General features: G+C 34.3%; 1 protein-coding gene across 1 annotated transcript; it reads left to right on the top strand.

Annotated features, from left to right (window-relative positions):
- The first annotated feature begins 29,536 nt into the window (after window positions 1-29,536).
- On the top strand, window positions 29,537-55,094 carry LOC131852178 (segmentation polarity homeobox protein engrailed-like). The gene is made up of 3 exons (XM_059202818.1): window positions 29,537-30,713; window positions 53,155-53,246; window positions 53,603-55,094. The coding sequence occupies exons 1-3, from the start codon at window positions 29,915-29,917 to the stop codon at window positions 53,831-53,833; spliced, it is 1,122 nt and encodes a 373-aa protein (XP_059058801.1). The 5' UTR covers window positions 29,537-29,914; the 3' UTR covers window positions 53,834-55,094.
- Window positions 55,095-65,778: the final 10,684 nt, after the last annotated feature.

The following is a 65,778-nucleotide window of genomic DNA, read 5'->3' as shown; positions in this document are numbered from 1 at the left end:
AGATGACTGCGAACAGGGATGAATGGAAGAGAAAAATATATTACGCCGACCACAAATAAATGGGATAAGGAAGAAGCAGATGACGATGAAACAGTGCTTATAGGTATATACAATATTGAATATAATGTCCAATTAAAACGAGAATCGAAATTATGACGGCTGGACAAGGTTCGAACCCCTAGCAGTGCCCTCACACTAAAGTCGTATCCGTCAGGCGGGAGTTGTCCTTCAGCCGCTCCATAAGTCCATCCTTTGGTTTGTAGTGCCATCTGCACTCGCCCCTTACCGGTGAATCTGTAAAGGCCAGCTACTGCCAATAGCATCAGAATAGTAAAAAAAAAACTCAGGTTTGTTCATGAATGTTATTGCAATTCCAATTTTCAATTAATTATTTTTCATCTAAACTTATGTGGCCATATTTTTTTATTGGTGGCCAGTATTATGAAACACTCTTTTCTCTATCCAGCAAGTAAGTGATACATCCTGCTTTAGGAAGTCTTTAGAATACTGAATAATTATTATTAAATAAGCTTACAAAGGTATATTTATTTATCAATTTTGTTCCAAGTGACATGGCCCTCATTGTTACAGAAAAAGCGAATTCAAATTTCGAATGTCGTGGTGTTCCATTTACGAATTGATTCGGCGCGCAGTGAGACACTCAAGTCGAGATGGAATGCGTTTGTTCTCCACTGTCAATCGTTTCGAGTGCTTGTCTATGGTCTTGTGTTTGCACTTGTTCTCGATTACACGCTTGCAAAAATGCTGTTTATTGTCTTTTTGTTCTGTATTATCTTTTTATTTTGAGGTCATTGCATCTTTTTCAAACGGAAATGAAACTGTGCTTGTATATGTGTGGTTTTAATAAGGTTGTTTGTTTATTGATGACTAGTAGTGTTAGCCCGGATTCTTTCGTATGCTAATTTATTAAAATAATATGTACCCTATATCACTAAGGAATATTACCTTTCAAACAGTGATTTTTTTTAAAACCAATGTAGAGTTTCCGTGTTTTATTCTCTATCTCTATCTACCTAACTCTAAGTCTCTTTTTCTCATTATAGTATCTATGTTTATATGTGGAGTAGGTGCACTCATCTGTGGTGAGTACTTACTACTTACATGCTGGTGGGACCAGTGGTTGATGATAGCATGAGCATGAAGTCAGGTCAGCATGAAAATCATCGTGATGAATTCACCACGATGATTTCTAAAAGCGATTAAGTGGTAATTTAGTAGTTGTAAATATTACTAGCGGATCTATTGGTTCATTAGCACTTACTAACCCCCTACTAAGCAGATTAGGTAACTTAGGCGTGACTGTGGGGAAGGGGAGCAATGTTTTGTTTTTCAAGGGATGATAATGTTATGGTGCACTTGCGTTAACGGTACGCTGGCGGGGCACCAGTGGAGGATGATAAGATGAGCATGAGGTCATGTTAGTTAACCTTTTTAGGAATTTAATATTATCTTTTTATTTTGGAGATCAACCTGACAATTGCATCATTTTCAATGGGGTTATTAGTCCACAAATGAACAACTTCCTTCTTGTATATGTGTGGTGAGTAATCATGCTCAGTATATACTTGTGGCAGCGTGGTGGGCCGGGTGATTGTTTATATGGTCGAGTAGTGATTAGGCTGATTCTTTCATATGTATATATTAGTATCACTACGAATAATATATATCTTATTGTATATTTATATTTGACCCAAAAAATTTTACCTTTCAGTTTGTATTCACACTTGTAAATGTATTTATTTAAAAGAGCAACACACAAGTTTCTTGCTCGTTCTTCTTGTGATGAGACAGCTTTCCGAACGAGTGGTAGATAAAAAATAAATTGTTATGACTGTTGAAAAGTGCTTAAATTAAGTTTATATGAATATTTTTTTTTTATTCTATTTTATTCTATTCTATTTATTCCCTCTGGCGTAAGCACCATTCCATCATCAATAAAAAAACTTACGCACAAATTCAAATTCAAAATATCTTTATTCATGTAGGTCTATTACAGACTCTTATGATATGTCAAATCTACCGTCAGTTTGGAATGATTTCGAGATGTGAAGAACTGATAAGAAACTCGACAAATATTCTTACTTCTCCATGTTTACAATAAGCTTCATTAATACTCACACAATTAAAATAAGTATCTATCGTACAATATTGTGAAAAGTTGTGAGATTAAGGTTACAGTGTAACACCAGAAACAGTAGAAGGTAACTCTACAGACCAAACAAACGAATACAATGACACTGAGAACAAAACGGCCACGACAAAAAGGCATAGACACGTCAATAAGCAAATTTGCAACGGTGTAAACAATCTTTGTCTATGGGCAGGTGATTGACACTTTTTTCCACAACCTGTCAAATGTAACGTCAATATTTTGGCGCGATTAGTGACGCTGTGGGTGTGTACAGAGTAAGTAATTTTTGTGTTCTCAGTTTGCAAAAATAATCTCTTATGCTATTGTTTTAAGGACTATTTTAAAGATTACGAACTGTATTTTTAAGTTTGTCAATGTTTTGAATTCTTAATATATTACGCTTGTAAGTAATGAATTGGATTTACATTGTTGGAGATTTCTAAGAAATTTGTATTCATAAGTAGGCTCTGTTAAATGCGTTTAACGTGAACCTTATGTCATTTAGATAAGATTGTTAATATTATATTTTAATTGTGTTTTAAGTTTGTCGTTTAGGTTTGCGGGAAATTGATTATCAGGTGTTGTGACTGGGATTTTCTGTTGTTAAATATTTACGATTGTAGTCACATTGTTCATTTTTAATTCACGCTCCACTGGGTAAATGTATGACATTCATTTTCACATAGTTGTTCGAAATTAAAAAAATCAACATTTTTTTATTTGGTGTAGGCTAAGGTATGAAAAATATACAGTTTTTATTTTCACATGTAGGTATATAGTTACCTACTTACATTAGTAAAAAACACTTTGTAAAATAAAATCTGTCCATATAAATAAAATTGGAGTGTCTGTTACAAACTGACACAAACACAAACAGATATTGAAATAATCGTTTTTTACTACATGCACATTAATATAAATACGGTACATAAACCAAAATAATATTTTTTACAATTTTTGTCTGTCTGTCTGTCTGTTTGTTCCGGCTAATCTCTGAAATGGCTGGACCGATTTTGACGTGATTTTTATTGGCAGGATGTAATAAGGAGTAACTTAGGCTACTTTTATTTTAGAAAAATAAAGTTAAATTCCACACGGACGAAATCGCGGGTACAGCTAGTTATTATATTTTTTATTGTTAGTAAATAGGTAGCAACACGAAAGTTTCTAGCTCATTTTTTTATTATCTAAATTGATTTTTGGGGTGTTTGGGTTTTTTGGGTAGTGAATTCACTAGGAATTTAGCATAATGGTTACCAGGGGGCCGCTTGGTAGTCGGCCTAAAAAGGAGATATTGCAAAGTCCACATTACTAACAATCCCTTCTAATAAATTCTGGTCTAATATCTTTAATTATTATGATAATTATCATTATCATTACATAGTATAAAACAAAGTCGCTGTCGCTGTCTGTCCGTCCCTATGTATGCTTAAATCTTTAAAATTACGCAACGGATTTTGATGCGGTTGTTTTTAATAGATAGAGTGATCCAAGAGGAAGGTTTATATATATAATATATGTACACCCGTCTGAAGTCGGGACGAGTAGCTTGTCAATTTATATAATTATCCTGTGCATTTAAACATATTTTGGTATATCTGTGGTTTTACTCGTATCTGTATGAAAGTTTTGTTTATGCTTCAATAAATTTATAAAAAAAATATTTTTAATTATGAAGAGAATCATTACTTGACAATATCATTAAGATAAGTACCTAATACCTACGTAGTGAGTACTTATTTAGGTATTAAAAATCCAATATAATGTAAGAAATGTACTTGTATCAGGTAAAAGTTATTCCCTTACCCAATCAACACACACACTCGGCAACAACCGATAAAATTAATCGAACGCGCAATAAAATTTATACACCAAAAGAAAAAGTAATAAAAAAGAAAACATTAAAAGCATTACAGTGGCTGTATCGGCTAGTTACCCGAGCCTCAGTTGTAAAACGGATTAAAATATGGCGACCGCGGAAAATGGCGGGCAAACCAAAACAGTTTAATTATACAAGCAACCCGAGAGACCACACACGCAGCTCATTAAAACGAGAATCATAACAACAATAATTATATTCAGGGCTTATAATTTCGCGCGCTTGCGAGCTGGGTGAAAAAAAAAAGATATTAAAACATAACCTTACCTTATTAATGTGTCAACAACTCAATTTATGGCGGGAACTCGCCGGTGACGCCCTCTACGCTGCTCCGCTCGGCCAATCGAGGCTGCGCTGTTCTAATTTCGAAGCAAACGGAAACTATAGTTGTCCTTTTCTTTCATATGACAATACAGAGAGATGAAAGTAGCGTTGTTCAGAAGTTTCCCGCGAATGACCTTTTGTGTTCGTAATTAAGGGAGAGGGAAGGTCAATGTTTGCCGGTTTGAAATTAAATTTTTCTTTTTTTAATGGCTAGTCACGGATGACATTATTAATTTATGCCAGGCTGTGCTTTATTTTTCTCATAAGGCAGTGATTACATACACGTCGACGCATGCGTGTCTGAGAGTTCTTGTTTATTTTTTAATCAGGTATCTGGATAGGAGCGCGGCGATCTTCAGCTGTACAGGTAATGCGATGAAATATCTGTTAAAATAAATGCTTTAATTTCATGCGCTTTTATCTTACTCTATACTAGTCGTCCGTCCTGGCTTCGTTCGAGTTTATTATAAATGACAATGGGGCTAAATCTAAACTGCACGACAATGTAGGTAGGTAAATTAAAATGAATTAGATATATATTAATTAATTTTAGCAAATGTTTGAAATATGGTAATTTAATGTACATATATGGAGATAGGGTCACCGTTTCTTTTAAATTATATGTCTATTAGTAGATATTAAAGGTTTATCAAGTTTTGTTGAGAAAATCAAGTGGATAAATACCTACTAAGGGAAATAAAACTAAAGTTATCTACTATTTAATTTTAAATTGAGGTACTACCCATATTTCTATAGCCAGTGTTTAAATTTTTCATTACATTAATATGAAATCGCATTGTTATGTCAATTGTAATGACAAACTGACAAACAAAAGGGACGGTTATATACATAACCGTGGCCTATATACATGAACAGCACTACGGACATCACGTTATCATGTGACACCCGTGATACCACTCATGCGTTGTCATTCCAGAGTACTAAGATGTCACGCCTCTTATCCCGTAATTTCACTGCCTAATCTGCACCCTACAACCGAAACAGCTTACAAAGCTGCTTGGCTGAAATAGGTGAGACTGAGGTACACACGCAGACGACACTCTACCTCTGCTTTTTTTTCGGACTACTCTAATGCTGTTGGCTGCACCTGGCCTTTACAGCTTCACAGAGCGATAGGGGGCGAGTGCAGTTGGCACTCCAAACCAAAGAAGGACTTATGGAGCGGCTGAAGGCCAACTCCTGCCTGATGGATACGACTTTAGTCTGAGAGCACCGCTAGGGGTTCGAACCTCGGCTCTACCTCTGGTAAATATTAATAATAGTTATTAGACAGACTAACTGTACCCAATAATAATATATGAGTGCTATACTTTACAATTTCTCTGCAATTTACCTGCTGCTCTGCAACTTACCTATTTTTTTACCTTTTAAACCAAAATAGATGCCTATTAGATACTTTATTACATTTATTACATCACACATCTCAACACAATAAAAACGATGCCGACAGCTGCATATAAATTATTATATAAGATAAACGTAAATAAAAACAATTCATTAAATTAGAGATGAAATCATTATATACAAAGAAAAAAAAAATAATAATAATAAAAAAACCAATAATAATAATAAAGTAAAAAATGCATTTCCTATCCACCACTGCGGAGCATCGCCACCGCGTCACTGTGTACTGATGTGTGTGTAAGGGGCCCATCTCAGCATTATGCCATGACAAAAGCCACGACGCTGATTTTCAGTGGAACCCTGAATAAGTGATTCACGGACAAATGTGCATATAATATAATTAATTTAATACAATATCATATACTTATAAGTCGGTTGCTTCGCAAAATACTAAAGACTAAGTTCCTCAGACGCCATTACAAAGTCTATCTCGGTTAGTTCTATAATACCTACGTTCCTATATTAAAAAAAGATCTTAAAAAATCCGACTCTAATAACTTTATAAAATGATCAATCAAGGATCAATCTGTATTTAACACTTGTATTAGAAATATTAGTAGAAAGTACCTACATTAGGTAAATGGATATATTATATAGTATATTTATTACATATTTTAAAATCACTAGTATCCTGACGACTTAGGCGTAATGCCGGTTAGTCAGGGAGAGAAACACCTCAATGCCTACAATATTCACAATTACCTATCTCTTATTTGTTTTTATAATAATATAAACACTTTCGCTCCAAAACTCCCGCTGCCTACGTTCAATTATCCGTCATCCACTTGTCAATGTCACATAGATTACTTTGGCTCTGGCCTCTGACGTTCCGTTTCAGGTTACATGATTATTGACTTTACCATTTTTAATTAATGGTGCGTCACACGATAGTTAACACATACTAGCTGCCCCGCGCGACTTCGTCTGCATCACACTTACTTGACATTTATCATTATATTTCGCCCAAGTTACATAATATCTTTTTAAATTATAGCCTATCTATTATTCTGACGTGTAAGCTATATTACTATAAAGTTTCATCAAATTCCGTTCAGTAGTTTTTGCGTTAAAGAGTAACAAACAATATCCATGAAAACTCACAATTTTTCTTGTTTATAATATTAGTAAGATAAATAAATTACAAATAATGTGATGCATTATGTTATTACACTATTAGGTACTATAGCAGTGATGGCTGCTTATGTCATACTCGTGAACGATCACTATGACTGATTTACTTTTATTCAGTTACTCAACCAGTTGGCGGTGTATTTAATATTTTGATTCTAATAAGTTGGTAGTTTGCATTCACACATTTTGGCGTCTATCAGATTTGAACTCAGAATCTCTTACGTTTAAGGCAGAATAAAAAGCCACTGGGCACTAGATAACTGATACAAAATACATAGATTTTTTCGTGTATACATATATACATATTATACATAGAAAACACTCAGACCGATACAAATAAATAATAATAATAATAATATATTTTTATTTGTCTCTACAAAAACATACATAGTAATACAATATAAAGTGATGCAGATGCCTTTGATCCATGTAAAATTCTATGCAAATATATATATTTGTGGAGAACAGGTGCCTGTACTAGGAAGATACTGCGTAACAGGTCACCAGGTCATCCCACTAGATCTTACCTGTTAAGATTTATAGATACATTTAGAAGAAGGATACGGCTACTATATATAAAGATACAGAAAAAACAATTATACTGATGAATAAATGTTTGTGTCGTGCGAGGAATCGAACCCGCGACCATCGGAAGTAAGGCTGTGTGCTAAACCGCCGAGTCCGTAATAATATAATGTAATAAACATACATACGAATAAAACTACACCGAAACTAATATAACGACTGTCAGCCGTGTCCGAATGTAATGGGACGAAATCACGTGAACCCAGAGACAGGAAAATAATAATTTACCTATCCACGACGCGGCCTAATAAAAAAACATATCAAAACACCGCACTCCCCAAAATTACGATCCGATTAAAACATTTGTAATACACCCATCCCTCTCCAACGTATAACCGCGTCACGCTCTAACGATCATTTCGAAAATGGAACCACTGCGTGAGCGCATGAAATTAGTCCCGCTTTTTCATCTCCCACCGCGCCCCATTTGAATTTGGAAGGTTTTTTATGAAGGACGTCGAAAGCGACGGCCATGTTGTGTTTTTTTTTAATTACCACCGGCGGACTAAAGGCGATATATTTTTTCGGCTACAATTTTATATTTTTCGGTAGAATGTCATTTGGGTAAATAGCGACTTTGTTGGTCTGTCGTCGATTAACACATATACAGAGTGTTGTAGAATGATTATAATAATTACTTAGGTATCTATATTTTATTGTAAAATGCTTCAATAACTTATAACGAGCTTAACAACCGGTAAGGTCGCTCCGTGAAGCTTGTGACAGTACCCTATGTCGGGGCTGTTTTGAAGCCGAAGAAACAGACGCTCACGTAATTCTGGAGTGCTTGCAGTGGCCACACAACGAACACAAATCCTCGGAACGGTGAGGTCGCTCCTAAGCCTGTGAAGACACCAGCAGACTTCTGCGGTTTTGGGAGGAGCTTGGCTGGCTACTTCAGTAGTCTCGGCTCACACAATGGCCCAGATGAGAGGCTCATTGCGGAAAATAGAGTCCAATTTGTATTACATCATTACCGTGACTTCGTCAGCGTGGAATTGGACATTATTTTTCTAAAATAAAAGTAGCCTAAGTTACTCCATATTAGGACTTATATTTTTTTTTTCAGGTGCATTAAAAAGTAATAAAAAAAACCTTAAGAAAACTTTATATTTTTTACCAATGCAATAAAAAAAAACTTTAATATAAACGATAATTTCGATTCAGTCATGACGCCACAGACAGATAGATAGACACTTTAAACTTATAACACCCTTATTTTAAAATCGGAAGTTAACCAGTGTTACATCCTGTATGTATGAAGTAATCTATACAAATATTATAAAGCTGAACAGTTGTTTGTTGGAACGCGCTAATCTCAGTAATTACTGGTTCGAATTGAAAAATTATTTTTGTGTTGGATAGTCCATTTGTTGAGGAAGGCTTTAAACTATATAACATTACGCTACGACCAATAGGAGCGGAGGTACATTGAAAAATATTACAAAAAGTGGGGTAATGAAACGCAGACGAAGTCGCACGGGTCATCTAGTATAAAAATAAAACCTTTACAATATCTATCATAGACAGATATACACATTAATTTTAAAACACCCTTATTTTAACATCGGGAGTTGACCAGTGTTACATCCTGTATATATGAAGAAAAATAAAAAATAATAAAACTTGACCTTGACACATCATTGACGTCATTTCGTTGCAGAGTTATAACGCTACAGACAGACAGACATCGTAATCTTACAACATCCTTATTTTAAAATCGGGAGTTAACTAATTTTAGAAATTTTAATTTTAGAATCAGATGGCAATTGTAAGTAGCTTTGACGTGGTCTAGTGTTTTGAGTAGTCATGCTCAATAAAATGTCCAGACATGTGGCGGCGTGGTGGGCCGGGTCATTGGGCTCCCTAAAATATGGTCGAACGCAGTGATGGCTGGCTCATCCGTCATACTCGTGAACGGGTGCTGCTTGTGTGGACTGGTCTGCTCTAATCACTATGACTGATTTCCTCTTATTAATTGTTTAACCAGTTGGTTATATATTCAATATTTTTTCTATTTGAGTATTTAATTGAATTAGTACTAATTGGTGGTTTGTATTCACACACTTAAACTTAAAAATGTAAAGTAATAATAAAACTATTTAAAAAAGCAACACACAAGTTTCTTGCTCGTTCTTCTTGTGATGAGACAGCTTTCCGAACGAGCGGTAGATTAAAAAAATGTAATGACTATTCAAAAGTGCTTCAATGTAAGTTTATTTGAATAAATGATTTTCTATTCTATTCTTATTCTATTTACACTCACCCTGTATAAGAAGAAATACATCCAAGTCGGTGATTATTACGTTTTTACATCACCGCCAGCAGATGGAGTCAGTTTTTTTAAATGGACGTCCCGTGAAACACGGAGATGGGAGCAGATAAAAATATTAATTGCCCGGGATACCATCTCGGGGTTTTAGAAAACAGTTTCTAGATTAGTTTATTTATTTATTAATTAAACTAGCTGTACCCGCGGTTGCGCCCGTCTGTAATTTATAGGCTATATGTTATTCTGATGTATATGCTATATGCAAAGATTCATCAAAATCTGTTTAGTGGTTTTTGCGTGAACGAGTAACAAACATCCATACTCACTAATGTTCGGGTTTATAATATTATTAAGATTAGGATAAGATATTCTATTCTAGTTATGTTTAAAAAAATCGTAGGTACACTAATATCTGAAGCTGACTGTACACAATTTTTTATTACCAATATATATAATATATATATTTATGTAATGAATAGCCAGCTCTCAACAAGCGTGTTATGACATCCCTATGTCATGACATGCTTGCTGAGAGCACCGTACGATGAATCGAACCCGCGACCATCGGAAGTAAAGCGATGTATAAAAATGTTTATAAATACATAGTTACTATTTAAGTAACTATTTATAAAAAAATTTAGGTAACTGTATCTACTGGAATATGAAGCTGACTGTACACGTCTTTTATTACCAATATGTAAAAAAAAATAGGTAACTGTACCTACTAGAATATGAAGCTGACTGTACACAGTCTTTTATTACCAATATATAAAAAAAATTAGGTAACTGTACCTACTAGAATATGAAGCTGACTGTACACAGTCTTTTATTACCAATATATAAAAAAAAATAGGTAACTGTACCTACTAGAATATGAAGCTGATTGTACACAGTCTTTTATTACCAATATATAAAAAAAATAGGTAACTGTACCTACTAGAATATGAAGCTGACTGTACACAGTTTTTAATTACCAATATATTAAAAAAATTAGGTAACTGTACCTACTAGAATATGAAGCTGACTGTACACAGTCTTTTATTACCAATATATATAATATTGGTGTAATGAATAACCAACTCTCAACAAGCGTGTTATGACATCCCTATGTCACAACACGCTTTCTGAGAGCACCGTAACAAAGAATCGAACCCGCGACCATCGGAAGTAAAGCGATGTATAATATATATGTATAAAAATGTTTATAAATACATAGTTACTATTTATAAAAAAATTTAGGTAACTGTACCTACTGGAATACGAAGCTGACTGTACACAGTCTTTTATTACCAATATATATAATATATACCATATATATATATGTGTAATGAATAGCCAGCTCTCAACAAGCGTGTTATGACATAGGGTATAGGCAAGGCGAATAAATATTATACAGCCGCGAGCACAGGGGGCGCGCCGCATTACGGGACCATTGTGTGTGCACCTGGACTCTCCCAGCACTGTGCTGTGACCACGCATTACGAACAGACTCAGGATTTTCCTATTTACATAAAAAATATATTTTTTATAAATATTACCTATAGTTCTGTTCTAGTTATGTTTAAAAAAAACTGTAGATGACTGTACATTAATATTTCAAGCTGTAGCGTTGTGTATCGACTGAAGATTTTCCTATTTACAAAAATAAAATATTTTTATAACTATATGTATGTATGTATATACATACATATAGTTATAAAAATATTAAAAATAAAAATGAATAGACTACATCAATATTGATGTAGTCTATTCATTTTTATTTTTTTTAATATCTTATTTTTACTTTCTCAATCCATCCAAAGGTAAAACACGCGTGCGTATAACACACTCGTGTTTTATGACGCAAATAGTGAAGTTATATTCTATAAGGAGGAAAGGGGAGGAAAAGAGAAGGGGGGGTGGAATTGCAAATCGTGTGGCTATTAGCTAACCCCCCCCCCTCATATTAATCCCCCGTCAAATTCAAACAGGGATCGATATTACAACGTCCTGAGTCGAAGTTCGAACCCTTAGCGGTGCCCTCAGATTAAAGTTATAAGAAAATAAAAGAAAATAGACGCATTTGAAAGTCTTTCTTTCTTTCTTCTTCTTTCTTTCTTCTTTCATTTGAAAGTGCGTCTATCTGGCTGTTACTTTTCTACAATTGAACATGTTAGTAGTATCAAAAAGGTAACAAACAGACATATGTATATATATATATATACACATACTTAATATGCTATCGTCGTCGTCGATCTCATATTGTATTATTTTACTGATAAAGGCTATAACAGAATAGCAGAGAGGGTGGACTCACTGCCCTCACTGGGTTATACACCGTTACCTTCATTAGTTTTAAATTATATTATTGTATGTGCAACAGTTGTATTGTGTGAAAAGTTTTTGTTTGAGACAAATAAAAATTATTATTATTATTATTACTATTATTTATTTTTTCTCAGCTTTTGCTGGTTTTCTCCATTTATTATTAATTTTCATCCAAAAATTCTCATCTCCCCTCTTAAGGAGAGGAGATGGCAACATACTCCCGGCAGAAGCACAGTCGGCCGGGGTTCAGGGCCCCAGGGAGGGAAACCGGCGTACAATGCGGGCAGAATCTAACAGCACCGCTTTCTGCATCTTTCCCGGGAGTGAGCCGCCTCGGAATCCCAACCGTCTGAGATGTTGCTCCAGACTGGTTGGGATAAGACCGTTCACCGATATAACGATTGGAATGATTTCGGTGGACATCACCCCCCACATTTCGGTCACCTCGTGAGCCAGGTCGAGATATTTTCTATTATTATTAATATTATTATTATATACCTACACACAACAGAATTTATTATGTAAAGATAAAAAAAATATATTAAGTAAGTACATAAAGTTTGGTCACCCCATACTCACCCCAAAATGGCGGAATCATATTTTATAATTTGGGAAACATTTTTCTTAATCTATTTGTGTAGGTGTGTGCTATATACTTACTATTGACTTAATGGACGCTGGGAATCGAACCTTGGTGGTGGTAAGAAATTTTTAGGCCAACTTTATAAAAGGGTATTTTAAGTAAGCTTGGCTGCTAAAGCCGTAATATAAAAAAAGTCAACTGAAAAAATTTGTATGACCTTGCAATTAATACTTTATTTGATGATGCCTCGTTTAGAGAGGAAAAACTTTTTTGTCAGACTACTCTAATGCTGTTGGCCGCAGCTGGCCTTTACAGCTTCACCGGACGATAGGGGGCGAGTACAGATGGCACTCCAAACCAAAGGAAGGACTTATGGAGCGGCTGAAGGCCAACTCCCGCCTGACCGATACGACTTTAGTCTGAGGGCACCGCTAATGCTAGCGACCTGCAATAGCCCATTTGGAAATCGCTCAACAAACTACGAACTCTGATGGGCCGCTGCAGGTACAACTTGGTAAAGTGGGGTGCCACTTCAAGGGAGACTTGTGACTGCGGAGCGCCCAGCATCCTGCACAAAGGGGGACCTAAGGGATGCGACGGGGTGCGCAAGGGTTGTCTCGCCATTCTGGGGAAAATATATTTAAATATATGTATTTAGTTGCCGTTGAAACGAAGAAGAAGAACCGATAATGGTTCGAACCTTGGTTCTGTCCGTCATTTCGATCCCCGTTTGAATTGGACGGGGTTCGATCGGAGGGGAAGTAAAACGTGTCGCAATATGGGTGTAGATCGGATAACGGTCGGAAGTTGATCACCAATAGAGGCGGTCGTAACGCTTCCAGTAGTTGTGGTCAGCTCTGAATATTTGGTCTCACACATGTTAATGGTAGCGAAATTAAACAAAATAATATAAATGTATTATTAAATGAAATGGACTGCAAAATAAATCAAACTAATCAGATACATGGCGGTCCGTCTGCAAGTTTAGATTCAAATATACCGAGAGAAATGCGAGCTTATAATAATAATAATAAAGTTCACTTCTCTAAAAGACTGTAGGTAATATTAAATACATGTAGAATGGTCCTCAAATTTTAATCTTCCGTTTAAAAAAATCGAAATCATCATAATTTCTTTTATAGTTCTTACTGTTTGATGGTGTTCACCCGCAATGACAAGTTATATATAGATAGATAGATTAATAATATACATATATATAAACAATAATAATAATCTCAAGACAATTCACACAGCGCCATCTCATCCCAAGTTAAGCTAGCTAAAGCTTGTGTTATTACTGTACTAGATAATACACTTTTTTTTTCGTAAATACATACATTGATACACGAAGACAAAATACAAACAATCATACTCATGAATACAAATGTTTGTGCCGTGCGAGGAATCGCACCCGTGACCGTCGGAAGTAAAGCGGTGTGCTATACCGCTAGACCACCGAGGCCGTCAATCATATCAAGTGTTGCATTTACAACAAAGTTCTGACTACCCCATCTAAAATAATAATCGTGATGTTCGTTTTATTTTTTATTGGTATGTTATTGTAGATTCTAAAATAGTTTTCTTAAATAGCGCGCAACGCATAGAGAAAAGATTAGATTAGGCTGCACAGTCTATGGACCTTTGCCTGTTCCATCATTGAAAACGAGATGGACGAATATGGGAAAAAAATCAAAGAGAAAAGACAATAATAACACAATTTTTATTTTTAATTCAATTACGTTAATGAAGACCATAATTAATATTTTTCTCATATATCTTCCACGCACGGACAGCGATCAGTCATATTTTTATTATATATACGTACATATAAAGTGAAATCGCAATTAAAAACTACTTAAGCATAGGTCATGAATACATAAAATGCTGACCTAACAATTAACCCTACTAAACTCAACCATTTGAATGACAATTAGACAGCAAAGTATTAATTCGTATTAATTTAAGCACAGAGCACGCTCTCTAAAATACAAAATTTAATTACCGCCCAGCCTAACCTTTATAACTGTCAAAGTGACAGCTGTCAGATTTCCCGCGCAACGGCCATTTTCCGCTTTCCGTGCGCCCGCTTTTCAAATAAACAAATAAATGAACTGTGGATTTTGGGGCTGCGTAATCGAAAGGACGTAACTCTATTATGTGTGCGCTTATAAACGTGCCTATTTCTTTTATGCGAAATACATTCGAATTATATTGCTTCTGCCATAGTTGTTCGGTTCTAAATGACTTAACTACCAGCCATTAGCTGTTGAAAAAACATTAGTAATCTGTATGCAATAGAGATTACTTTAATTTTATCTAGCTGTGGACATTCAATTATTTATTATTAAACGATGAATAGACAATTTACCCAACGATCATTGTAGATTTGTAGATTTACCACAAAATATATTTGGTAGCTTGTTTGGTCTATTCAATTCGTTAATGCTTTCAGTTTAGTTATATTATTGAGAATGTCAGTTTTATCAGTTCAATTGTTACTGTAAATAATACCCTATTATAATGTATATAAAGTAATTTTCTGTTAATATCGGTTAATACTATTATATCTTTACATAGTATAAAACAAAAGTATCGCCGTTGTCTGTTCGCTTATAGATATCTTTCAAATTATGCAACGGACTTTAATGCAGTTTTCAGCAATAGATAGAGTGATTCCAGAGGAAGGTTTATATGTATAATACATGCGTGTTATAGTATACAACAAACCGAGAAATTGAAAGATTTGTAATGCATCCGTACGAAGAGAGTGGTCGCTAGTTAACAAAATTGACTTAATTTTAAGTCAAAATTTATCTTAGATATTATTTTTCTGTTCTAATAAACTGAAAATTGTTATGTGATATAGCTTGGCCTACTGGTCCAAGGTATAATCAATTTTGTTATATATGTAAATTTCAACAATATAGAAATAAAAAAAAAGTAACATAGAATAGAATATTTTTTTTTATTCACATAAACCTAAATTGAAGCACTTTTAAATAGTAGTTTTTTTTAATCTACTGCTCATTCGGAAGGCTTTGTAATCACGCCACATTCGTTCTTCTGGAACGAGCAAGAAACTTGCGTGTTGCTCTTTTAAATAATTGTTGTAAAATTACATTTTTAAGTCGAAATGTATGAACAGACACTACCAACTAGTTCAAATTTATTAGGGTCAAAATATTAAATACACAATAAGATTAAATCAGTCGTAGTAATTAGACCAAACCAGTTCGTTCAAGCAGCACTCGTTCACGAGTATGAACAAAAAAAAAATCTTTCTGAAATTGCTTATAAACAAAACCATAACGTTAATATTTTCCGTTACACTTAAGTAATACTCAATTTATACCTCTAACGAAACGGATAGTTGGAAATTATGGTAGATTTATTTTATACGACGCCGTACCGCCATCTTGAGTTATGGAGTAACACAGCATGTGCTATCTCATCAGAGTTACAGCACTAGTTTCGTTATCTCACTTCGTTTGTTGTAATTCAGAAAATAGGCAACTGACCTTTTATTGCTTACTATTGAATGTGTTTCAAAGGTATCCTCATGAACAGCATCACGGGCACAATATGGCCTAAAGACCTATGTTTGCAATGTATTACGTCAGGTTGACATTCACGCGATTTCCTCCGGAAACCGAGATATATTCTTGGTTGTTTTAACCCATTCTTCTGATAGCGCGGCTAAGGCAATTTGTTCACTGGTGATGTGATGTAGCTATTAATTTTAGGGCACAACGGGATTGGCATGTGCTTTTAATTTATGTGAAAGTCCCTAAATATCAAAGAAATGTAAAAAAGGCCACGGTGATTTTTTTCACGATGGGCTAACTGTTAATTATCGGTAGAGTTGACTCTTTTTAAATGGATTTTACGGCAAATACGGCCGTTAAAAACGGAATTCGCCAAGATGAATGAACAATTACGGTTGAATTGACGAAAACGTTTTAAAATCGTAGTACGGCTGAGATTACCGGTTTAGTTGACTTAAAAGGATGCTGTTTTGAAAATGGTATACGGCCGAGGTTACTTGATGAGTTTACCAAAACGATGGTATTTTGAAAACCGAATACGGCCGTGATTACCGAGTAAGTTGACCACAACAATGCTGTTTTTTAAAAAATAATATAACCGAGGTTACCGATAGAGCTAACTCATTTGTTATATGGATTACAGCAAATACGGGACGTTAAAAACAGTTTTCAGCCAAGATAAACGAACAATTAGGGTTGATTAATAATCAACCGTAATTAACGTTGCTGTTTTGAAAACGGAATACGGGTATGTAGATTACCGGGTGAGTTGACTAAAACGAAGCTGATTTGAAAATGGAATACGGTTGTGATTATGATTACCTGGTGAGTTGACTAAAACGAAGCTGATTTGAAAATGGAATACGGTTGTGATTATGATTACCGGCTGAGTTGACTAAAACGAAGCTGATTTGAAAATGGAATACGGTTGTGATTATGATTACCGGCTGAGTTGACTAAAACGAAGCTGATTTGAAAATGGAATACGGCTGTGATTATGATTACCGGCTGAGTTGACTAAAACGAAGCTGATTTGAAAATGGAATACGGCTGTGATTATGATTACTGACTGAGTTGACCAAAATGAAGCTGATTTGAAAGTGGAATATGCCCGAGATTATTAGGTGAGTTGACCAATAACTCGCTATCATATCGTCTTGGGGGTGTGTCAGAGCGACAGAATTGCACGGCGCAAGTGCTACTTACGTGTTTACCACGTCCACTCATTATTTATAATGCCACAGACTAATATACTACCGTGTAATTGTCTATTATTTTGTTTTAATTCCATAGACATTATTCTACCGGCTGTATGACATTTCTGGAGCGCACTCTGTAAACGATATCTAGGTTAAGTAAATGTAACAAGATATATTGTTTACTGTTACTGTTTTTTTACTACGATGGTGGCAAACAAGAATACGGCCCATCTGATGGTGAATGGTTACCGTAGCCTATGGACGCCTTAGTCACCAGGGGTGTCACGCTCGTTGCCAACCCTTAAGAAACCTTAATATATCCTTCTTGAAAATCCTCGTGAGTTAACATCGGCAGAAAGATTTTTATTGTCAATTTTTTTTATAATAATTATATTGTTTCATATATGACATTAATTACTAAAATATTTGCGGCTATTTTTTTATTAGGGGATTTGTGCTATTGTCAGGTGTTAAGATCTGTAGCACTGCGACCTACATAGATCTATTGTGCTCGCCCTTTTTCAAACTCTATACCTAGACCCATCAGAGACAAGAATTGAAGGATATTCTTAGGAGCGATGGTTTTTATCTCCTCAGCATAGAGAATACTTTCCTTTTTTAAACAAATGGAAATGAAACGGCCTACCTAATGGTAAGTGGTAACCGTCGCCTATATACATGAACAGTCATAGATATCACGTTATCATGGGACATCCGTGATACATCGCTCCTAAGAATATCCTTCAATTCTTGTCCCTGACGGGTCTAGGTAGCGGAGTTTGAAAAAGGGCGAGCACAATAGATCTATGTAGGTCGCAGTGCTACAGGTCTAAACATTTAACAATAGCCCAACCCTTTAATAGGGGTGGAGGGGGATGGTTAGTGTTTTGGATTAATTGCCTCATTGAACTTAAAGACTGTACAAGTAGAAACTTACGCAATAAAAATAAGTTAATTTTACCTAAATGCCGTCTACACAAAGTTAGTAATTCATTTTATGGTAATTGCGTAAGATTCTATAGTAAACTGCCAGAATCTACGCTAAATCTGACAGAGAGGCAATTCAAACTTTATATTAAACAAATGTTATGTAAAAAAACCTATTATAAGATAGATGAATTTATAGATGATAGCAATATATAGCAAGTATAAGTTTATTTGCGGACAACGTTATAATTTATTTTTCATACTGCTTTCTTGATATATGATAGCGTAGCGGCTTTTGTATTGATTGCCGCATGCATCCTCATGTAAAGTGCGAATACTGTAACTACCATATAGTAATTTTTGTAGCTGTGACGTGGTCGAGTGGAATGAGTAGTCATGCTCACTAAAATGTCCAGACATGTGGCGGCGTGGTGGGCCGGGTTCATTGGGCTCCCTAAAATATGGTCGAGCGCAGTGATGGCTGGCTCATCCGTCATACTCGTGAACGAGCGCTGCTTGTAGGGACTGGCCTGCTCTTATCACTACGACTGATTTAATCTTATTGTGTTTTTATATTTGAGCCTAAATAAATTAGTGCTGGTTGGTAGTTTGTATTCACACGTTTCGACTTGTAAAATGTGAACTTACAAGGATTGTTTAAAAGAGCAACACACAAGTTTCTTGCTTATTCTTCTTGTGATGAGACAGCTTTCCGAATATGCGGTAGATTTAAAAAAATGTTGACTATTCAAAAGTGCTTAAATTAAGTTTATTTGAATAAATGATTTTCTATTCTATTCTATTCATTGCTAGCAATGTACCATGTCAGGTTGATCTCCACGCCGTTACTCCTGGAAGCCTTCATGTTAAATTCCTGGTGAATTTGCCATGATGTGGTAACTGACCTGACCTCAAACTCATCTTATTCTCCACTGGAGCACCAGCGTAAACTATTAGTACAGGTGGATGTAGGTACCATTACATATTCATACCTTGATTTTTTTTCATAGGATGATAATGTAATGGTATCTTGATTCTTGATTTCCTTTAATGAAATCAAATTCTAAAAGAGTCTCTGCACAAACTCATCTCTTTAAAAAAACTCTTTAATAAAAAAATACTCTAATACAGTCTGTGGTCAAACGCGAGTGATGTCGCGGTCGCAGCTAGTATGTAGGATCTTGTGGCGATCCCCGCGCACCTCCAATAATAAAAACAAGTCGTTATCACTGAGGCCGGCCACTGGTGCCGTATGTATAGTATTACGACGATGACGAATTAAGACGGCGACTGACTTTTATCTTATAATTAGATTATATTGTAAAAATCAAATTCAAATTCAAAATATCTTTATTCATGTAGGTCTATTACAGACTTATGATATGTCAAATCTACCGTCAGTTCGGAATGATTTCGAGATGAGAAGAATTGATAAGAAACTCAGCTCGTATTCTTTTCAAATAAATGTTGTACATGTTTACAATGATACAGATTCAGTTTTAAATTCAAGTTTGGGAGAATAGAGTGACCACCAGCGTATGCTATTGAAAAAGCATAGTTTAATCAGTGTTCGTAACCCGAACATACCAGTCCCCACAAGCAGCAGCACAAATAATGTATGTATTTATAAAATAAAATCTAAGCGTTTGCATCAGTTGTCTAGTACCCATAACACAAGCTCTGCTTACCGTGGGACTAGATGGCGCTGTGTTAATTGTGCAGGGTTCTTTATTTATTTACTTGCATATCAGACGTTTTTCAGCAACTAAGTAAGAATCATATACCTGCATAATTTAGTATATATTAGTGTAAATATATTTATTTATGTATTATTTAATTAAACTGCAATCGGTATACAGTGGGCACCTTAACTGCGCGCGCGCACTCATAAAGTAGCCTACAATGGAGCGGCCACACAAGTCGACACAGAAATAGTCCTTCCGTTACACATGTGTTAGCGGCACAGAGTAGACAAGTGGCACACAGAGGGGTGACCCTACTAGTCTACTCTGTATGTACTAATCTATAATTGGTATATTTATATTTAATTCTAATCACTACGATTTACTCTTATTTAGTTGCTCAACCAGTTGGTTGAATATTTAATATTTTCTCTATTTGAGTATTTCATTGAATTAGTGCTAATTGGTAGTTTGTATTCACACACTTCAACTTAAAAATGTAAAGTAACAATAAAATTATTTAAAAGAGCAACACGCAAGTTTCTTGCTCTTTCTTCTTGTGATGAGACAGCTTTTCGAATGAACTGTAGATAGAAAAATAATGTAAGTTTATTTGAATAAATTATTTTCTATTCTCCTCTATTCATAAATACATTTTCTTTAATTATTTAAAGTGTATCTATAATTGCTATATTTATATTAATTGATAAATATCTTTTTTGGTTTTTATTTAAACTTTCTTAAAGTTGGTAGTAGACCTTAGGGAGTGCAGAGATATTCGAAAGAGATTTGAATTATTAAATAAAATTATGTCATTCTCTTCCACTGCTCTCTATCGGTCGTCATATCTGAGCATACTCTCCTTTTATTCATATCGTCTTTCACACAATACATCTATCTTTTTTTAGGACGTCCTCTCTCTTTCCATTCATCCACGTTCATCATTATATATTCTACTATTATACGAGACATAAAAACTCTTTTGTAATTATTTTCTATTACGAATGCGCTTCGCATTCATTTGTTTTAAGAATAAAATTATTATTAATAATAATAATCTCAGAACAATTCTCACAGAGCCGTCTAGACCCAAGTTAAGCTAGCTAAAGGTTGTGTTATGGGTACTAGATAACTGATACAAATACATAGATATTTTTTTCTTTTTTTCTAAATACATACATATTATGCATAGAAAACACCCAGACCGTATTCATGAGTATGATACAAACAATCATAGTTATGAATACAAATGTTTCTGCCGTGCGAGGAGTCGAACCCGCGACCATCGGACGTAAAGCGGTGCGCTAGACCGCTAGACCGAGGTCGTCAATTATTAGAGATGTGAAAATTCCATCATGGCTTTTCATTTATCTCCACAAATATTGAACTATGATTTATACCTGAAAAGTTAGTATGATTCCTCAGAATAATTTTCGTAGGCAGAATTCTTGTAATAACCATTCTGTTATATTTTAATCTGTGCTTCAACTTTTTACTAGAGCGGAACATAGAATGATAAACGTACGTGAAATAGGCAATATGTCCCGATATTATTGCAAACTAATAGTTTAGTATTAATTAAACTCTACTCTACAGTGTAATAAAGTCTCCAATAATTATTACTCTGTGCAATACAACCCGCCGGTTATTCTAAATAGCGTGGTACTTCAATTTAGAAATCGTATTGTAAACATGTACAATCATATTTGAAAAGAATACGAGCTGAGTTTCTTGTCAGTTCTTCTCATCTCGAAATCACTCCGAACTGACGGTAGATTTGACGAACCCTAAGAATCTGTAATAGACCTACATGAATAAAAATATTTTGATTTGATTTGATAGTACTGTACAGCAGTAGATATACTAACTAAAATTTTCTTCAAAGTCGTCTGCATGAGTATCTTAGACTCACCTATTTTAGCCGTTAAGCAGCTTTCTTTAGCGGTTTTTTTATAGATGACTAGCTGACCCCACAGAAGTTGTCTTTGTCATATAAATTTAAATCGCTATTAAAAATAGGGGTTGGTGATAGAAGGGAGAAAATTTATATATATTTATATTCTTTATTGCACTTTTAAATACAGTTATAAACTTAAATATATACAGAGTGACTAAAGGTGGACTTATCTCTAAAAGTCAAAAATAATTTAATTTAATTATTAGAAATATTTTAATAATTAATTCAATTTATAAAAGTAATAACGTGTATAAATTTTGCACGTCTGTTAGCAGGCTGAATACATTGAACGAATATTCATATTGTAAGACCTACTTGTAACATTGTATTCTGCAAATAAATAAATAAATAAAAAGAGATATCTACCAGTCAACCCAACAGTGTGGCATAGATAGTAGTGAGTGGGTAACATGTATTTTTAATGCCACTAAAAGAAATATACCAGAAATTGTATCCTGCTACTAAATGAAGTAGGATGCAGAAATAATATTATACTGAGACGGGTCCCCGGACACTCAAACATCGAAGGCAATGAAAATGCTGACCATCTGGCAAAGTTAGATTCTAACACAGTTCAACTGTGCCCGAAACCTTCTGTGCCGTGTATCGTTGCCTAAAACTGAGACATCTCAAATTAATAACCAAACAAGAATCACTGAATCATTGGTAGAAAATGCCAGAACTGTTACATTCAAAAGCCCAAATATCGGGCTACTCGAACAAATACTCCAATAGACTATTGCTATTGAGTAAAAACAACATACGCATCATGACTAGGGCCCTCACAGGACACTGCAAATTAAACATACATATGGCAAACCTAGGCCTGACTGAAAGACCAAACTGAAGAGGAAACGCCACTACACATCCTATGTGGTTGTAGCCCAATCATGCATAAACTTAATATCTCTTTTGGAAAGTTTACACTCTTTCCCGAGGAGATAAAGGCAATCGCTCCTAAGAATATCCTTCAATTTTTGTCTCTAACGGGGCTAGGTAGCGAACTCTCGAAAAGGGTGAGCACAATAGATCTACGTCGGTCCGAGCACCTGATAATAGCCCAAACAACCCAATAAAAAAAGACGTTATTGTCGTTCCTAACTGACTGAAACTGGTCTTCTGCACCCCCCTATATACCTCGGCATTGACTCCGGGGGAACAATCCTCGGGTAACTGGGTGGACAGCCTCTTGGGGAGGGTTTCTAAACTAAGTATATATATTTAAATTAATTTAACCTCGCTTAAGAGGTAGTACCATATTTGGGGAATAGTACTATATTTTTCTTCTTGACTTTTTTTTATCTTCCTGTTAGTGAGTGTTTGCTTTTTTTTCTTCGCTTTTCCCCTTTTCAGGGAAAGGCAAAAGGACTCAGCCTATACAGCCATTGTCTTTGGCAATATTGTCAGCGGATATAATCCTTTTTCCTAACAGTTATAATACTAATTTAGCACTGACATGACTGTGATTGAAGTCAGGGAACTGTCAAGCCTGAGTGTCAGAACCCAAATCAACCGACACCTTACTGACCTCGCCTGACCTTTGCAGTCTATTTTATTAGTTAGAGATTCATTAGTCATCAATAACCGTAATGATAAGTTGCTAATCATATTTGTCAACAGTAAAACTGATTTAAACATTAAAACATGTTAATTTTTCTACACAATAAGTGTTATATTCAACAATAGTGATTGCCTTTCAATAAACAAATTATCAAAACAAATTAAGCGCCGTGCCACGACGTCGACAACAATGGCGGTTCGCGCCAAGATTGACATTTGACAGCTATTTAGGCGGGAAAGCGGAGTGACAGCCCCGTCGGCTCGTTAGCGACGCCATGTTGTTTTTTTACTTGTTTTATTTTTTTTGTATTGTCTATGTTAGGCGCCTTCACTGTATTGTTATGGTATGGTCTTTGTATTAGCAGCTTTCCAATATATATTTAAATAGGAAATTTTTATTAAATATTTTTTATCCCTACTTTCATCTTATTTTCGTATGGATGATAATAGAGTTATGTACACACCCACGCTAATGGCAACAGTGGAGGATAATAAGATGAACACGAGGTCAAGTTAGTTAGCCTATTCTGACAAATTCACCAGGAATTTTACCACGATGGTTTCCAGGGAGACCCGCGTGGAGATCATCGTGACATGGTACGTTGCTAGCGATGAGATTATTAATCCACAATACGAAAAATCCCCTTCTCCCCACTAACTTACATTCACTGATAGATAACTTATATAATAGTTTGAAATCTCAATTGGATCTATATACCGAACGGTAGGGACGGTAGGGAAAAAATAAAATTATAATGTAAAATTTGACGTTCACAAGCGGCTAAAATGTCCTACATGAATAAATGATTTTTGAATTTGAATTTGAATTTGAATTTGAATTTGAAATATAATTTCTTACCTAAGTTTTTTATGTAACTACTTCTTCCTTATCCTATTCACTTGTGATCGGCGTAATATGTTTTTCTCTTCCATCTCTGTTCACAGTCATCTCTTTATTCACTCCTATTCTTATCATTATCATCTTTCACATAGTCCATCCATCTCTTTTTCAGCCTTCCACTGCCTTTATAACTATCTACATTCATATATATTATGCCTATGTAAGATTACGTTACATAGTATTATAGAATGGTTATTTAAATGTTAGCTACAACAAAACAAATAATGCTATTAAATTGTTTCTGTGTCGATGTTAATAATGTTTATTAATCTGAATAATTTAATTATTAAAAATTACTAGTCATAATATAATTCAAGTGCATTTATTATACTAATAGCTTGATAAATCTGTTACTCTATGAATATTAATAGATATATTAAATATTTAGACCAACTAGGTCGGAAAGTAGGTCTACGTAATGAACGAAATCATTACATAGTATAAAACAAAGTCGTTGTCGCTGTCTGTCCGTCCCTGTACGCTTAAATCTTTAAAACTACGCAACGGATTTTGAAGCGGTTTTTTTAATAGATAGAGTGATTCAAGAGGAAGGTTTATATGTATAATACATGTACACCTGTGCGAAGCCGCGGCGAGTAGCTATTCAATAAATAAAGGCACTCGCAGAATGAAAACGTTAATCAAGTCCTACCATTAGGGCGTCTCATGTTTTATTACTTCGTAAATTTAAGAAAATAATAAAAAAAATAATAGTATACTCATCATCATCTACATCGCAGCCCGGAAGACGTCCACTGCTGAACAAAGGCCTCCCCCAAAGATCTCCACGATGTACGGTCCTGCGCTGCTCGCATCCATCGCCTTCCAGCGATCTTGACCAGATCGTCGGTCCATCCGGTTTTTTATACTGCAATTAGGAAAATTCACGGAATTTTACTAACAGTTTGTCCGCGATATTATTATATTGCTGTGTATACATCAGCATCTTGGTCCTTACCCAAAAAATAAATATAATAGTTGCAATGCTCGTATAGTGGGACAATTATTACTACCCCAGTTTTTTTTATGGATGATAATGGAATGGTGCACCCGCCTGCGGTAACGGTTTACGCTGGCGGGGCATCAATGGAGGATAATAAGATGAGCATGAGGTCACGTCAGTTAGCCTATTGTGACAAATTCAGCAAGAATCTATCACGATAGTTTCCAGGTGGAACCGCGTGGAGGTCAAAATTGACATGGTATAATGCTAGCAATAAGATCATCAGTCCACATTACTAACAATCCCCTTTTCCCCCTACTACCGCAGTTGCAAACAGTCGGACACGAGACGGGTGACACTTCTCACGTATCGGTGGAGTATTAAAATCTATACGTTCCAAAACAGCGGGGGTCATTTAACAGTAGTTACTAAGTTTGGATCGTAAGCAGTGTCAGCAATAAGAATATGGACGTCGTACAACAATAGCTGGTTTGCATAAGTGCAAGTGTCAAAGTGTTATAACACCCATTTGCGTATATTTTGTGAAGCTGTCGACGGCGACAATACTTTACTGCATTTATAATTTAGAGGTTCAGATAAGTTAAAACATAAATTTAATTTATTGACGGCCTCGTGGTCTAGCATTCGATTCCTCGTAATTTGATTGTTTGTTCTAGATTTACGAAAAAAAAATTATCTATTTAGTTGTATCAGTTATCATAAAACTTTAGATGGCGCTGTGTGAAAAATTATTATTATTATTTAAAAAAAACAGCACTTATCGTTGATTTTTTAAACTTGAAAATAGGAAGCACTTTAATGAAAATAATTTTGTTTATTTATTATTGTAACATTTATCCTTAACATATAAGGTGAAACTCTGTTCCCTAAATAGGAAAAAACCTGCACTTCAGGATAAGCAGTGGTAACACTACCGTGACACAGAATATATAGTAGGTACTGTTAGGCGCCTGAGCCCGTTTTTCACCTCTGAACGAGGCATCATGAGGCAATGAATAGAGTTCGGATATATCTCGGAAGCCTCTCTCTCTATTCTCATCTTCAAATTTGACTTCAATATAAATTATTGATTCTGTATTATTGTAAACATGTACAACATTTATTTGAAAAGAATACAAGCTGAGTTTCTTGTCAGTTGTTCTCATCTCGAAATCATTCCGAACTGACGGTAGATTTGATATCATAAGAGTCTGTAATAGACCTACATGAATAAAGATATTTTGAATTTTCCTAGTGTTGACTTAGTGTTGCATCGTCGAACAGTCAACACTAGGCTTCTAAGCTATATCCGAACTCCAGTCGTGAAATGGACTTTTGCGGGTTGTAGCTTCGTTAAAAAAAGTCTTCCATACTGTTTCATTGGTTTTCAAAGAACTGTCATTTTTTTGTATTAATTTTGTTTTCACTATATATCTATATTTGTATTAGTTTGGTATCTATGGATAGAATGTATGCGTGTGGAGTCGACGTCATTTAGTAGTCGATACATTAGTATTCAAAAAAGATATTATGAGATATTATGTAAGATATTATGATAAGGGCACACGGGGCCCGTGCCCAGGGCCCCCATTCTCAGGGCGCCCGAAGGACTGACAATTTTTCTCACACATTTATTCTCAAAAGATTTTAGCCGTGCACACTACACTTTTTTAACAAATGTTATCGATTATACCGATTACTTCGCCTTTTCCTATGTTCTTACCTAATGAGCTATCTTTTTACTTTCCAAAAGGGCCCCGAATTCTTGACTGCCCAAGGGCCCCAGCCTAGTTTGAGACGGCGGTGTATGTACTCAGGTATTTTTATTCATTAGTTTGTAATTTTTTTAAATGGATGATAATGGAATACCACTCCCTGTCTACGCTAATGGTTTACGCTGGCGGGGCACCAGTGGAGGATGGTAAGATGAACATGAGGTCAGGTCAGTTAGCCCATCGTGGTAAATTCACCTGGAATATATCACGATGGTTTTCAGGAGGAGCAATGGGGTTATTAATCCACATTACTAACAATGATATTTAATTGATAAAACATTGATTTTACGTGCACGCGAAAAGAAGAACACCTGACTACGCTGGCAATCTGGCGCTACTTTCCATCCCCGGTAAAAGAGGCAGGGGCAGACCAAAGAAGTGGTGGGAAGATGTAATTGCTGGAGATATGGTGGAGTGCGAGGTTTCTGAAGACGATGTCTGGGACAGGGAAAAGTGGCGGAGAAAAACAAGGAAAGCTGACACCACTACCATGTGGGATACACAGCTGGGAAGAGAGAGATAGAGAGAGAGAGAGAGATTGATATTTAAAAATAGTAATAGTCTGTAGCAAACTCGTCCGCGTGTGTACCTCAGTCTCACCTATTTCAGCCAAGCAGCTTGCTTTGTAAGATGTTTCGGTTGTAGGGTGCAGTGCAGATTAGGCAGTGAAATTACAGGGTAAGAGGCGTGACATCTTAGTACTCTGGATTGACAACGCATGAGTGGTATCACGGGTGTCACATGATAACGTGATGTCACAGTGCCGTTTATTAAATATTCTACTATCTATGCCTCTATTACTTAATAAGATATTTTTTCAGTATAAATTAATCACATTTAAATAATCTACTACTACCTTGGTATGTACCTATCTACCTTCTTACCTATATGAAATTCTCGTGTCACAGTGTTTGTAACAATCCTCTCCAGAACGGGATGACCAATTGTTATAAAATTTTGTATGTACAGGTATTTAGTAGATCTGAGAATATGATGTAGGTACCTAAACTTTTTTTCATGCTCCTAAATGAACGGGTAGTCCAACCCCAATTTCATTTTAATTTACCTTTTCTATGATTTGCCATTAAGAATACATATAATCCTAAATATTTAGCCTTGGTAGAAAGATGAAAAGCAACCCCTATTTTTAAAAGTGATATTAATTTATTTGGCATAACAACGTTCTGGGTGTGTTATAAATATTTCAATAAAAATAAATATTTTTTTTATTGAAATAAATAATTACTATAAGTGATAATTAAAAATTATGACATTTTAGTATGTTAACCGTCATGATATTATCCTACAATTACTGTAATTACTAGTGTGGGTAATAATACATATTTGTAAAACATAATTAAAATTATAAAAATAAAAGTAAATAAAAAAGAACCAAAATAACATACTAAAAAATTACTTGAAATACTTAGGTAATAAATATAGAAATATGTTATTGTTCTAAATGCGCAAGAAATAAAATGCTTTTAATATTTTTATTTATTTTATTTAATATCTATACATTTACGATACTTCCATTAAGAACGCAATAAAACCCTAATAACTATAAAGTGAACAGTTTCCTTTCAAATAATATATCACATAGGTATATACATATCTACTCGATTAAACGTCCAGAGACAAATTACATTTATACTTTATTGATCCGAGACATGCTTGTTAATAAAACGCCTCTATCTAATAGACCATAGACATTATCATGTAATTTCGTAACGCCACTCAGTCAATCTACGCTCAACTGCCAGCAATTAAGAATTTTCAATTGGTCTCATTCGATACAAAGCAATCGAGTTAACAAAATAATCGTTTGAACTAAACGCGACACAAATATATTACGCCGATCAAGATATATTCGTATAATCATACACAAACAAAAGAAAAATGACTCATTCAATAGTAGAAACCTAAAAAATAGGCTACAACTTAATTACATTATGTCATAATCTAAAAAAAATACAAGTTTCCGAACGCAACTGGTCCAATAACTCATCAAAATGGCGTCCTACCTATCAATATAATAATTCTGTCAAACTTTAATTGAAATTCCGAACCGCGAACGTTCAGAAAGCGACCCGCAATATTATTGATACATTACGACCCCGCAAAAGAGCCATAGCGCCAATTTACAACTGAATTACAAATCTCTACGAAGCACACTAAATACACAATCAGGTTAAATCAATTGTGGATCGGCTATCTCTTTTGCGCATCAAAGAGGATTTAGGTGTTAGAGGGTGACGCGAGAACCGCTATGGCGTTGTTTAAGTTGGAAAGCGCCGATGGTTGACGCCTACAAAACGGATGGGAAGGGAAAAAAGCTTGTTTGTTCGGGGGCGTGTCCCCTCGTGAAGGCGCGGGGCGCAGTCGCACGGCCGTCGCCGCCGCGAGCGCAGTCCTACGTTCGTTTCAAACACATTTTGACATATCAATCAGTCACACCGTGATCTGAGATTAAAAAGAGGAGACAGTGCACACAGATTACAATGTATCGTTCGGTATCGAATTAAGAAATCATGCTAATGATTGCTCCGAGCCAATAAATATTAATGCCAGAGTCAAAACTCGTGTCGCCGTGTCTGACATTCATATATCGCTGTGGACGTTTAGTTTAATGAATTTAAATCGTGTATCGCCTGCATAATTTGTTGGGACAACATTGTGTGTTTGCGAGTCGTCGTTGAAAACGACTTCGTCACGGCTGATTAACATTTCTTTACGCCGCGGGTGGTGTTTTGACAGGTGCTACAGAATGGCTTTCGAGGACCGATGCAGCCCAAACCAGGCCAACAGTCCCGGGCCCGTCACGGGGAGAGTGCCGGTTCCACATGGTGATATTCAGGTAAACTATTGCCCTCCAAGTCAGTACACTTGCACAACAATTGAGCCAAGGTACGAAAGAAACTCGCCAAATATGACGATAGTTAAAGTGCAACCGAATTCACCACCTCCAAGCCCCGAACAAAACCAAAGTGAAATGGAGAATTACCATAATTATTACAGACCAGACACACCCGATGTAAAGCCTCAAATTCAGGACGAACAGAGATTTGAACCAGATAAGGTTAGAAACCAACGAGCGCAGCCGTCGGCACCTATAGGCTTTTCAATTACTAACATATTACACCCAGAATTTGGTTCCAACGCACTTAGAAAAACGAACAAAATCGAAGGACCAAAACCCGTCGGGCCTAACCACAGCATACTGTACAAACCTTACGACTTATCCAAGAATCAGAACGATTACCAGAAATACAGTTTTGATTATTTAAAATCGAAGGAAACGAACGATTTTAATCGATTGCCGCCGCTCGGAGGGTTGCGGCAAACTGTTTCTCAGATTGGGGAACAAATTCAAAAAGAGAAGGAATTACCAAAGATAGTAGAAGCTCAGAAGAGGCCTGATTCGGCCAGTTCGATTGTGTCTTCGACTTCCAGCGGGGCGCCATCGACTTGCGGGAGCACAGACACAAATAGTCAAGCTCAAGGAAATTCTGCATTATGGCCTGCTTGGGTTTACTGCACTAGATACAGCGACAGACCTAGTTCCGGTAAGTACCATAGATATAATTATTTTTTCTTTTCGTCATGGTTTATATTAAATTGCGAACTGTATGTTACGTGACCATTTCGAATGTCTTAATTGAAATTTTCCATTAACACGTCGCGGAAACACGTCCGAACATCAAGTGAAGGGAAAATGTTTTTTACCTACCTATACAATTAAAGTTAATTTAAGACATTTATTTTAGATTTATTTGTATCTTCGCCAATGAATATGCTTATCATTGATAATTATTTAGCGGATCCTACAGCCATTTAATAAATCATTGATTTATGCAAAAAACAACGGTTTTGGAATCCGGTACATTGAATTACACGTATGATTTATTGAATACAATCAATCAGTATATAATATATTTGATTTATGCTGTCTTATTTAATACTGTTATCAGAATAATGAATAAAAAATTATTATTGCTATTTAAGTAAGCAGTAGCTCCGTGTTGACACAGTATACATGAGTTTTATATGAATAATTCAATAGTTATCTAAATCAGTGACCTTTATAAGAGTCCAGGGTTTATTTTCTTTTTTATATTATATTGTAATAGGAACCAAGTAACAGCCCACCTTATGGTAAACGGTAACCGTTACGTATATACAATTTTTTTAGTCTCCTTTAACGCTGTTGGCCGCAGCTGACCTTTACAGCTTCACCGGACGATAGAGAACGAGTGCAGATGATCCTCCAAACCAAAGGAAGGACGTATAGAGCGGTTGAATGGATACGACTATAGTCTGAAGGCACTGCTAGGGGTTCGAACCTCGGCTCAGGCCGTCGTAATATTGACCCCGTTTCAATTGGACGGAGGATCAATCGGAGGGGAAAAATGACAGCCTATATACACGAACATCATCATCATCATTGGGGTCAATAATTGTTTACGGCCCGGGGGATAATAGAAATATTTTTAAGACAATAATTGTAAAGTGTATAATATGAATGTGGATGGATGTAAAGGGAGGGGACGCCCAAAGAGAAGATGGATGGATTGTGTGAAAGATGATATGAATAAAAGAAGAGTATGTTCAGATATGACGACCGATAGAGAGCAGTGGAAGAGAATGACAATGATGACCACAAATAATGGGATAAAGGCAAGGTAATGATGAATGATGAATGATGAATTCACTCTAAATAAATGGTGCAATGGGTAATAGATATACTATATTTATAAAGAAACACTGCTGTTTTTTTGAAGAATATTTTGAATTATTATTTTTAACCACTACTATTTGATATTTGATTTTAATGATTTTTGAAGAAGACTATTCATTACAGGGATTACTAATAGGAATATTTATGAAGAGTAGTAATAATAATAATAATAATAATAATCTCAGGACAATTCACACAGAGCCATCTAGTCTCAAGTTAAGCTATCTAAAGGTGTCATGAAAAATGAAAATTAGACTGAGAACCTACTCTATAAAAGACATGACATCCTAGTCCTCTACCATGGTGATATAAGAGTGTCACGGGTGTTACATGATAACGTGATGTCCGTAGTGCTGTTCATATAGACGACGGTTATCTAATAATTGAATGTTTTTTCTATTTTATTATTTCGTTGAATTAGTGCTAATCGGTGGTTTGTATTCACACACTTAAACTTAAATTGTAAGTAAGAATAAATTATTTAAAAGAGCAACACACAAATTTCTTGCTTGTTCTTCTTGTGATGAGACAGCATTCCGAATGAGCGGTAGATTAAAAAACAAAAAAAATGTTATGACTATTCAAAAGTGCTTCAATGTAAGTTTATTTGAATAAATGATTCTCTATTCTATTCTATTCTATTCTATTCTATAATCTCACTATTAGATGGGCTGTCCGCTTATTCCAATTACATAAAAAAAAGAACAGTAAGAAATCTTATTGGTTTTGGACTAATTATTCCAAACATATTTATAAGACCTCTAGGTTTATATTTATAACTAGCTGTACCCGAGTACTACGTCTGCTTGGAATTTAACTTTATTGTTCTAAAATGAAAGAATTTTTCTAAAATAAAAGTAGCCTAAGTTACTCCTTATTACATCAGCTACCTGACAAAAAAAGTCCCGTCAAAATCGGTCCAGCCATTTCAGAGATTAACCGGAACAAACAAATAGACTAAAATAAATAGATAGAAAAATTGTAAAATATGTTTTTTTGATGTATATGTATGTACCGTGTTTATATTCATATGCATGTAGTAAAAAACGGTTATTTCAATATTACAAACAGACACTCCAATTTTATTTATATGTAGGTATAAATAAGATAAAAAACAAGCTTAAATTATAAAAAAATACCTTCATAAGTGGACAAGGTGATATATGTGGACGATTTTATTAAGTGTGAACTTACAACTTTTAACGCCAATTCTCAAATAAAGTATGGGCTTCTTTATAGTTATATATATAATTTATTGACTCGTGTATAAATGGTGTCGTAATATTTAAACGTTTTTGTTACCTTTTCAAGCATAAAATATATCTATACATATAAATAAAATTGGACTGTCTGTTTGTAATATCGAAATAACCGTTCCTTACTACATCCATATGAATATATATACGATACATACACCAAAATAACATTTTTTTAAATTTTTGTCTGTCTGTCTGTTTGTTTCGGCTAATCTCTGAAATGGCTGGACCGATTTTGACGGGACTTTTTTTTGCAGGTAGCTGATGTAGTTAGGAGTGACATAGGTTACTTGTATTTTAGAAAAATAAAGTTAAATACCACGCGGACGAAGTCGCGGGAATTGCTAGTATTTTATAAATACCAGACAATTTTCTGTTATATTATATTTACGATTATGTTATTCATATTATAGACTCGAATGTTTGTGTGGGTGTTCGTTTGAAACTCTTTCATACAATAGTTTGACGGCCCCGGTGGTCTAGCGGTTTAGCTCACCGCTGTACTTCAGACGGCGGGTTCGATTCCTCGCTCAGTACGAATATTTGTTAAGTAATATTTTTTTTCGGAACACTCCAATACTGTTGGGCGCAGCTAGCCCTTACAGCTTCACCGGGCGATAGGGGCGAGTGCAGATGGCACTCCAAACCTAAGGAAGGACTTATGGAGCGGCTGAAGGACAAATCCCGCCTGACAGATACGACTTTAGTCTTAGGGCGCCGATAAAGAAAATTTAGAAATTTCTAATTCTTTAATTAAATTAATTAAATTTCTTATTCTATTCTATTCTTTAATTAAATTTCTAGTTGGATCCTTGGTTTTATTATTACAATTAGATTTCTTTTTAAACTGTTTCGTTTTACATTTTTAGTTGGCTGAAGGCCGACTCCCGCCTGACGGATATGACTTTAATCTGAGGGCACCACTAGTGAAAATTTAGAAAATTCAACTTTCTAATTCCAGTTGGATCTTTGGTTTTTTTTATTATAATTAGAATATTTTGTTTAATCTGTTTAGATTTACATTTTAAGTTACTTACTTATTAGAATAGTGGCTTCATATCATGTAGAATTAACTAAGTGGCCACTTTATTTAGGCCTATAGTACTATCTTCGAAATATTAAAGAAGTTTCTTATACGAAACTATTTCGTTACGTTGTTCAGCAATATTAGTCATCATTATGACGACCTCGGTGTTCTAGCGGTTTAGCACATCGCTTTACGTCCGATGGTCGCGGGATCGATTCCTCGCACGGCACAAACATTTGTATTCATACGCAAAAACTGCTGAACGTATTTTGTTGAAACTTTACGGAGATTAGTTTGTACATCAGAACAACATATAGGCTATAGATATCATACGAGTGAAACCGGGGGCACAGGTAATATTAGATACTTAAGAATCCGCGATATTTCGAGTGTTACAAATGTCCTGGTCACGAGTGGAAACTTTTTGTAACATATATACCTATTACTAGCCATACGAGAAAAAATGGCTTGAAATTTATAGACTATATGTTATGCTGATGTGTAAGCTACATTATTGTAAAGTTTCATCAGAATCCGTTCAGTAGTTTTTGCATGAAAGAGTAACAAACATCCATAGATACTCACAGACTTTCGCTTTTATAATATTAGTAAAATCTTCACTTAAAATTAGGTATATAACTTTTTGCTGATAAAAAAAACGGGTACGTAGGTTATTCCCAATTGAAGTTAAGTTCACAGGTTACATTCAAAACGACGAATATACAATTACGTACGTTAATTGTTCAAAACAACGAATTAACTAATGTTTTTTTTTTCAATTCGTATTTTTCATTACAACATCTGATTGTTGAAAGAGAACATTGCTATTTTTTATTTTTAAACAGATTTTTAACATACGCCATTGTTATTGTATGCAAATTTTGCTAATTGTTAAAGAATATTGTCATTATTGAAGGATATATTTACGAGTAACTAGCTGACCCACACAACTTCGTCTGCATTACAATTACTTGACATTTATCATTATATTTCCCACAATTTAAATTTATATCTTTTTAAATTATATCCTATATATTATTCTGATGTATAAGCTATATTACTGTGAAGTTTCATCAAAATCCGTTCAGTAGTTTTTGCGTGAAAGAGTAACAAACATCCATCCATACTCTTCGCTTTCGCCCATCGTGCAAATTCCCGGCGAATTTGTCACGTTGGACTAACTGACCTGATTTCTTGCTCATCCTATAATCGTCCACTGGAGTCCCGCTAGCGTAAACCGTTAGCGCAGGCGGGTGCACCATTCCATTATCAACCATGAAAAAAAAAACACAGATGACTGTCCCATTCCATTATGAAAATTGCGTGTCGCTTCAAGAGAAGAAAATTATTATACGTTGACATTATCCGTCTGCGAACGTGAATCTGTTGACAGCTGTCAAAAAGTGACAGCTGTCAAGTGCTGCGTGCGCGGGAAATTGCGCTAAAGATATTTTTTTTTTATTCTACACCGTAACACGACATGATATTGGTTTGCACTGCGCTAGGGGGGTGAAGGTTGGGCTCCTTTGCCCCGGCATCGACTCTGGGGACGACAACCCTAGCTAAGAGGAAGGGAATTGTTAGTAATGTGGACTCATGACTCCATTACTAGCAATGTACCATGTCAGGTTGACCTCCACGCGGTTCCCTCTGGAAGCCATCGTGATAAATTCGTGATAAATTTGTCACGATGGACTAACTGACCTGACCTCATGCTCATCTTATCATCCTCCACTGGTGCCCCGCCAGCGTAAACTGTTAGCGCAGGCGGGTGCACCATTCCATTATCAACCGTAAAAAAAGAAGATAACCCTGGGTAACTGGGTTGACAACCTCTTTGGGTTGGTTTCTAAACTAAGTATATATATTTAAATTAACTTAGCTTCCTCTTAAAAAAAACGAAAGTGAGTATGATTCTTTGCGTACTTTTTTTAAAGTCTTTAATAATATAATTAGACATGAATAAACTATAATAGTTCGAGTATTTAACTTTTAATTATAAATTTTTCAGTAATTACTAAAGAATATCCTTTATTGCAATATGCAAGAAACAATAAAAATATTGTCTATGTCTAAAAAAAGAACAAAAAGTCATAAAATGTTTTATGACTATAACTATTGCTAAGTCCTCATTATATTTCGAATTAAATTATATTTTATATATATATTTTTATTAATTAGATTTTATCATATAACCTAGAGTTTCGACATTCTTCATATTATGTTCGTAATTATTATTTTTAACAATTTCATGTAACCAAACTTAGTCATAATTACAAATAGAATGTTAATAATATTATAAACGCGAAAGTTTGTAAGTATGGATGTTTGTTAGTACTACGACTGAACGGATTTTGATGAAACTTTGCAGAAATATAGCTTATGCATCAGAATAATGCATATGCTATATTTTTTACTGAAATTAAATGCGGGTGAAGCCGCGGGCACAGTTAGTAATATTATAAACGCGAAAGTTTGTAAGTATGAATGTTTGTTACACTTTCACGTAAAAACTACTGAATAGATTTTGATGAAACTTTACAGTAATATAGCTTATGCATCAGAGTAACACATAGGCTATAATTTTTATTGAAATTTGTATATTGAAATCTTACGCGGGTAAACCCGTGGGTACAGCTAGTAGTAATGTAATTTGACAGTTCGCAGTTTCCCGCCTTTTTATGATTAACGCGTATTTTTAAACGAAATAGCTAACGGTGCAGGCTTGTAAGTGGACATAATTATAAAACCAGTTTACCCATAAACACCATTCTGGCTAACGAGCCAAAAGGTGCTTATGTGCCATTATGACAACATAATCATTAAATTATACCATAAATAAAAAAACTTTTTTTTAAATGGAGACGCGCAGGGTTCGCACGTTATAGGGATGGCTCTACGCTTCAGTTGCTTCAACAAAAAACAAAAAAATGACAACAAAAACAAAAGTAAGTAGTGCCATTTTTATAAGTTAAAATTTTTTAGACTGTTATTTTAATTCACTTGCTTCAACAAAAAAAAAAAACAAAAACTAAACAAACACTAGGTTTTTTTAAAAAATTTTATACTTTTATTTTATATCACTCGCTTCAACAAAAAATAAAAAAAGCAACTAAAACAAAGGTAGTGCCACTTTTGTAAGTTACATTTTTTTTTACAAAATACAAAAACAACAGCTAAGTACAAAAGTATGGCACGGCACTACTCAGAAATTGGTCAAAATTCATTTTTTTTATATTTTTTTCTTTCGATTTTTTTTATTAAATGTTCATTCATTCTCCCTGATATAGCTAAATTAAAAATAAAAGTGTTTTTCTCCTTGAATGATTCTCCAATATGCTATGAACCAATTTTTATTTCTATTGTAATGTAAAATATAAATAGGTCATTAAATTTTTAAGTAAAAGTCAAATTGAGCGAATGTTGATAGATTTTTATTTTTTGTACAAGGTACAATAGTTTTAAGGTTGGCAACCCTATCACATTGTCACTAGTACCTATATAGACTTTTAATAATAGTTACTTTGCCTTTAAACATATAGAGATCGTTTCGATAATGAAAAAGGCATTTATCCAACAACGTTTAAGGTGATTAAGTGTTGGTTGATGTGTTTTTTTGCATCATTATTGTCTAGCAAGGTGTTGTAATAAAACAATTTATCGTCAATTACACCATGGTTTTTTTTTAAACGCCGCCATTTTGAATTTGACAGCATACTTTGAGAAAAGGTTGAGTACCTAACAATTAAAGTATATAACATTAATACTCATTTTGACGGCCTCGATGGTCTAGCGGTTTAATACACCGTCTTACCCAATGGTCCCGGGTTCGATTCCTCTCAATGTACATATAGAAAATCTCAATATATATATAAGTTTCTGACGTACTGTCCAGATAATTTTTACTACATATTTTGTATTTTTTTTACTATTAAGAATTTTAATATTTTTATACAGAGAAAATAAGTAAAATAAATATTTTGACCGACAACAACACCAAGACTAATATAAATAACAATATTACCTAATTAATACAAACATATGCATCGTGTTAAGAATCGAACTCGCGACCGTCGGAAGTAAACCGGTCTGCTTAACCACTAAACCACTGTGGACGTCATCATTTATATAAAAGAATTTCAATTTCATTAAAATTTAAACTCGATAGGCAAACTAATCTTGTATCTATTAAATTTAGTAGGTATCTAAAAAAAAACAGCTTAACACAGACTAAAAAAAATCGAATAAATAAAGACTCAACAAAGTCAATCCAAATCTAAATTAGTACCTATCGCGTGACACACAAAAGAAAAAGTGTTGTTTTTCAACTCGCATAAAAACGTGCACGGAATCGAACCCGCTACATAGTCATAATCAATTGAAACATCAACAGAGGCTACAAATAACAAAACAGTGACTGCACTCAATTATATTCAATGCAACGAGCTTCTTGGAAGTGGTAATTGTACTGTATCCATATTTGCAACCAGCTATTTGCTAACGGTAGAAAAAAGCGCGACCGTCTGTCTGTGACACAGTTCCGTACATCTATACATATAAATAAAATTGTAGTCTCTGTTTGTTATATTGAAATAACCGTTTTTAACTACATGCATATGAATAGAAATACGGTACATACACCAAAATAACATATTTTACAATTTTAGTCTGTCTGTTTGTTCTGGTTATTCTTTAAAATGGCTGGTCCGATTTTGACGGGACTTTTTTTGGAGGAGTAACATAGGCTATTTTTAATTTAGAAAAAATCTCTAATTAACTTTTTTGTTAAATTCCACGCGGACGAAGTCGCTAGTACAGAGCCCACGAACTCCCTTCTGCCTTAGAATTAAATGAATTTTGAAGTTTAGTTACGCAATTAATTTCTGAACGAACCCTGTTTAACAGTTTGCATAGGAAAATAAAATTGTTGTGTTTACTATTCTCCATGCAATATCTTCATATTTCATCACCGCTTAAAGCTTCCCTGGACTTCCACGAATATATCAAGACTGAAATTACCCAAATCGGTTCAGCCGTTCTCGAGTTTTAGCGAGACTAACGAACAGCCATACATTTTTATAGATATAGATAACATATTATTTGTAATGACGACCTCGGTGGTCTAGCGGTCTAGCACACCGCTTTACGTCCGATGGTCGCGGGTTCGATTCCTCGCACGGCACAAACATTTGTATTCATGAGTATGATTGTTAGTATCGGTCTGGGTGTTTTCTACGTATAATATGTATGTATTTACGAAAAAAAAAATCTATGTACTTGTATCAGTTATCTAGTACCCGTAACACAAGCTTTAGCTAGCTCTAGCTTAACTTGGGACTAGATGGCGCTGTGTGAATTGTCCTGAGATTATTATTATTATTATTAATTTTGTATAGATTTATTGGTAACTTAAGTCAAACAACACCGAATTCAAAGATATATTCGGGTGTAAATCGAACTTTTATTGTTGTTGATTTATTCTAGTATAAATATTGAGAACTTTAATTGATATTGGTCGAACAACCACTAAGGAACCCCAACCAAATAAATGGAGCGAGAACATAACAAGGGCTAATTTACACCAAACGTTATAACGAGTCGATGCAATGTAAAAACTCAATACTATTAGATTTTTAAGCGAGTTGCATGCAACTACTGACGGTTCCGTATGTAATATATAATATATCATCATTCATTCATAATTTAAGAGCTACGCTCTTGTCGGTGGAGCTCTTGCCACTTTCCGCGATCTTCCATCATGCTCTTTAATTCTTGATACGACACGACTCCCATTTTGTCCTCAATTTGTTTGATGTAGCTATTCCTTGGTCTTCCCCTCCCCCTCTTTCCTTCTATTTTCCCCTCAATAATAATTTTCATGAAATCATCGTGCCGTATCAAGTGTCCTAACATGTTTCCTCGTCTATTTTCTATGGTGTTCAATATTTGTCTTTTTTCTTTTACCCTGTGTAGTACTTCTTCGTTTCTTACTTTATCCTTCCAGCTAATTCTTTCCATCCCCCTCCAACACCACATTTCAAAAGTGTACCTATATATAGATAGTATGTAATATATAATATACTAGGTACTCGCCCCGACTTTATATGTATATTCCTCTTGAATCAGTCTATCTATTAAAAAACCGCTTCAAAATCCGTTGCGTAGTTTTAAAGATTTAAGCATACATAGGGACGGACAGACAGCGACAGCGACTTTGTTTTATACTATGTAATGATGATGATAAAGTTCAGCAAAGATGTGATTTTTCTGATGAATGATATCTTACTAATATTATAAACGCGAAATATTGTGAGTATGGATGGATGTTTGTTACTCTTTCACGCAAAAACTACTGAACGGATTTTGATGAAACTTTACAGTAATATAGCTTCGACATCAGAATAACATATAGGTTATAAATGTCACGCGAGTGAAACTACGGGTACAGCTAGTTCGAGTAGAAATAAAATATTTACAAGTAATATTAGATTACAAAAATTATTTCTACCGTAGAAAGTAAAATCGAACCTACACCTATGTGCAAGGTGTTATCGTAAAGGAAATCGGCTGGACAATAAAAAGTGAAACCGCACCGACTTCATCAAATTCACAGATGGCCGCAGTTATTTTAAACGGTCGTACTTTCAAATGGAAAAGTGTTTACTTTCTTGTTCTTAAGACTAGTCATATTCCGTGGCGTCACTCGCATATACCTAGTAATATAGTATTATACCAATAGAATGCCTTACTAACTTAGAACGAAAAGTCATGTGTTAAAATCGGAACGACAGCAAAAATCTTTCCGTGACAATACATATTTATATCTAACCCTCCGGTGATGAAAACACCGTTAACAAACAATAAATCAATACCCTGCGCCACGTTGTATTCAAATATACGCAGTGAAATATGAGCATGTTAAGTGTTGCCTTTGTGACAATACATATTTATGATGAACGAAATGGATTGTTAGTAATATGGACTTATAATATATATTTATATACTATCACTACTATATACTATATATAATACCATTGCTAGCAATGTACCATATCAGGTTGACCTCCACACGGTTCCCCCTGGAAACCATCGTGACAAATTCCAAACGTATTTACCACTATCGGCTAACTGACTTGACATCATGCTCATCTTATCATCCTCCACTGGTGCCCCGCCAGCGTACCATTAGCGCAGGAGGGTGCACTATTCCATTATCATCCATAAGAAAAAAATCCCTCCGGTGATGGAAACACCCTTAACAAACCATATATTAATCCCCTGCCACGTTGTATCTAAATATACGCAGCGAAATGTCGCGTTCATGATGTCGACAGTTGAGAATGGCTCTGACTACCCCGTCTGGGATGAAGACCGTGAAGGTATATTAATATTAAATAACCGTTTGTCCGTCGGTTGTACAATGATCATCTCATTGCACTAATTAGCACTTCTTGTTACTGTGACAACTGCGTTTTATCAGAACCGTAGTGTTGTTACACGGAATAATCGATATTTTATATCGATAACTTAAATATATAGTGATTGGGTACTAAATAATTATTACTACTCAATTGCTAATTCATTAATTAAAAAATGCTTATAAAGTTTTATGAAAGGTATAAATTAATAATTATTACATAGTATAAAACAAAGTCGCTGTCACTGTCTGTCCGTCCCTTTAAAACTACGCAACGGATTTAGAAGCGAGTTTTTTTAATCGACAGAGTGATTCAAGAGGAACGTTTATATATATAATACATGTACATCCGTGCGAAGCCGGGGCGAGTAGCAATGTATAAATATATAAATTATACATTTTTATTATACATTAGTATGTAGTAATGTATAAATTATACATTTTTAAACAAATAATGACAGACACCTCACTGGGCTAGTGGTTTAGCATACCGCTTTACTTCCGATGGTCGCGGGTTTGATTCTTGACACTTGTATGTTTTTAACGGTCTACATGTTTCCCATGTTATGTATGTATTTACTAAAATATATATATATATATATATTTACGAGTATATAAGTTGACTAGTACCTATAACACAAGCTCTGCTTAGCTTGGTACTAGATGGCGCTGTGTTAATAGTCCAGTGTTTTATTATTGTCATTCTAAACAATACACCACTAATAATTCAATTCTCGTAGATTCTAATAATAGCAACTTTGTAGTTATATGATTATATAATTATACCCACCAAATGGAAGTAAGTAATAACTAAAAACCATACGTCAAGTTAATAATATAAACAAGGTATAATAACATAATTATTATTTGTACAGACGTACAGACGTACAGACGAATCGAATAACTAACAATTGAAGATATAATTGGCTAACTATTTAATAACTGTAATCTGAAAACTGAAGATATTGCTTTGTTTCAGTTGAAATTAATAAATGCCTCGGTTGGTACGACTGATAAAATAATCATAGACAACACTACTTTTTTCTTTTTCTATTTGTGTACTTGCATTAATTTTATTTATTTATTTAATTCAAGTTACTAATCGTCCGTATTATAAATACAGACTAACATACATATTAATCATATTATCTATACATATAAATAAATTTGGAGTGTCTGTATGTAATATTGAAATAACCATTTTTTACTACTCGCATATGAATATAAATACGGTACATATACCAAAATAACATTTTTGTCTGTCTGTCTGTCTGTTTGTTCCCGCTAATCTTTGAAATTTTCTTACTTTTTTTGGCATTTTAATAAAGTTTGTCATTTATTTTAGAAAAATAAAGTTAAATTCTTAAATCGCGAGAACAGCTATGTAATTTCTGTCTAATTTGTAGAATTAACAGTTACAGACGAAAACTCATTTATACGATTCTATATACAATGACTAACATCTTATTTACATTTTAATAAATTATAGAAAAAGAGCATCAAATTTATTATTATTATTATATTTAATATTTAGAATTTAATTTTATTACTAACCATTTGTAGAATTAACAAAAACTGAAAGAATAAAGAAAAAGAGCATCAAATTTATTAAACATCCAACAAAAACTGAAAGAATAAAGATATCTATGTCATGTTTTTATTACACGATAATTGTAAGTAATAATAAATATCGATAGATATTTTATCGACATATTTTTTTTATTCTTTATTATACAAAAACACGTGTACAAAAGGCGAGCTTAATGCCATAATGATTCTCTACCAGCTAACCTTTAGGTACAAATAGAAAACATAACATACTCTATCGATCGTGATAAAAAAATCAAATTTATAAAACATCTTTTAAAAACAAATACTGAGATTTGATATGATCTTAGTACACGATAATTGTAAGTAATAATAAATGATTTTTTATCGATATATTCTATCGATCATCTGTAACCACTATCGCAGTGTACTCAGAAGCCCACCTGGGTCTAAGTTTTTGTAGTTACTCCAAGTATCTTATAATAACTTGATTTTAGTGCCGTGTTTTTGTCCGTTCATCATTTATTGCCCATTGTTAATGCAATCATCGGGTATTTATGCGTTTTTTTTTATAATTTATTGACCGACTTTAAAGAGGAAATTGTTATCAAATGGACTATTATTTACTTATTGTTTTGTAGGTTACGGGATTTGTTCGCCAAATTGTGTCGATTTTGATGATTATTTGTATCTATATTATGTTGTTTACATCTTCATATACGTTTACATGTAATTTGAATGGCAAATAAATAGACGGCATATCTGATTTTTATATATGTATATTTACCTATATAGATAGTATTTTCACAGCAAAGCATAGACAAACTACAATTTTTGACCATAAAAATCACTGAGGGCCTACTTTATTTTTATATTTATGTATATAAATAGTACCTTATATTCGTTGCAAACCGTAGACAAACTCTACAATTTTCAACCATAAAAATCACCCTTAGAAAATCAAAGAAAAAATATATTTCTTCCCCATACCCAAACAAACCTACTACATTAACAATACTCACAAAGGACTCTAACATTTATTACTATATGTAACAAAGTCGAAAATCCCTTAAAAAGTGACACTCCCTGATATTAAATATACTAATGTCAGTGCAATAGAAAAACGACTTTGTTGCGATTGGGATAGAGTTGATTGTTTGTGTGTTTATATTTGAATTCCTTTCGAGAGGCGAGGGCACGTGTACTGAATATCTAATATGTTATGGATCCACGAACGATGTTAGATGTGGTATTTTACTTAAAAAAACACTCAAAGTGGGATGGATGGAAGTTTGAATATTATATTTTAGATTTATTTTAGTTTTTGGCTACCCCAACTTCGGAGTGGAATAAATGTTTTAAAAACTGGTTTGAACGTATGCAAAAGTGTATTATATGTCGCGGAGAATTCTTTGAAAAACAATAAAGGCTTTGCTCGCGTTAATTTATCCCCTTAGGGGTGGAATTTATCAAAATCCTTTCTTAGGGGATGCCTACGTCATAGTAGCTTTATAAATGTTTTAAAAACTGTCCAACGTATGCAAAAGAGTATTAAAATTGACAAAGTTTCAAAAACAATAAAGGCTTTCAACCGTTAATTTTATCTCCTTAGGGGTGGAAATTATCAAAATCCTTTCTTAGCGGATGCCTACATCATAGTAGTTTATGTATGCAAAGTCCAAGCCCGTACGAAAATTGACAAAGTTTCATGCAAACTTTCAACCCCTATTTTATACTCTTAGGTGTAGAATTAATCAAAATCCTTTCTTATTTCTACGTCATAACATCTACCTGCATGCCAAATTTTAGCCCGATCCGTCTAGTGGTTTGGGCTGTGCGTTGATAGATCACTATGTCAGTCACCTTTCAGTTATATATATATATCAGTGTTCGAATAGCATTCAACCGAGGCAGTTTTATTTAGCAAAAAACCTTTATCAATCAATAAATTTGTAGATAAAAGTAGGTCATATTTGTCTTTACAGTAATTTAAATTTTAGATGTAATGTAATTAAGAAGTCAACACAGAGCTAACATGCTCACTATTGTGCTAAGCTCCTAAATAAATAAAGAGAGAAAAAAAAATCAATCAATGACTATCATTATCACGGAATAGAAATAGAAATAATCTTTATTCAAATAAACTTAATATAAGCACTTTTGAATAGTCAAGTTTTTTGATTCTACCACTCATTGACACTCTTACCGATCTACCGAATTGTGTGCTTACACCCCCACACTATGTAAAGATAAAAATAAATAAATTATTATATTGGGTGGACCTTTAATAATAGTTGTGGAAATTAATAAATAAATAAATATTTTTCTTGCAACTGCCGCATCCAGTTTTACCGTTTCTTACATTAAGTTCAAAAGTAATCACTTTGCAAGAAACACGTCGTTGAATGGTCTCGCTTCTAGCACTTCGGTATTAATAGCTTCAAAAACAAGTGTTTACTTCAAAACCCCTTGTATCTGTATATCTTCACGGTAAATCCGTTACGGTGTAGGCAGAGAGATAAGACAAAAAATAGTAGTTCACTGAGTAGTTGAAACGTATTTGCAAGTTGAAGTGGCAGTGGGCTGGTCATATCAGTTGTAGAACCGATTGGAGTAGATGTGTTCTAGAGTAGAGACCGCGAATTGGCAAATGTAGTGTAGGACGCCCCGCAGCTAGGTGGAGCGACGACATACAATTACTGGGATCTACGCTACAAACAATACAAAGTGAGCTAAAATGAAAATGTCGCAAAAACGGGGAAAATGTTGGACACTTATTGTTACTTCGTAATGTTAACCACAAGACCGCAAAGGTCAAATTACATAAAAATTTATCGATACTCAAATATTACCTTTTACAACTCGTGTTACTTAACTTCCGTATTAAGCCACTGTAATAATAATCTCAGGACAATTCACACAGCGCTATCTAAACCCAAATTAAGCTAGCTAAATCTTGTGTTATAGGTACTAGACAACTGATACAAATAAATCTTTATTTATAAAAAATACGCGTTTGTCCTAATGGACTCCTAAACTACTGAACCGATTGCAAATTTGATTTGCACATTGTGTGCAATTTGATCCAACTTGAAAGATAGGATAGCTTACATCTCAATTTATAGTCGCAATATTATTTTATTGCAAAGTGTATTATATTATTAGCCACAGCAAAGTGTGCCCGGGTCTGCTGGTAGATATATATTTTTTCCGGAAATATTATTCATAGAAAACACACAGACTGATACAAACAATCCTACTCACGAATACAAATGTTTGCATGCGAGAAATCAAACCTGCGAAGATTTTCTGGTAATTGGACATGAACCAACATAATCCTTTGACTCCAGACCTTAAGAATAGAATAGAATAGATAATCATTTATTCATATATATACTTAATTTAAGCACTTTTGAATAGTCATAACAATTTGTTTTTTACCACTCGTTCGGAAAGCTGTCTCATCACAAGAAGAACGAGCAAGAAACTTGTGTGTTGCACGATTAAATAATCCTTGTAAGTTTACATTTACAAGTCGAAACGTGTGAATACAATCTACCAACCAGCACTAATTTTTTGGGTCAAATATAAATATGCAATAAGATTAAATCAGTCGTAGTGATAAGAGCAGACCAGTCCCTACAAGCAGCACTCGTTTCACGAGTATGACGGATGAGCCAGCCATCACTGCGCTCGACCATATTTTAGGGAGCCCAATGACCCGACCCACCACGCCGCCACATGTCTGGACATTTTAGTGAGCATGACTACTCATTCCACACGACCACGTCACAGCTACTAAGATGAGCGAAACATGACCAATCAATCCATCAATACAAATGTTTGTGCCGCGGGAATCAAACCCGCGACCATTTTCTTGTAATTGGACATGAACCAACAGAACTTGCAACATAATCCTTTAGCTCCAGACCTTAAGATGAGGGAAACATGATCAATCCCCTCAAAATATCCCCTTAAACGTAACCATGCCAATTAGAAAACGCAATGAATTTATCCCGCACCCTGTATAAATAAATTATCAACCTCGTTTGTCCGTATAATGCCCCGTTAGGGTGTAGCTGGAATGTTAATACCTCAAAGTTGGGGCATTTGTTTGCAAATTATGTCTTTTAACCATCTGTCTATTTGTTTAATTTGTTTTGTTTAGTGCATTAGACAATTAATTGAGGTTGTCTGTATGTATGCTGCTTTATAGTCAATTTTTAGATCCAGACCTATTTCTGCCGATCTATTACAAAGTTATGTTTTGTTTGGTGCCTTAATATCTGCAATTTTTAGATCCAGACCTATTTCTGCCGAGAAGTGAACTATATTATTTGGTCACTTTTTTATCTATTACAAATTTAAATCTAATTGCAATCCATTTTTCCAACTAACTTGTACACTTTGTTTGAAAGTTGAGATTTAGCAGTGAAGTTACAGGGCACAGTGGCATCTTTGAAGGCCTCAGTGCTCTGGCGGTTTGTGTTACTGCCTTATCACTGATGATCGCGGGTTCTTTGCGCAGTGCAAACATTTGTTTCATGTTTGTTTGTATTGGTTTGGGTGTTTTCTATGTATATTATGTATGTATTTATAAAAAGAGTATCTATATATTTATATAAGTTGTCTTGCCATAACACAGTTAGCTTGGAACTAGATGCCGCTGTGTGAGTTATTCTGGATTAGTATATATATAGGCCAATTTCTTAAAAGCATTACGTTTGTGATTCCTAACTCTTAAATGACCACATCAGCAATGTACCATGTCAGGTTGACCTCCACGTGGCACCCTGAAAACCATCCTGACAAATTCCTGGTGAATTTGATAATGCGCTAACTGACTTGACCTCATGCTCATCGTATCATCGTCCACTGGTGCCCCGCCAGCGTAAACCGTATTGACAGGTAGGTACCACATTATTAAAAAATAAACGACTATTGAATAACGATATGACCTCAAATGATATTCTTTTCTAATTAATGATAATGTAATGATCCCGCTGACGGGGCACCAGTGGAATGGTTTTCAGGTGGTTTTCAGGGTGCCACGTGGAGGTCAACCTGACATGGTACATTGCTGATGTGGTCATTAGTCTCCATTACTAACAATCCCCTTCCCCCTCAATTAATATTAAATTGCACCAAACACTGTTGGCCGCACAAAAAGAAAACTCCCCGAGAATTCGTTGCGTTAAAAAAATAGAAATGCAAGGGAAGCGATATTTTTTCAGCCACCGCCTAAAGCATTATGGCTTGTTACGAAAAATTCTCTGGCAAGCGTTTTGCCAGCAGTTTTGTTTAATTAAAAACACGAATAAAAAGGTTACTGCCGTTTTATCGGGTGATGGACGGTGGCGCGATGCGATACGCTCTACCCATTCAATATTCAACCCTAATTCCTTACAATACAACCCATTTCGCTTTTCACGTCTAAGTAATTCGCTGCGCATTTTTCAAACACCAAAAGATTTGTGTTCACACCATTTCCTGTTCTATTCTTAAAGCGATAAAATCCAATATTCATTGCCACTAACAGTTCCAATTTCAAAAATTTAACGTCCAACCGATTCTCTTTCTTAAACACTGGACATAGAAGTCATAATAATTTAAACGGTGACACAGTTTCTAAATGACTTAACGACCGTGGCGAGCTGCGTTTGAAAATATATCTAATTGCTATAGGAAGAGAGTTTAAATTTTAATGCGGTTGTTGGAAAAGGAAAATAAATCGGGCACAGGAAACCACAGAAGTGTTTATGTTTGCTATGTTCCTTTGGTGATAGACCAGATTTATGCGAACACGGTCGCACGCTACCGATCCTGTGAGATTATGGTGATTTACCATGCATTGTATTGTATAACGCAATGCGCTACCTGTACACTCATAAATGACCTATCTCGCTCACCAAAGACAGATTTTTTTTTTTAAAAAGAAAAAGGCAAAGACGCTCCCATCCCACTTGGAAAGCAGTATGAGTCGCCCTATCAAATCAAATCAAATCAAAAACAATTCGCTATATGTATATCCCAATAAATTAACTATCTCGCTCACTACAGTTTTTTTATATAATATAAATACAAAGAAGCAACGACGACCTCGGTGGTCTAGTGGTTTATTACACCGCTTTACGTCCGATGGTCGCGGGTTCGTTTCCTCGCACGGCACAAACATTTGTATTCATGAGTATAATTGTTTGTGTCGGTCTGGGTGTTTTCTATATATAATATGTATGTATTTACGAAAAAAAAAATCTATGTATTTGTATCAGTTATCTAGTACCCATAACACAAGCTTTAGCTAGCTTAACTTGGGTCTAGATGGCGCTGTGTAAATTGTCTTGAGATTATTATTATTATTACAAAGAAGCAACCGTCTAATTTCGTAGAGATATTAGTAACGTGATGTCCATATTCCTGTTCATATACGGTTACCAAATATCATGAGTTGGGTTATCAACATATTTTTACAATAGCATATGCTGGTGGGCACTCTATTCTACCAAGTTTGAATATTTTTTCAAAATTAATCTGTGTTGTTGTAAACATGTATAATATTAATTTGAAAAGAATACGAACTGAGTTTCTTGTCAGTTCTTCTCATCTCGATCTCATGTCAATCATTCAGAACTGACGGTAGATTTGACATATCATAAGAGTCTGTAATAGACCTACATGAATAAAGATATTTTAAATTTTAATTTGAAAATTTGCAAATACATACTATATATTATACATAAAAAAATATCTGTTCTATCCAAAGCCGTTATTTTAGGTCTCTGGACGACTGGTACTTACTGCGTGAAACTTAGCTATTGTTATGCAAATGGTTCTACTTATGATATATTGTTTAAGGAAATTAGTTTTTTAATTGACTAAAGAGAAATGGCTCGGGGCGTCCACAGGCACTTTTGCACGCAACTTTTTAGAATAGAAATAAATTGATATTTATAAGTGGACTTTGTACAAAGTCATCTGGGTACCTGTCTTTTTGCCACCTAAGAGCTTGTTTTCAAACTTGAATTTCGGTTTGATGTACTTAAAAAAGGAAGATAAAATATAGTAAATATACATTGGGAATGGCAACCCATAAGAATAATTATAGGAATAGTACACAATGGTCGTGATCCACCTGATGGATATATATTTTCCATCAGGTAGTTCCCTCAGTTTATATGCCATTATGTAGAAAATAAAAAATATATACACCTGATGGAAACATACAACTATACATTTGGTGGGCCCGAATTTGTATGCCATTTAGAAAATTAAAAATATATACCTGCTGGAAACACAACTTGCCATTAATTGGGCCCTTAGTTTTTATGAGTGTGTAGCGGTTTCTTTGTTGGTTGTCGCATGCCTCTTACTTGTTATACTGTAATTATTTATTATATATAAAAAAAAACATCTATTAAAGAGAGCAACACGCAAATTTCTTGCTAAAACATAACATAAAAAATATATATATACTTGATGGAAACATAACTTTCATCATTTCCATCAGGTAGGCTTTTAATTTGTATGCCATTTAGAAAATTAAAACAATATTCACCTGATGGAAACACAACTTTCCATTAAGTGGGCTCAGTTTATATGCAGAAAATAAAAAAAATATAACACCATGAAATTCCCCATCACCCTACCCCTATGGTAGAATACACGTAACGAATCACAATATGGCGTCGGCTAACGAAAAATATTACTCAATTATGTGGTCCCCCCTTAATTAGTGTGGGTGTGGCCAACTCCGGGTGTGAATTATGTAGCACGAAGTGTTTTGTTAAATTGAAAAAGTGAATTCTTGGGTTAGGCCGCTTTGCTCGCGTGTCGCGGTCCGCGTGACACAGTTTGCGTTCAAAAATCTATGTTTCATATATAATTCGATCCGGTTTTTTTTTCCGGAATAAACTGGAAATTTAGAGAGGTTATGTTTAATTTTTATGTAACTGATGGTAAGTGATAACCGTATTTTCTATATCTAGCACTACATCATCACAGACCGCCCATCTTATTCAAACGGGGATCAAAATTACGACAGCCTGAGGCAAGCCCCTAGTAGTGCCCTCAGCTAAAGTCGTATCCGTCAGGCGGGAGTTGGCCTTCAGCCGCTCCATAAGTCTTTCCTTTGGTTTGGAGTGTTTACACTCGTCCCCTATCGTCCGACATCTGCGGCCAACAGTATTAGAGTAGTCCGAAAAAAAATCATCACACATCACGTTATCATGTGCCTTCATCATGACTAACCTGGCTTCCGTAATTTCACAAACCTTTACGTGCATATTTCAACCAAAGCAAACCGATTAATAAAACACATAAAACTCGATTTAAAAATATACATTATTATAATATTAACCTAGAACTTTAGTAAAATTAATATCTAAAAAAATATTATTTCATAGATATGATAAATAATAAATTATTTTTTACTATTAATATGATAAATAATAAATTTACAGATAATTTTTTTTGGTCAAAATAAAATTTCTAAAATTTATTTTGTACATATTTAGGTAGGTAGGTTAATTTCGCTTCACATAGACAGATATTACATTAAAAAGCAAATATATTATAAGTAGGTATTAATAATATTTATAACACTTAACAATTCACGCCATCTAGACCCGAACTAAGCATAATTTGCGGTATGGGTACTAGACAACTGATATCTAAATATATATAACTCAAAGGTGACTGACATAGTGATCTATCAACGCACAGCCCAAACCACTGGACGGATCGGGCTGAAATTTGACATGCAGGCAGATGTTATGACGTAGGCATCCGTTAAGAAAGGATTTTGATTAATTCTACCCCCGAGAGGATAAAATAGGGGATGAAAGTATGTATGAAACTTTGTCAGTATTAAACCGATCGGGCTGAGACTTTGCATGCATAAAGCTACTATGACGTAGGCATCCCCTAAGAAAGGATTTTGATAAATTCCACCCCTAAGGGGATAAATTAACGCGAGCGAAGCCGCGGGCAAAAGCTAGTAAATATATAATACTTTGTTTTTGTAACTACACATTGTATTATTATAAATAGAAAACCATCCAGACCAATAGAAGCAATCATACATACACATTAATACAAATGTTTCTCCCGTCCAAGGAATCGAATTGGCGACCATCGAAAGTAAAACAATGTGCTAAACAGCTATATCACCGTAGGCCGTTTAATTATAAATTAATTTTAATTAATAAATGTTCATTTAATCTTAAATGTACTTATGTATTTATACCTACACCAATCAATAATGAAATGTAATTAAAATTAAATTATGTAAAATGTAATGGAGTTAGAATAGAAGGGTTTATTATCCAATAGGTTATATTATGGCGCGACTAATTTTCATTTAATTGCTAATGTTTCGGTACACTTCTTATATTTAATTACAGACAATAATAGCCCGTATTGTCATTAATTAAAATGAAGGATTGTTTAATATTTGCCTACTGTGTCAAGATCTGTTTTGTCGTTCATTTATGTTGCTTGTAATATTAATATTCGTAGTAGTTTTTCAATTATGTAATTCTACTTATATTATTAATGCGAAACTTTGTGAGAAAAAATGAATGTTTGTCAGTTTTTTATGCAAAAACTACTGAACAGATATGGTTGAAATTTGGTACACTTATAGATCCTATCCTGGATTGATATATAGGTTTTTATTCGGTATTCACACGATATATAGTATAAATATGATATAGTTAATATAATTATAACTTTGGACAATTCATGCAGTGCCATCTAGTCCCAAGCTAAGTAGAGTTTGTGTTATGGATACTAAAGGGCAGATAGTAATATAAAAAGATGTATATATTTTTTTGTAATACATTATATAATATATATGTACCTACATATATAGAAAATACTAAGATTACATGAATACAAATGTTCGTACTGTGTAATAAATCGAACCCGCGACCAAGTGTGCATTAAAGAACTGGACTACCGAGGTTACATGAAACATTCTTAAAAATACCTGATATACATTATTTTTTATTTTTGTTGCCAGGTCCTAGAAGTAGAAGGACAAAGAAGAAATCCACCTCAGAAGAGAAGAGACCGAGAACAGCATTCAGCGCAGCGCAACTCGCTAGACTAAAGGTTTGTTTTGTTTTTGGAAATTTTATTCATTGAGCTATCATCTACTAATAGATTAAAAGAGATACAATTGTGCTAAATTGCGGTGTAGTCACCACATATGCCTCAACAAAAAAAAATGTGTATGTAAATAAAAAATACTTGCGGCTCTGGACGATGAAACATGTATGTTATATATATGTATTTTTATCAGTTGTCTAGTACCCATAACACAAGCTCTGCTCAGTGTGGAACTAGGTGACATGATGTAAATATTGTTATATAAGAATAAGCATATTATAATTAATACTGAGATTGTATTCATCTAGTATCTAAAAAGTATTCTAGCAATAGTCTAACTTCAGTATTTTTTCCAATAGCACGAGTTCACCGAGAACCGTTACCTGACGGAGCGCAGGCGACAGGCGCTGGCTGCGGAGCTTGGTCTCGCGGAGGCCCAGATCAAGATCTGGTTCCAGAACAAACGCGCCAAGATCAAGAAGGCATCGGGACAACGGAACCCGTTGGCTATGCAACTGATGGCGCAAGGCCTGTACAACCACAGTACAGCAACAGAAAGCGACGAGGAGGAAGAAATCAATGTAACATAGAATGCAAGGAGAAACTTGTTTTATTACTGTGTATTCTTAAAGTTCAGATTTTCAAAGTGCTATTAAATTGATAAATCTGGTAACTATTAATATAAATGGCAGAAAATTTATAAAGTTGAGGGAACTCTTTGTCCACACATACTCGCTTAACTTGTCAACGACTATTAGCAAGTTCTAATACATATTTAAAAAAAAATAATAATTATCTCTTGTTGAAAACTCTAATTAATCGATGTGACTTCGTAATGAATATATTTTTATATTCCAATTTCATTTTTGAAATAACACGATACATTTAGTGACAGGTGTTCGACGCTGCAAACATTAATAAGTCAATGGATATTCATGATATTTTTTCACCATTGGTCTTGCTATACATACATTGTCGTGAATTGATCAATTGACTAAAACGGGCACACGACATCACAATCAGGGGGAATATTGCAACCTTAGTGAAGAGTGTAAAAGCGGATCATCTGGCATCTGTCCTAATTTTACTACACAGGCGATACAGGGCTCTTCTCACCACTGAGCCAATTTTTGCTCTAATTTTGATGTCGTATGAAGACTGTTTTAGGTGTTAATCATTATAATGCTTTAAATGTCATTTACACACTGAGGAGTCAATGTTTTCTATTTGGGAATGATGGGAAATCGTTATCAATTACGGGTTCGTATATAATTTTGATGGGATAAATAACCTTGTTGTGTTGAAAATATGGTATGATTTTGGTTGACTTGTTTTTATTGGGTATTTTGGGAAAACTTATTGCCTAAGGCTCCGTGCACACACGTAATATTAATTGTCAAATCCTATTAAAGTGATTTAAAATGTATCAAAATATTTGTATGTTCATTTAATTTAAAAATAATGAAATGTAAAAGTGTAAAACAAGTATTTTATACCGCAGTTGAGTATATAGATAATTAGATACTCTTTGAGCATTCAAAGCACATTGTCAAATTACTGAACACAACATCATAATAAAAGCACATATATGCTAAAATGTAATGTTCCTTTTGTATATAAATAGTTTTAATGTATTTATTTATTAAACTAAATCGATTCTGGTTACTAGATATTTTATAAAACGGTTTTCAGAGATAAGAAATGTTAAGGTTAAGGTAATTCTAAAGTTTAGTAGGTTATTTATTTGACTACTTAAAGTACCTTATATTTATTGGAATTTATCAACATTAAGAACGTCATGGCTTAGTTATTTTCTACTAAAATATCTCACTACACTCAAGAGTAATAGAGGAGTAATAGTGGCAGAATGATCCTGATTTCGTAAAATATCCAGAGTCTATCACATATTTCGAATGATCCTTCATTTTTAAGTACTAATCCGACTCTAAAAGGACCAAATGCGACAATGGTTCTTGGCACGAACCTATGCAGACGTGACGGTACTTCTATCCATATCTGGGATTATATTTCTTATCTATATGTATTTTGATAATGCCGCCCACATAATGTAAATTAATTCATGATTTTCTAAGTTTAAAAATTTTATACATAAAAATGTTATTAATTAACTTCAATAACAATATTAAAATGTGTCTGAACATGTCATAATATATTAAAAAGAATGCATTTTTACTATTTGTAATTAAGGAAACACTGAAAAAATTGTTTGCAAGAGATATTACCAAACTTTATTAATAAACACAAAAATATGAATAAATATTGCAAAATAGCGACTAACAAATAGTTGTTGTCAAGAATATAAATGTTTGTACCGTGCGAGGATACGAACCCGCAACCATCGGCTATTTACTTAGCAAAAAAATGTTGTTTATTACTAAAGTTAAGTTATTTCTATAGTAATTCACGTTTTCATTTTTTTCAGTACAATCCTAAATATTTAAAATAAAGATACATGTTGATTTCTGTTCATGTAAAATATATTTAGATGATATAAAATGATAATGATGCGATATGATAACCAATTATATAGATTATAGATTAAGTAACAAGAAAGAGCTGATATTTAAGTATTAAATAATATAAGTCTTACCATATACCACAAGTAGACTAAAAATGTTTGCGTGTGTACCTCAGTCTCACCTATTTCAGCCAAGCAGCTTGCTTTGTAATCTGTTTCGGTTGTAGGGTGCAGATTAGGCAGTGAAATTACAGGGTAAGAGGCGTGACATCTTAGTACTCTGGAATGGCAACTCATGAGTAGTATCACGAGTGTCACATGATAACGTGATGTCGGTAGTGCTGTTCATGTATATATGCGACGGTTACCACTTACCATCAGGTGGTCCGTCAGTTTGTTTGCCATTCTAAATATATAGTATGATTTACTATATTTATTCGATGTTAAATATTAATATAAAATTTACTATATGATATATAATTAAATAGTAAAATAATTAAATACGATTATTGTATTACATGTTGTAAATATTGTAAAATAAATTAATGTTAATAATTAATTTTCATTTGGATAAATTAACCTATTTATGTTGAATGTAAATAAACTTTAATTATAATAGTTTCTGTTGTTCTCTTAGTCAGATATCTTCCATTCTTTTTATTTTAATGTATATATTTATTGAAATATATATAAATTTACTTCATTGTGACTGTGCTACGTGTAGTTGTATAAACAAATTATTAAGAATATTATAAAATATAATAATTGGTTTAAATAATTGATACTGTTGTTTTATTTCCGACGACAAGGGACTTTCTATAAAGTAGTCTGTTGTAGCATTCGCACCAATCCGATATAGCGGTGGCTTATTGCATATATATTATGTTATTACGTAGGTATACGAAAAAAATCTATGTTCTAAAACTCGTAGATAATCTATACATCTATACATATAAATAATAATAATAATAATCTCAGGACAATTCACACAGCGCCACCTAGAAAATCGTGTTATGTTCAAAAATTTTTTTTTTTGTAAATACATATATATTATACATAGAAAACACCCAGACCGATACAAACAATCATACTCATGAATACAAATGTTTGTGCCGTGCGACATCGGTCGTATAAATATAAATAAAAATGGAGTGTCTGTTTGTAATCTTGAAATAACCGTTTTTTACTACATGCATATGAATATAAATACGGTACATAAACTAAAATAACATTTTTTACAATTTTTGTCTGTCTGTTTGTTCTGGCTAATCTCTGAAATGGCCGGACCGATTTTGACGGGACTTTTTTTAGCAGGTAGCTGATGTAATAAGCAACTTAGGCTACTTTTATTTTAGAAAAATAAAGTTAAATTCCACGCGGATGAAGTCGCGATTATAGCTAGTAGCAAATATAATGCACACACGTACCTTGTTCTGCTAGTGCTTCGATGAACATCCACCTTCGGTAGATCCGGTCGGTACGTGAGGTGAGATCGAATACAGAGATGAATTTCAAAAAGATGGACATACACTCGCGCCGTAGCCACAGATACAACTGGGTTGCGAGTAATAAACATCCATATTGAGGGTATATAAAAAAAACAAACGATAAAGTGAATCTAGAAAGTTCGGTGACAAAACACCTGTTATTTAAAACTATTCTGATGCTGGCCGCAGCTGGCCTTTACAGCTTCACCGGACGGTAGGGGGCGAGTGCAGATGGCACTCCAAACCAAAGGAAGGACTTATGGAGCTGCTGAAGGACATTCTTTGCTGGCGGATATAAGTCTGAGGTCGTAATTTGGATCCCTGTTTTGATTGTTGGATAAGAACGAAGTACACCACGTTATGCAAACAATATTTTATTTTGCGATTAAATTTTGAACAATATTTTTTTTAATTTCAATCTCCGTTCCAATGGGACTTGTATTGATATAAATAATTTAGGTATCTAGTACAAAATTTCTCTGCCTGTGTACTTACTTAATAGTAAATACTATATATCACCTGTTTTAACCAACTCCAGTATGATAGCTGAGTAGTACCTGGGCGACCGAGCTTCACTAGGATTTTTTTACAAAATTACTTCATCAAAGAGAATATAGTATTTGTTTTCTAACACTCTCGTAGAGTTTTGGAAGATTTGTTTAATGAAAAAAATTTGATTTCTTTTTCCAAATTTTCTAATTCGTAGGTACGAACTTGGCAAAATGAATCCAGTGCTTCTGAATAGAATCTGTATTCTGAACTGGACGGTAGCGAAATAAATATTACTTAATACAAAAACTTAGTTGCTAAAATATCCTACATGAATAAAAGATTTCTTATTTTAATCAATTCAAACGATAAATTCAAATAGTAAATCTATTTATTTATAAATAAATAAATAAATAGATTTACATTTACATATTTACTACAATACAATCTTTATTTCTATTATCTGTAGTCACCAAACTAGGTCAGACCTGTATCTTGGTGTCAGGAGCGCCGATACCAAAAAATTACAGTACCTATGTGGTACTCAACACAGTTGACTATTTTACAATTAGTCCAGTAAAATTTTAAATGAAACATAATGTTACCAGTTTTGGCGCAATATATAATAATAAGTCCGCAAATACATGAATAATACACAAAAAAATTGATTTAAATTGACAGGAAAGGGATGAAAAAACTTAAAAAAACTGTAAGAAATTGCGATAACGGTAAGAAATATGAAAAAATATTTTAAATAAAAGTTGTGAAGAATAAAAATCTGCACAAAACATGATTTTTTTTCACAAGACTTTATAATTTTGTGTTAATTCAATATTATTTCTGTGTAACTTATAAAAATGGGTTATTAATATTAATTTCCGATAGTGCCACAACCCTATTTAAAAACTGCTAAAAGCTGGCAACATTAGATAATGTCAAATTTGTGTCCGAGATAAAAAAAAAACTATAGAGTAATTTACAATTAACGCAACGAATTCTTGAAACGTCATAAATCAGTGGGTAATGATTAAGCGAGCACTACCAGGAATCGAATGTGCGTCCTGACTAATTGTTCTTGCTAACCACTAAACCGTTGCATCGTTTGATCTATTCCTGTTTGCTTTGACGGGGTGTCCTTTAGTGTTAATTGTGTGGAACTAGTTTTTATTCGCGGTTCCGTCCGTTTTTCTAGTTGGATAGATTAACTATATATCTTCTACTGACCTCATTTAATAATAATACCTAACAATTAGAGCCTTGGACAATTCACACAGCGCCATCTAGTCGCAAGCTAAACAGAGCTTGTGTTGTGGGTGCTAGACAACCGGTAGAAATATTTTTTTTTAAATCTTTATTGCACCAGACAAAGAAAACACACAAATATATCATTTTGTGTGTTTTCTTTGTCTGGTTCAATAAAGAGTTAAAAAAAAAACATAAACTGATACAAAAGGCGATCTTATCGCTAAGCAATCTCTTCTAGACTACCAGTAGAGAAAGTAACATTAAGATAAGAAAATAGTAGGTGGTGCACGTAATGAACATAAATATACATTTGTACATAAACATATCTATTAATATATATAATAAAATATATACGTAATTTAAATACATTTTTTTTTCAAATATATACATAAAATCCATACAAATAAAAATGTTTCAACCCTGTGAGGATTAAATCCGCGACCATCTAAATTAAAGCGGTATTCTAAACCACTAGACCATCAAGGCTGTTATTCAACTAGCTAACACGGTAACTGCCCACCTGATGGTAACCGTAACCGTACAATACGTTTTTTGAAACACTTAGTAGATACGTTTTTTTTGTTATTCACGAAATGTAAACACTTAGAAAAAGTTATATTATTGGCATTAGAACAATATCAATGCAAAATAAGGTTAAAAAAACAACTGAGTATAGCATGAGACAAATTCAAGTAAATATATATTTAAAAATAATATATCTCAAATGCTACAATTTGTTATTATTCACGAAATGTAATATTCTCCATACATCCAATACATGAAAAAGTTACTTTATTATTGGCATTAGAACAATATCAATGCAATAAGTATAAGGTTAAAAAAACAACTGAGTATAGCATGAGAAAAACAAATATAAATAAGTATATTGAACCGGTGATATGCAACTATATGGTGAGTGAACTAGAAGGTACATTACGCCATGAATATTCAATAAAATTTATAACAAAAACGATTGTTCAAGTAAATATATATTTAAATTTAAATTGAAAATATGGTTACTCGAAAAAATGCATTATAATATATGTATAAGTTCTATATTATAGTAAAAAAAATCGTAACCGTAACCGTCGTCTACATACATGAACAGCACTACGGACATCACGTTATCATGTGACACCCGTGATACTACACAGGCGTTACCATCCTAGAGGACTAACAAAATTCAAAATTCAAAAATCATTTATTCATGTACGACATTTTAGCCGCTTATGAACGTCAAGTTTTACATTATAATTTTTTTCCCTACCGTCCAGTTCAGTATATAGATCGAATTGAGAAGAACTGGCAAGAAACTCAATTGAATTACTTTTGTTTTTAAATCCAGTTTATTTACAATGCATAGGTATTTATATAGGTGTCTATGTCTAACATTAAATGAAAATCCCGAACATGAAAACTATTCAAGTAATCGTTTAGTGAGTAATAGGCCTTGCTCAGTAAATATGATTTAACAGATGTTTTAAATTTATTTAAGGGTAATTCAAATATATCTTTTGGTATCTTATTGTCAAATTTTATACCTATTCCCATAAAAGACCTATTGACTTTTTCTAAACGATACTTGGGGACAGCAAGTTTGTCTTTAAATCTAGTATTAATATTATGAATATTGCTGTTTTTTGGAAATAAGTCAAGATTTTTATGAACATATAGGATATTTGAATATATAAATTGAGAAGCAACGGTGTAACATTCTGTAATATCAGTGTCTTTCAGTTTTACTATTGTCACCAACCAAGCTGGTCTCTACAGCTTCACCGGACGATAAGGGGCGAGTGCAGATGGCACTACAAACTAATGGAAGGACTTACGGAGCAACGAAAGGCCAACTCCTGCCTGACGGATACGACTTTAGTCTGAATCCGCTAGGGGTTCGAACCTCGGCTTAGCCCGTCGTAATTAGGTCCTCGTTTGAATTGAACAGTAGACCGGCTGAAGGTTCAGAATTGAAAAGAAAATCATTTATTCAAATAAATTGATTTAAGCACTTTTGAATAGTCGTAACATTTTTTTTATCTACTGCTCATTCGGAAAACTGTCTCATCACAAGAAGAACGAGCAAGAAACTTGTGTGTTGCTCTTTTAAATAATCCTTGTAAGTTCACATTTTACAAGTCGAAACGTGTGAATATAAACTACCAACCAGCACTAATTTATTAGGGTCAAATATAAATACACAATAAGATTAAATCAGTCGTAGTGATAAGAGCAGAAGTTTACTTCTGCCTGACGGATACGAGTTTAGTCTGACACGTTAGGGGTTCGAACCTCGGCTCAGGCCGTCGGAATTTAGATCCCTATTTTAATTGGACGGGGGATCGGAGGGGGGTTTATGGGCATAACGAGTGCACATTCTATTATAATCTATTAAAACAAAATGGTTTCTCTATCAATCAAGCATAACCCGTACAAGTAAGGTGTCAAATAAATCTTCGGATACCGCATAAAGGGCGGACATTTCTCATATCATATGACACTTATAATTGGTGTCCAATTAGTGTTAGAGTTGCTATACATCATTCGCTAAATATCCCTCGGTATGCACCGCTAATGTACCGCGGCGCGTTTAAAATAGACAGACAGACAGAATGTATTACTAATTAGTGGTTATAACTTTTTTTTATGTTGTAATGTGGACAGGGACTTCATCCCCACACGCTAGAACCTAACTGATCTCGGACAGTGCGGTTTAAGAGAAGCTTCCTGTCGCGTACACTTAGATTGTGAAATGAACTACCTGCTGAGGTTTTTTCACGAGCCTACAGCATGGGGTTTTTCAAAAAGGTATATTAATGTTTCTTAAGAGTCGGCAATGTGCACGTGACACCCCTGGTGTCTCATGGACAAGGACTTCATCTCCATACATTAGAACCTAAGTGGTCTCGGACAGTGCGGTTTCAGAGGAGCTTCCTCCCGCGTACACTTAGAAATGAACTTCCAGCCAAGGTTTTTTTACGAGACTACAGCATGGGGTTTTTCAAAAAGGTATATTAATGTTTCTTAAGAGTCGGCAATGTGCACGTGACACCTCTGGTGTCTCATGGACAGGGACTTCATCCCCACACGCTAGAACCTAAGTGGTCTCGGACAGTGCAGTTTCAGAGGAGCTTCCTCCCGCGTACACTTAGTAATGAACTTCCTGCCAAGGTTTTTTTACGAGACTAAAGCATGGGGTTTTTCAAAAAGGGTATATTAATATTTCTCAAGAGTTGGCAACGCGGAGGTGACACCCCTGGTGTCTCAAGCGTCTATAGGCTACAGTAACCATTTACCATCAGATGGGCCGTTGCCATCATAGTAATAAAAAATATATATTATTTTTTGGGCCTCTCCGGACAACCCTTGGGCTAGTCGGGGAAGTTAACCCCTAAGTTATTCTCATACCACAAAATTCAAATTCAAAAAATAATTTATTCATGTAGGACATTTTAGCCGCTTATGAACGTCAAATTTTTACATTCTAATTTTATTTTTTTCCTTTTGTACTACTAATCTTATCTTATCTATCCCTGTAATAAAATAATATCACGTCAATTATTATGTAGTATATGTATGTATATTGTATGTATTGGTGTGTAAGTTTATTTATTTATGTTTATAAAATGTATGTTTATCTATAATTGTATAATAAATAGAGTGTTTAGTGCACCTCCTACCTTCTCTCTTTTTGTAAATACTCTCTGTTATCACCGGGTTGTCTGTAAGAGATTGCTGATAGTGATAACACTGCCTTTTGTAAAACATTTATTTTCATTGTTTCGTACTTACTGTCCTATGTTTATGTATGCGTAATAAAGAGTTATTATTATTGTTATTACTAACTACTACTACTAATACTACTAATTGAACTACTACTACTAATGGAAGATTAGTGAATAAATTTTAAGAAACGTAGTATAAAAAAAAATGTAAATTGGACTCATTTCTTCGCAACCAGCTTCTCATCTCGGCCGTTGTGTGAGCCGAGACTACTGAAGTAGCCAGCCAAGCTCCTCCCAAAACCGCAGAAGTCTGCTGGTGTCTTCACAGGCTTAGGAGCGACCTCACCATTCCGAGGATTTGTGTTCGTTGTGTGGCCACTGCAAGCACTCCAGAATTACAATTCCACGCGGACGAAGTCGCGGGAACGGCTAGTGTAATATAAATTGGACTCATTTCTCCGCAACCAGCCTCTCATCTGAGCCGTTGTGTACAGTTGAGACTACTGAAGTAGCCAGCCAAGCTCCTCCCAAAACCGCAGAAGTATCCTGGTGTCTTCACAGGCTTAGGAGCGACCTCACCGTTCCGAGGATTTGTGTTCGTTGTGTGGCCACTGCAAGCTCTTCAGAATTACGTGAGCGGTTTCTTCGGCTTCCAAGCAGCCCCGACAAAGAGGACTGTCTGACCTATTGTGTGCAAGATGTTTGTTTAAGGTTTTTTTTAAGTTACTGGCATGTCGTCAGAATGAGTCATCCCTGATTTTATCAGGTAGTTTTATCATGATTCCTATTTACGCTAGCTTGTATCAGTCAATCATGAGATAGATATATGACTGACCTCGATGATAGTTTGGCACACCGCCTTACTGATGGTCGCGGGTTCGATTCCTCGCAAGGTACGTACATACATTTATATTAATAAGTATAATTGTTTGTATCAGTCTGGGTTTTCTATGAATATTACGTATGTGTTTACATTAATGAAATGTGTCTACGATGTATTATATCAGTAGTCTAGTATCCATAACATAACCTCTGCTTAAATTGGGACTAGATGGCGCTGTGTTAATTTGTCCTGTGATATATTGTAATTATATTTTAATAATAGTGTTTGTTTGGGTATTTTATATGTATATTATGTATGTATTTACAAAAAAAAACTAAGATGTACCTGTAACACAAGCTCTGTTTTCTTAGAATTAGCTGACGCTGTGTGTATTACCCACGGTTATTATTATTGATATTAATCATAGATTCAATTTAAGTTTCATACGAGCCCAATGGCAGCAATTAAAACGTAGACTTTATTTGCATTATTGCTTAGTGCACTTCATAACTAAAGTTTTAGAGCCACTGTCCATCATTGCGCTACTTTGGGAACCACTGGACCACTACTAACAAGCTATTACCAATACAAATCAGCGCGCGACGCATTCGAGACAGGATAAAACGATAATAAATCATAAATTATTACAGTATGGACAGATGCTGTCAGTGGAGATGCTAAAACAACGTAAATATTGGGGGAGCCTAATAATAAAGTTTGTCTGTCCATCTGTACGTTTACTTAAGTATACTCGAATAACGGGTTGGAGGACATATTATTTTTTGGTAACTTGAATGGTAAAAAACTTGATGGTATGTGTTATTTTTATTGGGCTATTGTCAGGTACTTTAGAAAGAAAGAAAAATATTTTATTCAGTGCAATGTAAAAAATACAATATAAACAACAAACAAAAAAAAGGAGCAAATAAAATGTACATATAATTAAACTTAATTTACCATGTAGATAATTAAAAATAAACATAAAATAATTACATCCAAAAATGCACTGAAATGAACAAACGAAAAAAAAAGAGCAAATAAAATGTACATATAATTAAACTTAATTTACCATGTAGATAATTAAAAATAAACATAAAATAATCATTTTTTACATCCAAAAATGCACTGAAATGGCTCCACTCAGTTTTAATGTATATCCTAGGTGAACATACTTTAGACCTGCATCACAGATATCATGATATCATGTTACACCTATGATATCAATCATACATTCACATTACAGAGAAATAAATAGGAATCTGTGTCTGTATATTTTGTTATTTAGGGTTTTGGGCTCTTTGTAACACTGCGACCTGTATAGATCTATTGTGCTCGCCCTTTTCCAGAGCTCGCTACCTAGAGAATATCCTAGGAATAGAATATCCTTCGAATTATATCTCTGAAATAAAATATCCTAAGATCATCCTTAAATTCTTGTCCCTAACAGGTCAGGACAATTATTTTTTTTTGATAACTAGAACAGTAAACATCCTTAGAAACAGAATATCCTAAGAATATCCTTCAATTCTTGTCCTTGACTGGTTAGGACACTTAATTTTTTATAACTAGAATGATAAACATCCTAGGAATAGAATATCCTAGATCTTCAATTCTTGTCTCTGATCTCTATTCTTAGAAGCGATTGTTTTTATCTCCTCAATATAGAGTGAATACTTTCTAAAGGAGATATTTCATTTATGCAGTGTTCTACAACCACATAGGATGTGTAGTGGCGTTTCCTCTTCAGCTTTACAAAATCTGGACAGTAAGTTCTAAATGTCCATATTATAATGCGTTGAAATTGCAGAGGACTAATAATACGCCTCTTATCCTGTAATTTCACTGACTAATCTGCACCCTACAACCGAAACAGCTTACAAAGCAAGCTGCTTGGCTGAAATAGGTGAGACTGGGGTACACACGCAGACGTGATTTTATAAAGACTAATATAGGGTAAAGAGTAAAGTCATACTGCACCGAAACAGCTTACAAAGCAAGCTGCTTGGCTGAAATAGGTGAGACTGAGGTACACACGCAGACGAGTTTTCATAAAGATCACTTATTTTTAGGCATATTGATTTTAGAAGAAAAACTATTAACCATCACATTTAAAATTAGTATTTATGTCCATTGTGTTCTTTGTAGTTGCAGCACCAGGAAGACGGAGGTGAAAAGAATGAGAGCAGGTTGTAGCTATGTACATATTTATATAACTAGCTGTACCCGCGACTTTGTCCGCGTGGAATATAACTTTATTTTTCTAAAATAAAAGTAGCCTAAGTTACTCCTT

This window comes from Achroia grisella, unplaced genomic scaffold (genome assembly GCF_030625045.1).
Source record: "Achroia grisella isolate CSIRO2021 unplaced genomic scaffold, CSIRO_AGI_Agris_v1 utg841, whole genome shotgun sequence".
Classification (NCBI taxonomy): domain Eukaryota; kingdom Metazoa; phylum Arthropoda; class Insecta; order Lepidoptera; family Pyralidae; genus Achroia; species Achroia grisella.
The sequence above is the reverse complement of the archived record's forward strand: the minus strand, read 5'-3'. Positions and strand labels throughout refer to the sequence as shown.

Bases quoted from the DNA above. Each gene is read 5' to 3' on its own strand.
- LOC131852178 (XM_059202818.1), top strand. From the start codon at position 29,915: ATGGCTTTCGAGGACCGATGCAGCCCAAACCAGGCCAACAGTCCCGGG. The intron at 30,714-53,154 runs GTAAGTACCATA...TTTTGTTGCCAG, and splicing joins CAGCGACAGACCTAGTTCCG to GTCCTAGAAGTAGAAGGACA. The intron at 53,247-53,602 runs GTTTGTTTTGTT...TTTTTCCAATAG, and splicing joins CGCAACTCGCTAGACTAAAG to CACGAGTTCACCGAGAACCG.